The sequence below is a fragment of the Triticum urartu genome, chromosome 4A (genome assembly GCF_056163025.1).
Source record: "Triticum urartu cultivar PI428250 chromosome 4A, HENAU_Tu73, whole genome shotgun sequence".
Taxonomy (NCBI): domain Eukaryota; kingdom Viridiplantae; phylum Streptophyta; class Magnoliopsida; order Poales; family Poaceae; genus Triticum; species Triticum urartu.
In genome coordinates, this window is record NC_141876.1 from 100955834 (window position 1) to 101027922 (window position 72089).

The window sequence follows — 72089 nt, forward strand, 5'->3', positions numbered from 1 at the left end:
AGGTATAAGAAGTTTCCTTGGTCACGTTGGATTTTATAGGAGGTTCATTAAGGACTTCTCAAAAATATCTCGGCCTCTGACTAATTTATTACAAAAAGATATACCATTTGTCTTTGATGATGATTGTGTAGAAGCATTTGAAATACTTAAGAAAGCATTGATCTCTGCACCTATTGTTCAACCACCTGATTGGAATTTACCCTTTGAAATTATGTGTGATGCTAGTGATTATGCTGTAGGTGCTGTTCTAGGGCAAAGAGTTGATAAGAAATTAAACGTTATCCAATATGCCAGTAAAACCCTAGACAATGCTCAAAGAAATTATGCTACTACTGAAAAAGAATTCTTAGCAGTTGTATTTTCTTGTGATAAGTCAGACCTTATATTGTTGATTCTAAAGTAACTATTCACACTGATCATGCTACTATTAAATATCTTATGGAAAAGAAAGATGCTAAACCTAGACTTATTATATGGGTTCTCTTGCTACAAGAATTTGATTTACATATTGTTGATAGAAAGGGAGCTGAGAACCCCGTTGCAGACAACTTGTCTAGGTTAGAAAATGTGCTTCATGACCCACTACCTATTGATAATAGCTTTCCTGATGAGCAATTAAATGTCATAAATGCTTCTCACACTGCTCCATGGTATGATGATTATCCTAATTACATTGTTGCTAAATTCATACCACCTAGTTTCACATACCAGCAAAAGAAAAAGTTCTTCTATGATTTGAGGCATTACTTTTGGGATGACCCACATCTGTATAAAGAATGAGTAGATGGTGTTATTAGACGTTGTGTACCTGAGCATGAAAAGGAACAAATCCTACGCAAGTGTCACTCCGAGGCTTATGGAGGACACCATGCTGGAGATAGAACTGCACATAAGGTATTGCAATCTGGTTTTTATTGGCCTACTCTCTTCAAAGATGCCTGTAAGTTTGTCTTATCTTGTGATGAATGTCAAAGAATTGGTAATATTAGTAGACGTCAAGAAATGCCTATGAACTATTCACTCGTTATCGAACCATTTGATGTTTGGGGCTTTGACTATATGGGACCTTTTCCCGCCTCTAATGGATATACACATATTTTAGTTGCTGTTGATTACATTACTAAGTGGGTAGAAGCTATTCCAACTAGTAGTGCTGATCATAACACTTCTATTAAAATGCTTAAAGAAGTTATTTTTCCAAGATTTGGAGTCCCTAGATATTTAATGACTGATGGTGGTTCACATTTTATTCATGGTGCTTTCCATAAAATGCTTGCTAAATATGATGTTAATCTTAGAATTGCATCTCCTTATCACCCACAGTCTAGTGGTCAAGTAGAATTGAGTAACAGAGAGCTCAAATTAATTTTGCAAAAGACTGTCAATAGGTCTAGAAAGAATTGGTCCAAGAAACTTGATGATGCATTATGGGCCTATAGAACTGCATATAGAAATCCTATGGGTATGTCTCCATATAAAATGGTTTATGGAAAAGCATGTCACTTACCTCTCGAACTAGAACACAAGGCATATTGGGCTATTAAAGAGCTCAATTATGTTTTTAAACTTGCCGGTGAGAAGAGGTTACTTGATATTAGCTCACTCGATGAATGGAGAACCCAAGCCTATGGAAATGCCAAGTTGTTTAAAGAAAAAGTTAAAAGATGGCATGATAAAAGGATACAAAAGCGCGAGTTTAATGTAGGTGATTATGTGTTGCTATACAACTCTCGTTTAAGATTTTTTGCAGGAAAACTTCTCTCTAAATTGGAAGGTCCTTACGTTATCGCGGAGGTCTATCGTTCCGGTGCCATAAAAATCAACAACTTCGAAGGCAAAAATCCGAAGGTGGTGAACGGTCAAAGAATCAAACATTACTTCTTTGGTAATCCCATAAATGTTGAAACCAATGTTATTGAAACCGTAATCCCGGAGGAATACATAAGGGACACTTTCCGGAACGTTTTAGACTCCGAAAAGGAATAGGTATGTGGTACGATAAGTAAACCGACTCCAAAACAGTTTTTAAGGCAATATTTCTCCGTTTTGGAATATTTAGAAAAATAGAAAAATAAGAAGCAGTTCGGGAAGGACCCGAGGGCTCCATGAGGGTGGAGGACGCACCCTACCCCCCTGGGCGCGCCCCCTACCTCGTGGGCACCTCGTGCGCTCTTCGGACTCCGGTTTCTTACACGACACGTATTTTGGTCAGTAAAAATTCATTATATAATCTCCTGGAGGTTTTGACCTTCGTATCACGCAAATATCTATTGTCTTTGTTTTGAGCTGTTTTCTGTCAGGGTTGTCAAGGCCAGGCACGATGTCGTCTCCCTCCTCCTCCAACCATGAGGGCAACGATGCTTGGCTAATGAAGATAGAGCTGAAGAGAGAAGAACCCATGGAGATCAACAAGGAGGAAGGGATCAAGAAGGCCATGGAGGACCAAGTTCCGGCAACAGAAGACATCCTTCAACTTGATCACAATCTTCTTACCCCAACTGAGATCGAAGCTTTCAAGATGATTGAGTTAGCTCGAATACAAAATAAGTATCTCACACGTGAAAATATTTTGTTGAAGGAGCATATCATAGCACTCAAAGGCATCATCCGCAAGTTAGAAGACCTCCTATGCTCGATGTGTGACTATCCATCATCAACAACTCCACCTTCTTCACCAACAAAGGAGGCATAATCACATGGGTATGGGTACTCCCCTTGGAAACTGCCAAGCTTGGGGGAGTGCCTCGGTATCGTATCACCATCACTTTTATCTTTACCGTTTTCCTTAGTTCGATCCTTTACGTAATATCTTGATCTAGTAGAATAAAAGCTTTTAGAATGATCTAGTTGTGAGCTTTGCTTTATGATCCCTCTATGTAATCGAGTCCGTGAGCTATATAATAAAGATTAGTGTTGAGTCAAGGGCTTGATTATTTTGCCATGATCCTACGTGAATAAAAGAAAAGAGAAATAAATAAAAAAGGAAACAAAGAGATCATATGGATCTTATGGAGAGTAATGAGCTCACATAGAAAAGTATGATGAATAAAAGTTGTTGAGAGTTGACAAACATAGTTTTGGTCATCGTTGCAATTAATAGGAAGTAATAAAGAAAGAGAGGTCTTCACATATAAATATACTATCTTGGACATCTTTTATGATTGTGAGCACTCATTAAAATATGACATGTTAAAGAGTTGACGTTTGACAAGGAAGACAACGTAATGGGTTATGTTTTCTTACATCTGAGATAAATTATATTGCCATGGATCATCCAACATGGTTGAGCTTTCCTTTCCCCCTCATGCTAGCCAAATTCATCGCACCAAGTAGAGATACTACTTGTGCTTCCAAATACCCTTAAACCAGTTTTGCCATGAGAGTCCACTATACCTACCTATGGATAGAGTAAGATCCTCCAAGTAAGTTGTCATTGCTGCAAGCAATAAAAATTTCTCTCTAAATATGTATGACTTATTAGTGTGGGAGAAAATAAGCTTTATGCAATCGTGTGATATGTAAGAAATAAAAACGACAGACTGCATAATAAATGTCCACATCACAAGTGGCAATATAAAGTGACGTTCTTTCGCATTAAGATTTTGTGCATCCAACCATAAAAGTGCATGACAACCTCTGATTCCCTCTACAAAGGGCCTATATTTCACTTTTATCTTCTACCTTGCATAAGAGTCATGGTGATCTTCACCCTTCCTTTTTACATTTTATCCTTTGGCAAGCACAACATGTTGGAAACATCCTAGTATATATGGCTAATTGAACGTGAGTTTTCATGAACTATTATTGTTGACATTACCCTTGAGGTAAAATGTTGGGAGGCAAAACTATAAGCCCATATCTTTCTCTGTGTCTGATTAAAACTCCATACCCATAAGTATTGTGTGAGTGTCAACAATTGTGAAAGACTATAGGATAGTTGAGTATGTGGACTTGCTGAAAAGCTCTTATATATTGACTCTGTCCTATGTTATGATAAATTGCAATTGCTCCAATGACTGAGATTATAGTTTGTTAGTTTTCAATGAAGTTTACGATTCATACTTGAAATTGTGATTGAATTATTACTCTAGCATAAGAAATAATATGACAAGAATTATGTAAGTTGCTGTTCTAAGAATGATCATGATGCCCTCATGTCTGTATTTTACTTTTATCGACACCTCTATCTCTAAACATGTGGACATATTTTTCGATTTCGGCTTTCACTTGAGGACAAGCGAGGTCTAAGCTTGGGGGAGTTGATACATCCATTTTGTGCTTTTATATCGATATTTATTGCATTATGGGTTGTTATTACACTTTATGTCACAATACTTATGCCTATTCTCTCTTATTTTACATGGTTTACATAAAGAGGGAGAATGCCGACAGCTGGGATTCTGGGCTGGAAAAGGAGCAAATATTAGAGACCTATTCTGCATAGCTCCAAAAGTCCTGAAACTTCACAGAAGTCAATTTCAGAATATATAAAAACTACTGAGTGCAAGAAGTTCACCAGGGGGGCCACCCCCTGCCCACGAGGGTGGGGGCGCACCCTACCCCCCTGGGCGCCCCCTACCTCGTGGGCCCCCTGGTGGCCCTCCGATGACCATCTTCTGCTATATGAAGTCTTTCGATGAGAAAAAAAATCATAAGCCATCTTCTCGGACGAAACTCCGCCGCCACGAGGCGGAACCTTGGCAGAACCAATCTAGGGCTTTGGCGGAGCTGTTCTGCCGGGGAAACTTCCCTCCGGGAGGGGGAAATCATCGCCATCGCCATCACCAACGCTCCTCTCATCAGGAGAGGGCAATCTCCATCAACATCTTCACCAGCACCATCTCCTCTCAAAACCCTAGTTCATCTCTTGTATCCAATTCTTGTCTCCAAGTCCAGGATTGGTACATGTGGGTTGCTAGTAGTGTTAATTACTCCTTGTAGTTGATGCTAGTTGGTTTATTTGGTGGAAGATCATATGTTCAGATCCTATATGCATATTAATACCCCTCTGATTATGAACATGATTATGCTTTGTGAGTAGTTACGTTTGTTCCCGAGGACATGGGAGAAGTCTTGCTATTAGTAGTCATGTGAATTTGGTATTGGTTCGATATTTTGATGAGATGTATGTTGTATCTCCTCTAGTGGTGTTATGCGAACGTCGACTACATAACACTTCATCATTATTTGGGCCTAGAGGAAGGCATTGGGAAGTAATAAGTAGATGATGGGTTGCTAGAGTGACAGAAGCTTAAACCCTAGTTTATGCGTTGCTTCGTAAGGGGCTGATTTGGATCCACATGTTTCATGCTATGGTTAGGTTTACCTTAATACTTTTGTTGTAGTTGCGGATGCTTGCAATAGAGGTTAATCATAAGTGGGATGCTTGTCCAAGTAAGGACAATACCCAAGCACTGGTACACCCACATACCAAATTATCAAAGTACCGAACGCGAATCATATGAACGTGATGGAAACTAGCTTGACGATATTCCCATGTGTCCTCGGGAGCGCTTTTCTCTATACAAGAGTTTGTCCAGGCTTGTCCTTTGCTACAAAAAGGATTGGGCCACCTTGATGCACTTTATTTACTTTTGTTACTTGTTGCTCGTTACAAATTATCCTATCACAAAACTATCTGTTACCACTTATTTCAGTACTTGCAGAGAATACCTTGCTGGAAACCGCTTATCATTTCCTTCTGCTCCTCGTTGGGTTCGACACTCTTACTTATCGAAAGGACTACGATAGATCCCCTATACTTGTGGGTCATCACTTCATTCGCTTCTCTTTTTCCTTTGGCCTCCCTTTCTTGGATGACTTTCGAGGGTTCCGCTATCCTACGGGGGTGGATCCCGCAACCCTATATTTGGACCCCGCCTTGAAGCATGCGCTTGTTCATTTGCTTCATACTCTTAGACTTGTTCATCTCCTGCACCCCATCATTGATCTAGATTTCATTCCAGAAACCCCAACCTCTCCCTACTCAATTAGGCCAGAGATGAAATTATAAGCTTCATCATTGAAACATGCATCAGAAGCAAGGTTGCCAAACTTCCTACAAAGAGAGTTGAACTTGGGGTTGTTTATCATGGGGATGCCAAATTGCATAGCCCTATGCCCAGTCCCTGGATCAAGTGCATGGTTAGTTGCTCTTGGAGACCATATTACAAGCATGTAAGTCGTGGGTATTGTTTGCACATTGAGGTGCACCATGAAACAGATGATATGTGGGCAGATCAGGCCATACATGTCAAACATGTTGCAGCTGCACATGTACCTTCCATCCTTAGGGGTAACACACATAATGTATTGTTTAGATTTGAGGCTATCATTTGCAATAATATGAAACCAGTGGACATCCCCTCGGACCTGATATTGCAGCCCAAAGCCTATTGATTTAGCCATGAGCTTTTGAAACTTGAAAAAACCTCTCTAGTATAGAAATCTGCAGACTTCTTTTCAATGTTGTAACTTTAAACAAAAAAGCTTCCAAAACCAGCAAAGTTTTATACATATGTTTCAAAGGAATGCTGCAACCAAGCTATACTGCCAAAGAGCAAGAAAGATGCCAAGAAAAACATGATTTTTGGACTTACTTTCCCCATAGTAGTGGCCTCGTCGTTTCATTGAAGAAGCCACATTATCCTCATGATCCAACATTAGCTCCTGGCAAAGCTCAAACTATTGCACGAACTTCCAAACAAAGTCTCCATGATGATTTGAGGTCTTTAAGTAGGAATTCAACCCCTCAGACCGCCCGATTGTGCCTATGAATGGGAAGAACTTTTGCCTAAAGTACACGGGAGCCCATGTCTTCCTAGTGTTCCACATGTTTTTGAGGTGATTCTTATTAGCCAAACTAAAGAATTAGACCATATGTTGCCACCTTTCGTCAAACTCCTCGACGGTATCTGAACAATTGATGCAAGTGCAGAATGCTTCAGCAAAAGGCTCATCCTTGCCAGCATCTTCCCTAGATTTGTTCTCACAACCCGAAAGATGTGCCACTTGCAACATCTGTGCGTTGAGTTTTGGAACACCATGGAGATGGCTTTCTACATTGCTTGGACTTGATCAGTCATAATGTTTAGTGGATGCTCGTTATTTATTGCCAACATCGACTGCTCAAAGAGCCATTTGAAAGTTTCAATCTTATCATCAGGTAGCAAAGCACACCCCAAGTAGACAGTGTGTGTATGGTTGTTAATCCCAACAATTGGCACAAAAGGCAGGTTGTGGCGTTTTTTGTGGAATGTGGTGTCAAAAAACACACGATCTTTGTACTTTGGGTACAATTCCCTTGTTCTCCCATCAACCCAGAAAAGTGTCCTAACAGCTCCATCTTCCTCTAGCTTAGAAAATAAGAAGTTGGGGTTCTCCACCTGCCTTCTCTTAAAGTACTCGATGGTCAGCTCCAAGTCATGCTCTAACAGGCCCTTTCACAACTTTGCTCTTGCATTCATCACATCTGTCTTCACATACGACAAACTCCTTGGATCACAACACTGTGCATCTCCAAGCAAGCCCGCCACATTTGTTGTTGATACGTTGCGGTAGTGCAACAATGTGATGTATTGCATGTCTGCTTCCGGGATCTTACTGGGAAGAGCGGCAGAATGTCCGACGGCTCCTTTGCAACATTAGCGGGTGTGTGTGATCGACCTCAAAAACTATCACAACCCAGCTACCATCTCGGAGTCTAACACCCATATGCTCCTTACAATTGTAGCGCTGCAATCTATTTCTTTGCCTCTTGTCGCTCACATCCATAGAGATGCCAATCGTTTCCTTGTTGTTTTTTTATGACTAGCATAGCTCATATCAGCACCATCACACTGATTTGTTGTAGCGCCATAAAAAATGCTTCCACCAGCATTCTTGGAAGGAATTTTCAGGAGTGTATGCACTCAAAAGAAATGCCCTTCTCCTCTGAGCCTCTACTCCTATTGTGCCTTGATGTCACAATTCGAGTTTCAAAGCCCATCTTCATTACATAATCATTGTACACTCGATGTGCTTCATCAACATTGTCAAAAACCATTCCAACAAAAGGGATAATTAGTTGCAATGATACATCTTCATATGGTTCATCAACAAGTGTTGTGGCATTTTCATCGGCATTGCCATCGACATGTTGGGCATTTTCATGAGTTACACTATCCATGTTCTTCTGCAAGGTGTCTTCATTTTGCGTTTTCGGAGGCTCATTCAGATCAATGCCATCTTGTTCTTCTGCTCTTCAACATTTTGTAGATCATCGTCAACAAAAATGGATGGCTCTGGAGCATCATTCTACAACCAAATCAGCGCCCAAGTCAATTTTTGTTGCTGCTTCAAAAACCATATAGAAAACGCCAACCATAGTGGATGCAACATGTGAACACAAAGGTAGAACATGTTTGTTGCTACAATCATAGCAAAATGTTTACAACCAACACATGGTTTTTTGTTTTGCACCCATGTATCATTTTTTCTGTCTTGGTTTTGAAGGCAATAGAAAATCATAACATGATGAAAGCATATAGCCCATATAGCATAATATTTTTTTAGGTTTTTTATCCAACAAACATTTTAATGTAGTAGCATGCAACATAGGGGGTCAAACAACTTGTAGCATGAAGTATGTACTATCTTTTTTTGTTTCCATTTTTTGAACCAATTCCTTTATGTAGCATGTAGCAAGTGCATTATGTAGCTGTGACAATTATTTTCCCAAGAAACACATACGAAACATTTCCTAGCATTATTCCAGTTTCAGAAAAAATTCAGAATAATCCACACAAATAAGTTTTATTTGCAACAATTTTTTCGCGTGATGCTCATCAACTGAAATCAAGCATCGAAGCATATTATATGAGAGAAAGCATCTAGGGTTTTCTTAGCACATCAAACCCGTCTTGGAGATGGCTTATTGTATGCTCGAAGACCACACCGGGGTTGACGTACCATTGCAGCACCGGTACACTACCACCAGCGTATAGCGCTTTAGAGGATCCAGCCACGAACATCAGCGGAGCTCATCGCAGAGCTCAAGCCCATATACATGGCAGCAAGCAACTGCTCACGGATGTAAAGACAGGTTTGTAGCAATCCAAGGTTGCTTGGCACATGGGGGAGCCCCACCAAGAGCTGAGCTAGTCGCTGAAAGCAAATATCAGGAGGGCCTTCATGGGCTTTAGTGGAAGAGAGGAGGAGGCGGCCAAGTGGAGGGGCGCGCCCCCCAAGCCCAATCCGAATTGGGAAGGGGGTCGGGGCCCCTTTCCTTCTCTCCCTCTTCCCTTTCCTTCCCCTCCTAGTTGGACTAGGAAAGGGGGGGAACCTACTCCTAGTAGGAGTAGGATTCCCCCATTGGAGCGCACGCCATGAGGCCGGCCGGCCCCCTCCTCCACTCCTTTATATACGGGGAGGGGGGGCACCCCATAGACACACAAGATGATTTCTTAGCCGTGTGCGGTGCCCCCTCCACAGATTTCCACCTCGGTCATATTGTCGTAGTGCTTAGGCGAAGCCCTGCGTCGATAACTTCATCATCACCGTCAACACGCCGATGTGCTGACGAAACACTCCCTCGGCCTCAGCTGGATCTAGAGTTTCAGGGACATCACTGAGCTGAACGTGTGCAGATTGCGGAGGTGTCGTGCGTTCGGATCGGTTGGATCGTGAAGATGTTCGACTACATCAACCGCGTTACTCAACACTTCCGCTTCCGGTCTACGAGGGTACGTAGACACACTCTCCCCTCTCATTGCTATGCATCTCCTAGATAGATCTTGTGTGATCGTAGGAATTTTTTTGAAATTGTAACATCCCAAATTTTCAATTTGGAATGTTATACATTAGGTCATCATTGCATATCATATTTTATTGCATTTTGGTTTGATCCTATAAATTCTACGCAACTCAAGGACCTACGGAGAGAGTTGGGAATTTCGTTATTTTCATATTTGAGTTTTTCTCAAATTTTGAAAAGAGGATCGTTTGATTTTAATTATTTTCCCTTCGAATATTTATTTTATAAAAATAAAAGAGAGAGGATAAAATGACTTCCTCAAAATAAAGAAATATTGGAGATTTAATATTAAAATCAAATAAGATTTTTATTCGGAGTTTTATTGCTATTTTATTGGAATTAGGAAAAATATGCGTTTTTCAAAATTGCATTAGAGTCCCAAATAAATGTTCAGCTTGTCTGGTAGATTTTTAGAGGACGGGGAAAATTTATTTTAGGATTTTTGGAGTCCGTTTAGTATTTCTTTTATTCATTTTTCTGTGTGGAATGTTTTTTTAAAGGGGAAACCGACTTTGGGCCATATCCGCCCGGGACTCCGCCCGGGGGAGGCTTTAAAAGTCGATGAGGCGCAGCCCCGCAGCCCACCAGCCCGCCGAGGCCGAAACCCTAGCCGCGACCCGCTGCCGCCGCCCCGCCCCGCTGCCGACTCACCGGAGCCGCGCCGCCGCCTCGCCACCTCGCCGCCGTCGCCGGAGTTCGTTGCCGCCGCCGCCGGTTTTCCTTTGACCGGTTCAGTTTTTTCGGTAAAAACCTAGATGCGATTTTTTATTAGATCGGTTTTATTTTTTCAGTTTAGTTATATAGCGGACGTTCGTCCATACGTTCGTTTTAACAAACGGTTTTCACCCGTTAGCCGCAGATAGCGAACGTTCGTTCGTTAGTCTGTTCGTCAGTTTTTCCTTTTCTCGGATTTTTCACTATATTTTCGATCGCGATTTCTGATCCGATTTTCGTTTTAGTATAAATTTTCGCTCGTTTATCGAAATCAGGCGATTCAAGCGCCTAAAGTTTCGTCTCGAAGCCCTCTTTCTGTTTAATCAACTTAAACAAGTTTTTTCTACTGTAAAATATGACTTTAGTCCAGATTAGTAAACAAATCTTGTTTCTTTCATAGTTTGAGTTTCGTTGCATCATTTGATTTGATTCTTTTTGCAAACCAGAGTTCTTTAGTTGAACTTTCTGGTTAGATCTTCTTATTTGAGTTTTACCCGTGCATCTTTGCTTGATTGCTTATTGTATGCTTGTTTGATTGCGATGGAGTACCTGGAGTGTGAAGCGTGCTACTACGAGTCTCTAGGTTTCACAGATCATCAACAATGCAAGTAACACTTTGATCATACCCCTTTACTACCCAGTTTTATTGCATTAGATCAATCCTCAAACAATTGCATGGTTAGGACCTGCATAAATTGTGGGTTTTGGGAAGTAGATGAGGTAGTACCTATTCACCTGTTATTATCAAACCTTTGGGAGTTACTTCTACGTTGCTTATATTGCTATGCTCATAGACGTGGTTTGGGTTTGAGTGTATTCATGACAGATGTGAGTATTGTTAATTAATGATTAACTTAAGGTGGCAACTTTAATACACATCTGTGTGGATTGAGGCACCTGGGGAACCCAGTGATTGCCTGTATTTTTGGAAATCCCGGGGTACCATGTGATTCTCCTATGGACTGCCACCCAGGCTCAAAGGGATCATAAGATTATTCATGCTAGAAACTTCCGTGTGCAGCCACATGCCATTATGGGCTCTGGCATAGTTGAGTAAGTTGTGGGAAACCTTTCCATGATGGGCTAGCAGATGTAGGGGATTGTAGGTGTACATGCCTATCTATCGGTTAAGGGGACCTCTTCGGAAAGACTGTGTCTTGGTCAACCGTTTCTCAAACATTATGTAGTGCGAGAAATCCAACGGAGGAGATCGAGTCTTGTGGGGAAAAGTGCACAAACCTCTGTAGAGTGTATAAACTAATCATGGTAAGCCGTGTCCCCGGTTATGGACTTCTTGAGTATCTGGTTCTTGGATTATCATGTGGATCTCATCACCCTTAATATAAATTTGGTTGGGTTATTAATTACTTTTAACTAGGATTGAGATGGGGTTTACCATTCTCAATGTTTTTCAACAAACTTTGTAGTTAAATAAAATATATTCCTTTGTTGTAGGGAAAAATTGCCTTTCGCAAAACATATTAACCATACAGCCTCCACCAGCCATATATGCATGTAGTGATAGCATTATTCTGTTCATTACTCTCTTGTGTTACATTGCCAGCATATTCCATGTGCTGACCTATTTCGGGCTGCAACGTATCATGTTGTAGACTTTTCAGACGATGAGTAAGGACCTTAGGTCGTGGTATTTCACTCAGTGATGCCGTTGGAGTTGATGGACTCAATTTATCTTCCAAGCCTTCCGCGGTTATCGTATTAGATGGCCTTAAGCGATATTTATTGTAATAAGTTCTCTTTTGAGACATTCGATGTAATAAGTGTGTGATTGCTACTCTGTTATAAATCCTCAAGTACTGTGTGTGTCAGCATTACTGATCCAGGGATGACATTGATGCACGGAGATCGGACTATTTGAGGTCTGGTTGCTACAAGATGGTATCAGAGCACACACTGACTGTAGGACATGACCACTAAGCTAAAGCCCTAGATCACTACTCTCTTCTTATTTCTGACTCCTCTCCATTTTCTACTCTTTAGGATGGCGGGCGCAAGGAACAAGTTTGCACAACCGGATGAAGAAACACACTTTGGACGACACTTGAAGGAAGTCTCTAGGTACCTGGATATCGGAATACCAAGCTTCAGCGGGAATTACAACGCCACTTTACCAGAAGAGGAGCGTTGGATGATTCAAGTTCAAGTTCTAGGAAGGACATTTACGCCAGTCACTGAGCCCATAGAGTTTTCCTTTGATGCACCAACCTGGAGTCTAGGAAAGAGTATGGCAGCCCACATCACCATGGGACGCATTGGAGAAGTTTACCACAAGGATCTCAAGGATACTATCTACCAGATTTGTTGGCGCCGAGATGAACAATGGGAGATAATTAACACCAGGAAGGATAGATCCATTGCTACTTTCATCCAGGAGTTAAACCAGCATATTCGTCGCCAGGAGAACCATATGTGCACAGGCATGATAGATCTGAAGAAGGCGATGATTGATACGTCTCCAATGTATCTATAATTTTTGATTGCTCCATGCTATATTACCTACTTTTTTGGACTATATTGGGCTTTATTTTCCACTTTTTTATTATTTTTGGGACTAACCTATTAACCGGAGGCCCAGCCCAGAATTGATGTTTTTGCCTATTTTAGTGTTTCGGAGAAACAGAATATCAAATGGAGTCCAAACGGAATGAAACCTTCAGGAACACGATTTTCTCATCAGATAAGACCCAGGAGACTTGAACCCTCCGTCAAGAAAGCCACGAGGGTGGAGGGCGCCCCCCCTAGGGCGCTCCCCCTGCCTCGTGGGCCCCTCGAAGCTCCACCGACGTACTCCTTCCTCCTATATATACCTACGTACCCCCAAGTGATCAGATATGGAGCCAAAAACCTAATTCCACCACCGCAACTTTCTGTATCCACAAGATCCCATCTTGGGGCCTGTTCCGGAGCTCCGCCGGAGGGGGCATCGATCACGGAGGGCTTTTACATCATTATCCAAGCCTCTCCGATGAAGTGTGAGTAGTTTACTTCAGACCTACGGGTCCATAGTTAGTAGCTAGATGGCTTCTTCTCTCTTTTTGGATCTCAATACAATGTTCTCCCCCTCTCTTGTGGAGATCTATTCGATGTAATCTTCTTTTTACGGTGTGTTTGTTGAGACCGATGAATTGTGGGTTTATGATCCAGTCTATCTATGAATAATATTTGAATCTTCTCTGAATTCTTTTATGTATGATTGGTTATCTTTGCAAGTCTCTTTGAATTATCAGTTTGGTTTGGCCTACAAGATTGGTTGTTCTTGCCATGGGAGAAGTTCTTAGCTTTGGGTTCGATCTTGCGGTGTCCTTTCCTAGTGACAGAAGGGGCAGCAAGACACGTATTGTATTCTTGCCATCGAGGATAACAAGATGGGGTTTTTATCATATTTCATGAAACTATCCCTCTACATCATGTCATCTTGCTTAAGGCGTTACTCTGTTTTTAACTTACTACTTTAGATGCATGCTGGATAGCGGTCGATGAGTGGAGTAATAGTAGTAGATGTAGGCAGGAGTCAGTCTACTTGTCTCGGCTAGCTATAGATTACTACAGACTGTTCTGTTTTTGACAGATTCTGTTTTTCGTGTGTTGTTTGCTTATTTTGATGAATCTATGGCTAGTAAAATAGTTTATAAACCATAGAGAAGTTGTAATACAGTAGGTTTAACACCTATATAAATAAAGAATGAGTTCATTACAGTACCTTGAAGTGGTCTTTTTGTTTTCTTTCGCTAATGGAGCTCACAAGTTTTCTACTTTAAGTTTTGTGTTGTGAAGTTTTCAAGTTTTGGGTAAAGATTTGATGGATTATGGAACAAGGAGTGGAAAGAGCCTAAGCTTGGGGATGCCCATGGCACCACCAATATAATATAAGGACACCTAAAAGCCAAAGCTTGGGGATGCCCCGGAAGGCATCCCCGCTTTCGTCTACTTCTATCGGTAACTTTACTTGGAGCTATATTTTTATTCACCACATGATATGTGTTTTGCTTGGAGCGCCTTTTATGATTTGAGTCTTTGCTTGTTAGTCTACCACAATCATCCTTGCTGTACACACCTTTTCAGAGAGTCATACATAATTTTGAATTTGATAGAATACTCTATGTGCTTCACTTATATCTTTTGAGCTCTATAGTTTTACTCTAGTACTTCACTTATATCTTTTGAGTTTTATAGCTTTGCTCTAGCACTTCACTTATATCTTTTAGAGCACGGTGGTGGATTTGTTTTATAGAAACTATTGATCTCTCATGCTTCACTTAGATTATTTTGAGAGTCTTCATAGCATGGTAATTTGCTTAATAATAATATGCTTGGTATTCAAGATTTGTAAAACTTTCTTTTGAGTGCGTTGAATACTAAGAAAAAAAATTGATGCTTGATAATTGTTTTGAGATATGAGGATGGTGATATTAGAGTCATGCTAGTTCAGTAGTTGTGAATTTGAGAAATGCTTGTGTTAAAGTTTGTGATTCCTGTAGCATGTACATATGGTGAACCGTTATGTGATGAAGTCAGAGCATGATTTATTTATTGATTGTCTTCCTTATGAGTGGCGGTCGGGGACGAGCGATGGTCTTTTCCTACCAATCTATCCCCTTAGGAGCATGCGCGTAATACTTTGCTTTGATAACTTCTAGATTTTTGCAATAAGTATATGAGTTCTTTATGACTAATGTTGAGTCCATGGATTATACACACTTCCCTTCCATCCACCATTGCTAGTCTCTCTAATACCGCGCACTTTTCGCCGGTATCATACACCCACCAAATACCTTCCTCAAAACAGCCACCATACCTACCTATCATGGCATTTCCATAGCCATTCCAAGACATATTGCCATGCAAATTTCCACCGTTCCGTTCATTATGACATGCTCCATCATTATCATATTGCTAGCATGATCATGTAGTTGACATCGTATTTGTGGAAAAGCCACCGTTCATAATTCTTTCATACATGTCACTCTTGATTCACTGCATATCCCGGTACACCACCGGAGGCATTCATATAGAGTCATATTTTGTTCTAAGTATTGAGTTGTAAGAAAAATAAAAAGTGTGATGATCATCATTTTTAGAGCATTGTCCCAAGTGAGGAAAGGATGAGGGAGACTATGATTCCCCCACAAGTCGGGATGAGACTCCGGACGAAAAATAAAAGAAAAGAGGCCATAAAAAAGAGAAGGCCCAAAAAAATGAGAGAAAAAGAGAGAAGGGACAATGTTACTATCCTTTTACCACACTTGTCCTTCAAAGTAGCACCATGATCTTGATCATAGAGAGTCTCTCATTTTGTCACTTTCACATACTAGTGGGAATTTTTCATTATAGAAATTGGCTTGTATATTCCAATGATGGGCTTCCTCAAAATGCCCTAGGTCTTCGTGAGCAAGCGAGTTGGCTGCACACCCACTTAGTTTCCTTTGTTGAGCTTTCATATACTTATAGCTCTAGTGCATCCGTTGCATGGCAATCCCTACTCACTCACATTGATATCTATTGATGGGCATCTCCATAGCTCGTAGATACGCCTAGTTGATGTGAGACTATCTTCCCCTCTTTTTGTCTTCTCCACAACCACCATTCTATTCCACATATAGTGTTATATCCATGGCTCACACTCATGTATTGCGTGAAGATCGAAAAAGTTTTGAAAATGTCAAAAGTATGAAACAATTGCTTGGCTTGTCATCGGGGTTGTGCATGATTTAAATACTTTGTGTGGTGAAGATAGAGCATAGCCAGACTATATGATTTTGTAGTGATAGCTTTCTTTGGCCATGTTATTTTGAGAAGACATAATTGCTTTGTTAGTATGCTTGAAGTATTATTATTTTTATGTCAACATGAACTTTTGTCTTGAATCTTTTCGGATCTGAATATTCATACCACAATTAAGAAGATTTACATTGAAATTATGCCAAGTAGCACTTCGCATAAAAAATTCTGTTTTTATCATTTACCTACTCGAGGACGAGCAGGAATTAAGCTTGGGGATGCTTGATACGTCTCCAACGTATCTATAATTTTTGATTGCTCCATGCTATATTACCTACTGTTTTGGACTATATTGGGCTTTATTTTTCACTTTTATATTATATTTGGGACTAACCTATTAACCGGAGGCCCAGCCCAAAATTGCTGTTTTTTTGCCTATTTCAGTGTTTCGGAGAAACAAAATATCAAATGGAGTCCAAACGGAAGGAAACCTTCGGGAACGCGATTTTCTCATCAGATAAGACCTAGGAGACTTGGACCCTCCGTCAAGAAAACCACGAGGCGGTCACGAGGGTGGAGGGCGCCCCCCTAGGGCGCGCCCCCCTGCCTCGTGGGCCCCTCGAAGCTCCACCGACGTACTCCTTCCTCCTATATATACCTATGTACCCCCAAACGATCAGATACGGAGCCAAAAACCTAATTCCACCGCCGCAACTTTCTGTATCCACGAGATCCCATCTTGGGGCCTGTTCCGGAGCTCCGCCGGAGGGGGCATCGATCACAGAGGGCTTTTACATCATCATCCAAGCCTCTCCGATGAAGTGTGAGTAGTTTACTTCAGACCTATGGGTCCATAGTTAGTAGCTAGATGGCTTCTTCTCTCTTTTTGGATCTCAATACAATGTTCTCCCCCTCTCTCGTGGATATCTATTCAATGTAATCTTCTTTTTGCGGTGTGTTTGTTGAGACCGATGAATTGTGGGTTTATGATCCAGTCTATCTATGAATAATATTTGAATCTTCTCTGAATTCTTTTATGTGTGATTGGTTATCTTTGCAAGTCTCTTCAAATTATCAGTTTGGTTTGGCCTACTAGATTGGTTGTTCTTGTCATGGGAGAAGTGCTTAGCTTTGGGTTCGATCTTGCGGTGTCCTTTCCCAGTGACAGAAGGGGCAGCAAGGCATGTATTGTATTGTTGCCATCGAGGATAACAAGATGGGTTTTTTATCATATTGCATGAAACTATCCCTCTACATCATGTCATCTTGCTTAAGGCGTTACTCTGTTTTTAACTTAATACTCTAGATGCATGCTAGATAGTGGTCGATGAGTGGAGTAATAGTAGTAGATGCAGGCAGGAGTCGGTCTACTTGTCTCGGACGTGATGCCTATATACATGATCATACCTAGATATTCTCATAACTATGCTCAATTCTGTCAATTACTCAACAGTAATTTGTTCACCCACCATAGAATATTAATGCTCTTGAGAGAAGCCACTAGTGAAACATATGGCCCCCCAGGTCTCTTTCTCATCATATCAATCTCCATCACTTTATTATTGCTTTGCTTTTTTACTTTGCCTTTTACTTTTCACTTTTCATCTCTATACCAAAAATACCAAAAATATTATTTATCATCTCTATCAGATCTCACTTTCGTAAGTGATAGTGAAGGGATTGACAACCCCTAAGCGCGTTGGTTGCATTGAGCTATTGTTTTTGTGTTGGTACGAGGGACTCGCGTGTAGCCTCCTACTGGATTGATACCTTGGTTCTCAAAAACTAAGGGAAATACTTACACTACTTTGCTGCATCATCCTCTCCTCTTCGGGGAAATCCAACGCAGTGCTCAAGAGGTAGCAATGACTAGGATCACGGAGCTGGAGGAAGAACTCAAGTCTACACGCGATGGATACGAGGAGTAAATGACGATACTAGTAGAGATGAATGATGATTTGACAAGGAAGCTAGGAGTATTCATGGGAGACCCCGCGCCAGAAGGAGAAGACGACGATTCCACTTGCCCGGAGAACTACATCATCATTGACGACACCGATTCAGACCCCGACGATAGCGATGATGACTATGTTGATGAAGCTGAAGCAGATATTATGGAGTCTTCCACCGATCAATTTTTCTAGTCGACCACCATATCAGTAGTAGTATTCCACCATGTATATAGTATAGTCCGAGCACTTTTGTAATGATAGTTCTAGACCGATCGTATGCCCTTGCTTGATTGATTGAGTGATATGATTGTGTTTGTCTCATGTGCATATGGGTAGTGTTTTCTCACTAGACCTCATTATATTCTATTTCTCTTCCCTCTAAACCCTTAGATGCCTCTGAGACGTGACCCCGGATTTACCTTTCCACCAGAGCTCACTCAGTTGATCCAGTAGCAGAATACCTTAATGCAGTTGTTAGTTCAGAACCAAGGCAACAACAACAACGACAACAACCCACCACCACCTCCCCCAGTTGACAACTTAGCCCGTTTTCTGAGGTTGCAGCCGCCGGTGTTTTCTAGTAGCACTGAGCCGATAGTGGCAGATGATTGGCTCCGCAGGATTGGAAGGGAGTTAACCACTGCAGGATGCACAGATGCTGAGAAGGTGCGTTTTTCCGCGCACCAATTGGATGGACCAGCAGCCTCATGGTGGGAGAATTACACTGTCACCTATCCTATAGCCAATGTTACATGGGACCAGTTCCAACAGGCTTTTCGCACTGCGCATGTATCAGCAGGAGCTATGGCCATGAAGAAGTGTGAGTTCCGCAACTTATGGCAAGGAGGACGCACCATCGGCCAGTATGTGGATGACTTTAGCAAGCTAGCACGTTATGCCCCAGACGACGTTGCTACGGATGCAGCTAAACAGGAGAAGTTTCTAGAAGGACTGAATGATGAGCTGAGCATGGAGTTGATGGTGGCAACCCTTAATAACTACCAACAGTTGGTAGATAGAGCTCTCATGCTTGAAGGGAAGCAGGAGCAGATTGACAACCGCAAGAGGAAGTATGGACAAGGAAAGTATAATTATGGAGCTCAGCAGAGATCCCGTTTCACCCTGAACTCAGGAGGACCCCTACAGCATAACCATGGAGGTCACAATCACACTAGAGGAAGTTCGCACAACCATAGTGGCTCCAAGAGCGGAAATGGTAATGGAGGAAGCAATGGACAGAATCGTTCCAACCCAGCAACCCCCGCCAAGAAGGATCTAAGCCACGTTACTTGCTACAAGTGCCAGAAGACCAGACATTACGCCAATGAATGCCCTGAAGCAAAGAATGGAAACGGCAATCGAAGTTCTGGGAAAAAGCCCAACCCTTTCAATAGGGGACAAGTGAACCACGTTAACGTGGAGGAGATTGAAGCCCAGCCAGATGTAGTAATAGGTAAGTTTTTGGTTAAGTCATTTACTGCAGTCGTTCTTTTTGATACTGGTGCATCGCATTCATACATATCAAGGGATTTGTGGGTAAGTATAAGCTGCCCACCAAAGATCTTAGTACACATATGTTAGTGAGCTCGCCAGGAGCAGAGTATATGGCAAGCCAAGGATCTTTTCAGATGCCATTGACCATAGGTAGGCATGCTTTCCCCTTAGATCTGATAATTTTGGAATCACAAGGTTTGGATGTGATTCTGGATATGGATTGGCTATCAATGTATGGAGGAAACATCGATTGCGCCAGTAAGTCAATTTTGCTCACCACCCTAGAAGGAAGAAGGATCAAGTATGTATCCCGGCATGTGCCGATTAGGACTCAAGTAAATTCCTTATCAGGAGTTGTACCGGAGGAAGTACCAGTGGTGAAGGATTCCCCGGATGTATTTCCAGAAGAGTTTCCAGGCATGCCATCAAATAGAGACATCAAGTTTTTGATTGAGCTTTTGCCAGGCACAGGGCCAATATCTAAAAGACCATACAGGATGCCCGCACATGATTTAGAGGAAATTAAGAAGTAGACTAAGGAGTTATTGGATAAAGGATATATTCGCCCAAGCTCGTCACCTTGGGGATCACCAGTACTTCTAGTGGAGAAGAAGGATGGATCATTGATGATGGTTGTTGATTATCGAGGATTGAATGAGGTGACGATCAAGAACAAGTACCCACTGCCAATGATCAATGATTTGTTTGATCAGCTGCAAGGAGCTAAGGTGTTTTCCAAGATCGATCTACGATCAGGGTACCACCAGCTGAAGATTCGAGAGCAGGATATAGCTAAGACAACTTTTAGCACGAGGTACGGGCTATATGAGTATACCGTTATGTCATTTGGCCTGACTAACGCACCTGCCTATTTCATGAACATGATGAACAAGGTGTTTATGGAGTTTTTGGATAAGTTCGTTGTGGTGTTCATTGATGATATTCTAGTCTACTCGAAGAATGAAGAGGAGCATAAAGAGCATTTGCGATTAGTACTTGGGAAGCTTAGAGAACATCAGCTATACACCAAGTTCAGCAAGTGTGAGTTTTGGTTGAAGGAAGTTGGATTCCTTGGACATGTTATATCCGGAGAAGGAATAGCGGTAGACCCCGCCAAAGTCGCCACTGTGACAAATTGGGAGGCACCCCCGTTAGTTGGAGAGATCTGGAGTTTTCTTGGACTCACAGGATACTGTCGGAGGTTCAGTGAGAATTTTTCGAAGATTGCAAAGCCTATGACAGAGTTATTAAAGAAGGACACCCAGTTCAAATGGACTAAGGAATGTGAGGCCAGTTTTCAGGAGTTGAAGAAACGCTTGGTTACATCACCAGTGTTGATCCTGCCAGATCAACGCAAGGATTATGAAGTGTATTGTGACGCTTATCGCCGAGGACTTGGAGCAGTGCTTATGCAGGAAGGAAGAGTTGTTTCATATGCCTCACAACAGCTTAAACCCCATGAGTTAAATTATGCTATGATTTGGAATTAGCGGCCGTTGTGCATGCGTTGAAGACTTGGAGACATTTTCTCATCGGAAACCATTGTGAGGTATACACGGATCACAAGAGTTTGAAGTATATCTTCATGCAGAAGGAGTTGAATCTCAGGTAGAGGAGATGGTTGGAACTCATTAAGGATTATGATATGAAGTTGCACTATCACCTCGGAAAGGCTAACGTAGTAGCCGATGCGTTGAGCCGCAAGAGTCATGTCAATACACTCATGACCGGAGAGTTACCCAAGGAGTTAGCAGAGAATCTTCGTGAGCTATGTTTGGAGATAGTTCCAAGAGGTTATGTAGCAGCATTGGAGATTCAGTCTACTTTGATGGATAAGATCAGAGAGGCTCAGAAGACGGACAAGGAGATTCCTGAGATAAAGGAAAGGATGAGCAAAGGAAAAGCCAAGGGATTTCATGAGGATGAGCACGATACCTTATGGTTTGAGGACCGCGTATATGTGCCAAATGATCAAGAGATCAGGAAGCTGATTTTGCAGGAGGCCCATGATTCGCCATATTCAATTCACCCAGGAAATACCAAGATGTATCTGGATTTGAAGGATAGATTCTAGTGGGCCGGAATGAAGAAGGATATTGCGGAGTATGTAGCAGTTTGTGATGTATGTCAGAGAGTGAAGGCAGAACATCAGAAGCCAGCTGGATTGCTACAACCATTGCCGATACCCGAATGGAAGTGGGATAAGCTAGGCATGGATTTTATCAGGGGATTTCCCAGGACTCGTTCCAGCTATGACTCGATATGGGTTGTAGTCGATCGTTTGACGAAAGTAGCTCATTTCATCCCAGTGAAGACCACTTACACCAGTGCTAAGTTGGCAAAGATATACATGACCAGGATCGCATGTTTGCATGGAGTTACGAGGACCATTGTATCAGATAGAGGAACCCAGTTTACCTCAAAGTTTTGGAATCGGTTACATGAAACTTTGGGAACCAGGCTAGAGTTCTGTACAGCCTTTCACCTGCAGATGGATGGACAGACTCAGAGAGTCAATCGGATTCTTGAGGACATGTTGAGAGCTTCTGCACTAGATTATGGATCTAGTTGGGATGACAATTTACCTTACGCAGAGTTCTCTTACAACAACAACTATCAAGCCAGTTTGAAGATGGCCCCTTTCGAAGCATTGTACCGAAGGAGGTGCAGGACACCGTTGTTGTGGGATGAAGTTGGAGACCGACAGTTGTTTGGACCAGATTTGATTAAAGAGTCTGAAGAGAAGGTTAAGCTGATTCGCGATAGACTCAAGGTAGCCCATGATGGAGAACGTAGCAGAAATTCAAAATTTTCCTACGTGTCACCAAGATCTATCTATGGAGAAACCAGCAACGAGGGGAAGGAGAGTGCATGTACATACCCTTGTAGATCGCTAAGCGGAAGCGTTCAAGTGAACGGGGTTGATGGAGTCGTACTCGTCGTGATCCAAATCACCGATGATCAAGTGCCGAACGCACGGCACCTCCGCGTTCAACACACGTACAGCCCGGTGACGCCTCCCATGCCTTGATCCAGCAAGGAGAGAGGGAGAGGTTGAGGAAGACTCCATCCAGCAGCAGCACAACGGCGTGGTGGTGGTGGAGGAGCGTGGCAATCCTGCAGGGCTTCGCCAAGCACCACGGGAGAGGAGAAGGACTTAGGAGAGAGGGAGGGGCTGCACCAAAGGCATAAGGGGTGTCTCAAGAGGCCCTCCTACCCTCACTATATATAGGGAGCCCAAGGGGGGTGCGCCATCCCTAGGAGATCCAATCTCCTAGGGGGCGGCGGCCAGGGGAGGTTTCCCTCCCCCCCCAAGGCACCTAGGAGGTGCCTTCTCTCCTTGGGACTCTTCCTTAGGGTTCCCCCTTCACCCTAGGCGCATGGGCCATAAGGGAAGTGGCGCCCCAGCCCACTTTGGGCTGGATCCCTTCCCACTTCAGCCCATGGGACCCTCCGGGATAGGTGGCCCCACCCGGTGGGCCCCCGGGACCCTTCCGGTGGTCCCGGTACAATACCGATGACCCCGAAACTTGTCCCGATGGCCGAAATAGGACTTCCTATATATAAATCTTTACCTCCGGACCATTCCGGAACTCCTCGTGACGTCCGGGATCTCATCCGGGACTCCGAACAACATTCGTTAACCACATACAAGCTTCCTTTATAACCCTAGAGTCATCGAACGTTAAGTGTGTAGACCCTACGGGTTCGGGAGACATGCAGACATGACCGAGACGTTCTCCGGTCAATAACCAACAGCGGGATCTGGATACCCATTTTGGCTCCCACATGTTCCACGATGATCTCATCGGATGAACCATGATGTCAAGGACTTAATCAATCCCGTATACAATTCCCTTTGTCTAGCGGTACGATACTTGCCCGAGATTCGATCGTCGGTATCCCGATACCTTGTTCAATCTCGTTACCGGCAAGTCTCTTTTACTCGTTCCGTAACACATCATCCCGTGATCAACTCCTTGATCACATTGTGCACATTATGATGATGTCCTACCGAGTGGGCCCAGAGATACCTCTCCGTTTACACGGAGTGACAAATCCCAGTCTCGATTCGTGCCAACCCAACAGACACTTTCGGAGATACCTGTAGTGTACCTTTATAGTCACCCAGTTACGTTGTGACGTTTGGTACACCCAAAGCATTCCTACGGTATCCGGGAGTTGCACAATCTCATGGTCTAAGGAAATGATACTTGACATTAGAAAAGCTTTAGCATACGAACTACATGATCTTGTGCTAGGCTTAGGATTGGGTCTTGTCCATCACATCATTCTCCTAATGATGTGATCCCGTTATCAACGACATCCAATGTCCATGGTCAGGAAACCGTAACCATATATTGATCAACGAGCTAGTCAACTAGAGGCTTACTAGGGACATGGTGTTGTCTATGTATCCACACATGTATCTGAGTTTCCTATCAATACAATTCTAGCATGGATAATAAACGATTATCATGAACAAGGAAATATAATAATAACTAATTTATTATTGCCTCTAGGGCATATTTCCAACAGTCTCCCACTTAAACTAGAGTCAATAATCTAGTTCACATCGTCATGTGATTAACACTCACAGGTCACATCGCCATGTGACCAACATCCAAAGAGTTTACTAGTGTCACTAAACTAGTTCACATCATCATGTGATTAAGACTCAATGAGTTCTGGGTTTGATCATGTTTTTCTTGTGAGAGAGGTTATAGTCAACGGGTCTGAACCTTTCAGATCCATGTGTGCTTTACAAATCTCTATGTCATCTCCTAGATGCAACTACTACGCTACATTTGGAGCTATTCCAAATAACTATTCTACTATACGAATCCAGTTTACTACTCAGAATAATCTGGATTAGTGTCAAAGTTTGCATCGGCGTAACCCTTTACGACGAACTCTTTTACCACCTCCATAATCGAGAAAATTCCTTAGTCCACAAGTTACTAAGGATAACTTTGACCGCTGTCTTGTGATACATTCTTAGATCACTCTTGTACCCCTTGACTGACTCATGGCAAGGCACATTTCAGGTGCGGTACACAGCATAGCATACTGTAGAGCCTGTGTCTTAAGCATAGGGGACGACCTTCGTCCTTTCTCTCTATTCTGCCGTGGTCGAGCTTTAAGTCTTAACTCCATACCTTACAACTCAGGCAAGAACTCCTTCTTTGACTGATCCATCTTGAACACCTTCAAGATCATGTCAAGGTATGTGCTCATTTGAAAGTACCATTAAGAATTTTGATCTATCCTTATAGATCTTGATGCTCAATGTTCAAGTAGCTTAATCCAGGCTTTCCATTGAAAAACACTTTCAAATAACCCTATATGCTTCCCAGAAATTCTACGTCATTTCTGATCAACAATATGTCAACAACATATATTCATCAGAAATTCTATAGTGCTCCCACTCACCCTTTTGGAAATACAAGTTTCTCATAAACTTTGTGTACACCCAAAATCTTTGATCATCATCCAAGCATACATTCCAACTCCGAGATGCTTACTCCAGTCCTTAGAAGGATTGCTGGAGCTTTGCATACTTATTAGCATCTTTCAGGATTGACAAAACCTTCCGGTTTGTATCACATACAACCTTTCCTCAAGAAAATCGTCGAGGAAACAATGTTTTGACATCCTATCTGCAAGATTTCATAAAAAATGAAGTAATCGCTAATATAATTCCAACAGACTCTTAGCATCGCTACGAGTGAGAAAGTCTCATCGTAGTCAACTCCTTGAACTTGTCGGAAAACATCTTAACGACAAGTCGAGCTTTCTTAATGGTGACATTTACCATCATTGTCCGTCTTCCTTTTAAAATCCATTTGTACTCAACAGCCTTACGACCATCGAGTCGTTCTGCCAAAGTCTACACTTTGTTTTCATACATGGATCCTATCTCGAATTTTATGGCCTCGAGCCATTCATCGGAATCCGGGCCCACCATCGCTTCTCCATAGCTCGTAGGTTCATTGTTGTCTAGCAACATGACTTCCAAGACAGGATTACGTACCACTCTGAAGTAGTACGCATCCTTGTCATCCTACGAGGTTTGGTAGTGGCTTGATCTGAAGTTTCATGATCACTATCATAAGCTTCCACTTCAATTGGTGTAGGTGCCACAGGAACAACTCTTTGTGCCCTGCTATACACTAGTTGAAGTGACAGTTCAATAACCTCATCAAGTCTCCACCATCCTCCCACTCAATTCCTTCGAAAGAAACTTTTCCTCGAGAAAGGACCCGATTCTAGAAACAATCCCTTATTGCTTTCGGATCTGAGACAGGAGGTATACCCAACTGTTTTGGGTGTCCTATGAAGATGCATTTATCCGCTTTGGGTTCGAGCTTATCAGCTTGAAACTTTTTCACATAAGCGTCGTAGCCCCAAACTTTTAAGAAATGACAGCTTAGGTTTCTCTAAACCATACGATGTCATCTCATCGGAATTACGTGGTGCCCTATTTAAAGTGAATGTGGTTGTCTCTAATGCCTAACCCATAAATTATTGTGGTAATTCGATAAGAGACATCATGGTATGCATCATATCCAATAGGGTGCAGTTATGATGTTCGGACACACCATCACACTATGGTGTTCCAGGCTGTATCAGTTGTGAAACAATTTCCACAATGTCTTAATTCTGTGCCAAACTCGTAATTCAGATATTCATCTCTATGATCATATCATAGACATTTTATCCTCTTGTCACGATGATCTTTCAACTTCACCCTGAAATTACTTGAACCTTTCAATAATTCAGACTCGTGATTCATCAAGTAAATATACTCAACATTTACTCAAATCATCTGTGAAGTAAGAACATAACGATATCCACTACATGCCTCAGCACTCATTGGACTGCACACATCAAAATGTATTACTTCCAACAAGTTGCTTTCCAGTTCCATTTTACTGAAACCGAGGCTTTCAGTCATCTTGCCCATGTGGTATGATTTGCATGTCTCAAGTGATTCCAAATCAAGTGAGTCCAAATGGTCCATTCGCATGGAGTTTCTTCATGCATATCTACCAACAAACATGGTTCGCATGTCTCAATCCTTTCAAAAATGAGTGAGTCCAAAGATCCATCAACATGGAGCTTCTTCATGCGTTTTATACCGATATGACTTACGTGGCAGTGCCACAAGTAGGTGGTACTATCATTACTATCTTTTGGCATGAACATGTGTATCACTACGATCGAGATTTAATAAACCATTCATTTTAGGTGTAAGACCATTGAAGGTATTATTCAAATGAACAGAGTAACTATTATTCCCTTTAAATGAATAACCGTATTGCGATAGACATAATCCAATCATGTCTATGCTCAACGCAAACACCAATCTCGATGGTCGAGGGAGCGTGCGATGCTTGATCATATAAACATTGAAAACACTTCCAACACATATCGTCAGCTCACCTTTAGCTAGTCTCCGTTTATTCCGTAGCTTTTATTTCGAGTTACTAACACTTAGCAACCGAACCGGTATCTAATACCCTGGTGCTACTAGGAGTACTAGTAAAGTACACATCAACACAATGTATATCCAATATACTTCTATCGACCTTGCCAGCCTTCTAATCTAACCAAGTATCTAGGGTAATTCTGCTCCAGTGGCTGTTCCCTTTATTACAGAAGCACTTAGTCTTGGGTTTGAGTTCAGCCTTGGGTCTCTTCACTAGAGCAGCAGCTGAATTGCCGTTTCATGAAGTATCCCTTCTTGCCCTTGCCCTTCTTGAAACTAGTGGTTTAACCAACCATCAACAATTGATGCTCCTTCTTGATTTCTACTTTTGTGGTGTCAAACATCGTGAATATCTCAAGGATCATCATATATGTCCCTGATACATTATAGTTCATCACGAAGCTCTAGCAGCTTGGTGGTAATGACTTCGGAGAAACATCATTATCTCATCTGGAAGATCAACTCCCACTCGATTCAAATGATTGTTGTACTCAGACAATCTGAGCACAAGCTCAACAATTGAGCTTTTCTCCCTTAGTTTGCGGGCTAAGAAATCGTCGGAGGTCTTATACCTCTTGACGTGGGCACGAGTCTGAAATCCCAATTTCAGCCCTCAAAACATCTCATATGTTTCGCGACGTTTCAAAACATCTTCGGTGCCTCAATTCTAAACCGTTTAACTGAACTATCACGTAGTTATCAAAACGTGTATGTCAGATGTTCGCAACATCCACAGACGACGTTCGAGGTTCAGCACACTGAGCGGTGCATTAAGGACATAAGCCTTCTATGAAGCAATGAGGACAATCCTCAGTTTACGGACCTAGTCCGCATAATTACTACTATCAACTTTCAACTAAATTTTCTCTAGGAACATATCTAAACAGTAGAACTGAAGCACGAGCTACGACATAATTTGCGAAGACCTTTTGACTATGTTCAGGATAATTAAGTTCATCTTATGAACTCCCACTCAGATAGACATCCCTCTAGTCATCTAAGTGATTACATGATCCGAGTCAACTAGGCCATGTCCGATCATCACGTGAGACGGACTAGTCAACATCGGTGAACATCTTCATGTTGATCGTATCTACCATACGACGCATGCTCGACCTTTCGGTCTTCTGTGTTCCGAGGCCATGTCTGTACATGCAAGGCTCGTCAAGTCAACCTAAGTGTTTGCATGTGTTCCGAGGCCATGTCTGTACATGCTAGGCTCGTCAACACCCGTTGTATTCGAACGTAAGAATCTATACACCCGATCATCACGTGGTGCTTCGAAACTACGAACTGTCGCAACGGTGCACAGTTAGGGGGAACACTTTCTTGAAATTTTAATGAGAGATAATCTTATTTACTACTGTCGTTCTAAGAAAATAAGATGTATAAACATAATAAACATCACATGCAATTATATACTAGTGACATGATATGGCCAATATCATATAGCTCCTTCGATCTCCATCTTTGGGGCTCCATGATCATCTTGTCACCGGCATGACACCATGATCTCCATCATCATGATCTCCATCATCGTGTCTTCATGAATTTGTCTCGCCAACTATTACTTCTACTTCTACAGCTAACGGTTAGCAATAAAGTAAAGTAATTACATGACGTTTATGTTGACACGCAGGTCATAAATAAATAAAGACAACTCCTTAGGCTCCTGCCGGTTCTCATACTCATCGACATGCAAGTCGTGATTCCTATTACAAGAACATGATCAATCTCATACATCACATATATCATTCATCACATCCTTTTTGGCCATATCACATCACATAGCATACCCTGCAAAAACAAGTTAGACGTCCTCTAATTGTTGTTTGCATGTTTTACGTGGCTGCTATGGGTTTCTAGCAAGAACGTTTCTTACCTACGCAAAGACCACAACGTGATATGCCAATTGCTATTTACCCTTCATAAGGACCCTGTTCATCGAATCCGATCCGACTAAAGTGGGAGAGACAGACACCCGCCAGCCACCTTATGCAACTAGTGCATGTTTGTCGGTGGAACCGGTCTCACGTAAGAGTACGTGTAAGGTTGGTCCGGGCCGCTTCATCCCACGATACCGCCGAATCAAGATAAGACTAGTAACGGCAAGCATATTGAACAAAATAAACGCCCACAACTACTTTGTGTTCTACTCGTGCATAGAATCTACGCAATAGACCTAGCTCATGATGCCACTGATGGAGAACGTAGCAGAAATTCAAAATTTTCCTACGTGTCACCAAGATCTATCTATGGAGAAACCAGCAACGAGGGGAAGGAGAGTGCATCTACATACCCTTGTAGATCGCTAAGCGGAAGCGTTCAAGTGAACGGGGTTGATGGAGTCGTACTCGTCGTGATCCAAATCACCGATGATCAAGTGTCGAACGCACGACACCTCCGCGTTCAACACACGTACAGCCCGGTGACGTCTCCCATGCCTTGATCCAGCAAGGAGAGAGGGAGAGGTTGAGGAAGACTCCATCCAGCAGCAGCACAACGGCGTGGTGGTGGTGGAGGAGCGTGGCAATCCTGCAGGGCTTCGCCAAGCACCACGGGAGAGGAGAAGGACTTAGGAGAGAGGGAGGGGCTGCACCAAAGGCATAAGGGGTGTCTCAAGAGGCCCTCCTACCCTCACTATATATAGGGAGCCCAAGGGGGGGGGTGCGCCAGCCCTAGGAGATCCAATCTCCTAGGGGGCGGCGGCCAGGGGAGGTTTCCCTCCCCCCCAAGGCACCTAGGAGGTGCCTTCCCTCCTTGGGACTCTTCCTTAGGGTTCCCCCTTCACCCTAGGCGCATGGGCCATAAGGGAAGTGGCGCCCCAGCCCACTTTGGGCTGGATCCCTTCCCACTTCAGCCCATGGGACCCTTCGGGATAGGTGGCCCCACCCGGTGGGCCCCCGGGACCCTTCCGGTGGTCCCGGTACAATACCGATGACCCCGAAACTTGTCCCGATGGCCGAAATAGGACTTCCTATATATAAATCTTTACCTCCGGACCATTCCGGAACTCCTCGTGACGTCCGAGATCTCATCCGGGACTCCGAACAACATTCGGTAACCACATACAAGCTTCCTTTATAACCCTAGCGTCATCGAACCTCAAGTGTGTAGACCCTACGGGTTCGGGAGACATGCAGACATGACCGAGACGTTCTCCGGTCAATAACCAATAGCGGGATCTGGATACCCATTTTGGCTCCCACATGTTCCACGATGATCTCATCGGATGAACCACGATGTCAAGGACTTAATCAATCCCGTATACAATTCCCTTTGTCTAGCGGTACGATACTTGCCCGAGATTCGATCGTCGGTATCCCGATACCTTGTTCAATCTCGTTACCGGCAAGTCTCTTTTACTCGTTCCGTAACACATCATCCCGTGATCAACTCCTTGATCACATTGTGCACATTATGATGATGTCCTACCGAGTGGGCCCAGAGATACCTCTCCGTTTACACGGAGTGACAAATCCCAGTCTCGATTCGTGCCAACCCAACAGACACTTTCGGAGATACCTGTAGTGTACCTTTATAGTCACCCAGTTACGTTGTGACGTTTGGTACACCCAAAGCATTCCTACGGTATCCGGGAGTTGCACAATCTCATGGTCTAAGGAAATGATACTTGACATTAGAAAAGCTTTAGCATACGAACTACATGATCTTGTGCTAGGCTTAGGATTGGGTCTTGTCCATCACATCATTCTCCTAATGATGTGATCCCGTTATCAACGACATCCAATGTCCATGGTCAGGAAACCGTAACCATATATTGATCAACGAGCTAGTCAACTAGAGGCTTACTAGGGACATGGTGTTGTCTATGTATCCACACATGTATCCGAGTTTCCTATCAATACAATTCTAGCATGGATAATAAACGATTATCATGAACAAGGAAATATAATAATAACTAATTTATTATTGCCTCTAGGGCATATTTCCAACAGCCCAATCCAGGCAGAAGAGCTATGCGGATTCTAAACGCAAGGAGACAGTTTACGAAGTTGGTGACAGAGTGTATCTTCGTGTATCCCCACTTCGAGGAGTGAAGCATTTTGGAGTTAAGGGAAAGTTAGCACCATGTTTTGTGGGACCATACAAAGTTTTGGAACGTATGGGAGAAGTTTCTTACAGGTTGGAATTGCCCGAAGGATTGTCAGGAGTTCACGATGTGTTCCAAGTTTCTCAATTGAAGAAGTCCCACGCGGAGATGGCCGATATTCCTCTGAGAGATACAGTGCCACTGGAAGCGATACAGTTGGATATCGATTTGACCTACGAGGAAAAACCAGTCAAGATTCTCAAGTTTGCCAGCCAAGTTACACGCAGCAAAGTTATCAAGTTTTGCAAGGTTCAGTGGAGTCACCATACCGAAGATGAAGCCACCTGGGAATGAGAGGAAGACCTACGGAAGGATCACCCTCACCTATTTTCTAGCCAACCCGAATCTCGAGGGCAAGATTCATCTTAAGGGGGGTAGGTTTGTAACATCCCAAATTTTCAATTTGGAATATTATACATTAGGTCATCATTGCATATCATATTTTATTGCATTTTGGTTTGATCCTAGAAATTCTACGCAACTCAAGGACCTACGGAGAGAGTTGGGAATTTCGTTATTTTCATATTTGAGTTTTTCTCGAATTTTGAAAAGAGGATCGTTTGATTTTAATTATTTTCTCTTCGAATATTTCTTTTATAAAAATAAAAGAGAGAGAGGATAAAATGACTTCCTCAAACTAAAGAAATATTGGAGATTTAATATTAAAATCAAATAAGATTTTTATTCGGAGTTTTATTGCTATTTTATTTGAATTAGGAAAAATATGCGTTTTTCAAAATTGCACTAGAGTCCCAAATAAATGTTCACCTTGTCCAGTAGATTTTTAGAGGATGGGGAAAATTTATTTCAGGATTTTTGGAGTTCGTTTAGTATTTCTACGTGGAATTCTTTTAAAAAAGGAAACCGACTTTGGGCCGTATCGGCCTGGGACTCCGCCATGGGGGGGGGGGGCTTTAAAAGCCACCGAGGCGCAACCCCGCAGCCCACCAGCCCGCCGAGGCCGAAACCCTATAGCCGCGCCCGCGCCCCGCCTCCGCCGCCCGCTGCCGCCCCGCCGCCGACTCGCCGGAGTACGCCGGAGTTCGCTGCTGCCGGTTTTCCTTTGACCGGTTCGGTTTTTTCGGTAAAAACCTAGATGCGATTTTTTATTAGATCGGTTTTTTCGGTTTAGTTATATAGCGGATGTTCGTCCATACGTTTGTTTTAACGAACGGTTGTCGCCCGTTAGCCGCAGATAGCGAACGTTCGTTCGATAGTCTGTTCGTCAGTTTTTCTTTTTCTTGGATTTTTCGTGATATTTTTTTGATCGCGATTTTTGATCCGATTTTCATTTTAGTATAACTTTTCGCGCGTTTATCAGAATCAGGCAATTCAAGCGCCTAGAGTTTCGTCTCGAAGCCCTCTTTCTGTTTAATCAACTTAAACAAGTTTTTGCTACTGTAAAATATGACTTTAGTCTAGATTAGTAAACAAAGCTTGTTTCTTTCATAGTTTGAGTTTCGTTGCATCATTTGATTTGATTCTTTTTGGAAACCAGAGTTCTTTAGTTGAACTTTCTGGTTAGATCTTCTTATTTGAGTTTTACCCGTGCATCTTTGCTTGATTGCTTATTGTATGCTTGTTTGATTGCGATGGAGTACCTGGAGTGCGAAGCGTGCTACTACGAGTCTCTAGGTTTCACAGATCATCAACAATGCAAGTAACACTTTGATCATACCCCTTTACTACCCAGTTTTATTGCATTAGATCAATCCTCAAACAATTGCATGGTTAGGATCTGCATAAATTGTGGGTTTTGGGAAATAGATGAGGTAGTACCTATTCACCTATTTATTATCAAACCTTTGGGAGTTAGTTCTACGTTGCTTATATTGCTATGTTATGCCCGTAGACATGGTTTGGGTCTGAGTGTATTCATGACAGATGTGAGTATTGTTAATTAATGGTTAACTTAAGGTGGCAACTTTAATACACATCTGGGTGGATTGAGGCACCTGGGAACCCAGTGATTGCCTGTATTTTTGGAAATCCCGAGGTACCGTGTGATTCTCCTATGGACTGCCACCCAGGCTCAAAGGGATCATAAGATTATTCATGCTAGAAACTTCCGTGTGCAGCCACATGCCATTATGGGCTCTGGCATAGTTGAGTAAGTTGTGGGAAACCTTTCCATGATGGGCAAGCAGATGTAGGGGATTGTAGGTGTACATGCCTATCTATCGGTTAAGGGGACCTCTTCGGAAAGACTGTGTCTCGGTCAACCGTTTCTCAAACATTATGTAGTGCGAGAAATCCAACGGAGGAGATCGAGTCTTGTGGGGAAAAGTGCACAAACCTCTGCAGAGTGTATAAACTAATCATAGTTAGCCGTGTCCCTGGTTATGGACATCTTGAGTATCTGGTTCTTGGATTATCGTGTGGATCTCATCACCCTCAATATAAATTTGGTTGGGTTATTAATTAATTTTAATTGGGATTGAGATGGGGTTTACCATTCTCAATGTTTTTCAACAAACTTTGTAGTTAAATAAAATATATTCCTTTGTTGTAGGAAAAAAATGGCTTTTCACAAAACATATTAACTATACAGCCTCCACCAGCCATATATGCATGTAGTGATAGCATTATTCTGTTCATTACTCTCTTGTGTTACATTGCCAGCATATTCCATGTGCTGACCTGTTTCGGGGTGCAACGTATCATGTTGCAGACTTTTCAGACGACGAGTAAGGAGCCTTAGGTCGTGGTCTTTCACTCAGTGATGCCGTTGGAGTTGATGGAATCACTTTATCTTCCAAGCCTTCCGCTGTTAACGTATTAGATGGCCTTAAGCCATATTTATTGTAGTAAGTTCTCTTTTGAGACATTTGATGTAATAATTGTGTGATTGCTACTCTGTTATAAATCCTCGAGTACTGTGCGTGTCAGCATTACCGATCCAGGGATGACAGTGATGCACAGAGATCGGGCTGTTTGAGGTCTGGTCGCTACAAAAATACTGTGTTCCCAATAGTGGTATCAGAGCCAGGTCTATGCGTAGATGTTATATGCACGAGTAGAACACAAAGGAGTTGTGGGCGTGGGTATATACATATTGCTTGTCGTAACTATTTGTTTCTTGATTCGGCAGTATTGTTGGATGAAGCAGCCCGGACCAACATTACATGACCGCGTTCATGAGACTGGTTCTACCGACGTGCTTTGCACACAGGTGGCTGGCGGATGTCTATTTCTCCAACTTTAGTTGAATCGGATTCAATGAACATGGTTCTTTTTGAAGATCAAAAGGCAATCACTATACCACATTGTGGTTTTGATGCGTAGGTAAGAACGGTTCTTGCTAAAGCCCGTAGCATCCACGTAAAACTTGCAACAACAAAGTAGAGTACGTCTAACTTGTTTTGCAGGGCATGTTGTGATGTGATATGGTCAAGACGTGATTATATAAATTATTGTATGATATGATCATGTTTTGTAACACAGTTATCGGCAACTGGCAGGAGCCATATGGTTGTCGCTTTATTGTATGAATTGCAATCGCCATGTAATTGCTTTACTTTATCACTAAGCGGTGGCGATAGTTGTGGAAGCAATAGTTAGCGAGACGACAATGATGCTACGATGGAGATCAAGGTGTCAAGCCGGTGACGATGGTGATCATGATAGTGCTTTGGAGATGGGGATCAAAGGCACAAGATGATGATGGCCATATCATATCCTTTATGCATCTTATTTTTCTTAGTACGACGGTAGCATTATAAGATGATCTCTCACTAAATTTCAAGGTATAAGTGTTCTCCATGAGTATGCACCGTTGCTACAGTTCATTGTGCCGAGATACCACGTGATGATCGGGTGTGATAAGCTCTACATTCACGTACAACGGGTGCAAGCCAGTTTTGCACAAGCAGAATACTCGGGTTAAACTTGACGAGCCTAGCATATGCAGATATGGCCTCGGAACACTGAGACCGAAAGGTGGAGCGTGAATCATATAGTAGATATGATCAACATAGTGATGTTCACCATTGAAAACAACTCCATCTCATGTGATGATCGGACATGGTTTAGTTGATATGGATCACGTGATCATTTAGATGACTAGAGGGATGTCTATCTAAGTGGGAGTTCGTAAGTAATATGATTAATTAAACTTGACTAGAGGGATGTCTATCTAAGTGGGAGTTCGTAAGTAGGAGTAGTATTTTTCATGTCTATGTTGTTGTAGATAAATGGCATGTGTTGTTGTTCCGTTGAATTTTAATGTGTTCCTAGAGAAAGCTAAGTTGAAAGATGATGGTATCAACTACACGGACTAGGTCCGTAACTTGAGGATTATCCTCATTGCTACACATAAGAATTACGTCCTGGAAGCACCACTAGGTGCAAAGCCCGCTACAGGAGCAACACCAGATGTTATGAACTCTGGCAGAGCAAAGCTGATGACTACTTGGTAGTTCAGTGTGCCATGCTTTACGGCTTAGAATCGGGACTTCAACGACGTTTTGAACGTCATGGAGCATATGAAATGTTCCAGGAGTTGAAGTTAATATTTCAAGCAAATGCTCGGATTGAGAGATATGAAGTCTCCAATAAGTTCTACATCTGCAAGATGGAGGAGAATAGTTCTGTCAGTGAACATATACTCTGAATGTCTGGGTACCACAACCACTTGACACAACTGGGAGTTAATCTTCCTGATGATAGTGTCATTGACAGAGTTCTTCGATCACTGCCACCAAGCTATAAAGGCTTCGTGATGAACTATAATATGCAAGGGATGGATAAGACAATTCCCAAGCTCTTCGCGATGCTAAAAGTTCTGGAGGTAGAAATCAAGAAGGAGCTGTCGGCGTTCTGGGAACGGGGGTCCCCAGACTTGCCTGCCTGCGGCCTGCGACGTGGCTCAAGTGGGGGCCCAGCGCGGCCCATCTTCATCAGCTCAAGCTCAAGACCCTCGCGAGGGGCCAAGCCTCGCGGGGCGAAAGACCGGAAGCTTCCTCAGAGGCAGCCTCATCAGGTAGGCTTGCGAGGAGGCGGAGAGATCAAGGCAGGGGTACCTCGCGAGGAGCCCGTGACGCAAGCCATGACGATCGAGACCTGGCGGGCACCAGGCGGGCGCCGGCCTGTGCAATGTCCTTGTTTCTCCTTTGGTGCAAAGGGGGCAAGCACCGGCCAAGGCATCAAGCAAAGGTTACCATTCCGGTGCAACGAGACCAAGACCAGCAGAGCGGCAGGACGGAGGTCACCGTGGAGCCCAAGACGGCGTCATCACCAGTGCTTTTGGCAGCCGAAGACCACCTTTGGTCAGGATAACTTGTACTAGATGTTCCCCTTCAAAATGGCCAATTGTTGGCGCCCTTCCCGCTCATTATTTGGGGAGAGGCCCAGGGCCTCTATAAGTAGAACTAGCCACACAGAGTAGAGGGACATCTAGAAATCTGGTAGAGCCCTAGCAGAGAGAGAGAGAGAGAGGGAGAGGCGACTGAACTCACCCTAGCAGTTCATCGCTCCAGCTCAAGAACACCTCTCGCGAGGCTGTTCATCCCTTGTACTGTTCATTAGCAGCCCCTGAGGCAATCCACCACACCACACACTGGAGTAGGGTATTACACCACAACGGTGGCCCGGACCAGTATAAACCTTGTGTCCCTTGTGTTGTTTGTTGTTTTCCAGCCCAAATCACGCGAGGACATTGGACGTAGATCGGTAGGGGAGAGATCTCCGCGCGCACCCCACTGTTCGAACCTGAAGGGTCTGCCGGAACCCGAAATCCGACATTTGGCACGCCAGGTAGGGTTGCGCCGGAATCTTTCTTCCGCTGTTCGCGTGCGATCTTCTGTCGTGTCCATGGCTGACGCTCGTCGGGCTCGCGCCGAGCGCCGGGCTGCTCTCGCCACCCTCGTCGCCCAGACGGCGCCCATTGGCGGACGTCCTCGTCGTTCCCCGTCGCCTGCCGCCACCGGCCCGGTGAGGAACGAGCAGCACGCCTCGTCCCAGCATCCTTCGGTACGGCGGGAGGGCCGCACCGCCACACCGTCGCTGACTCCAGCCGCTTCGTCGTCCCACGCCCGTCGCGCCCCCACCGACGCGCACGCCGCGCTGCTCCTGGCAAGAGAGCTCTTGCACTACGCCCCGTCGACGACCTCTACAAGGACTGGCTCGCCCGCATCACCGAGCTCGTTAGCGCCGTAGGGGGATCCCCCTTGCTGTCCCTCACGCTGCCTCGCCATCCATTCCGCGCAGGAGGCGGGGATCAGGAGGCGCCTCCACCACCTCCTCCCCAAGAAGGCGCCCTGGCTCCAAGGCACGCAGCCCCAGGGCGAGACCCTCCGCGTCCGGCGCCTGCGCAGCAAGAAAGGAGCTGCCAAGAGATCCCTCGTCCCCAAGAAGGTGCTCGCGTGCTCCCAGTGCCGGCGCGCCAAGATCGTGTCCCTGCACCTCCACGCCAAGACCCCACGCTGCTCCAAGTGGCGGCGCACGGTAATCCCCGGGAACAAGCCCAGCACCAGCAAAAGGCACCGGTGGCCACGGCAGGCTGTCGCGCCCTCACCCCCGAGCTACGCGGTGTCGCATGGCCAGGCAAATTGAAGCCTGACCTGCCCCCTCGCTACGATGGCATGACAGACCCCGTGGAGTTCCTACAGCTCTACGAGCTATGCATCGAAGCCGCCAATGGAGACGAAAGGGTCATGGCGAACTGGTTTCCCATGGCGCTCAAGGACGGGGCCCGCACCTAGCTCCTGAACCTGGCTCCTGGCACAATCTCCTCCTGGGACGCGATGCACACTCGCTTCATCGCCAACTTCCAGGGCACTCGCGACCAGCCCCCGGCCGTGAGCGATCTGCGCCGCATCAAGCAGCAGCAAGGGGAAACCCTGAAGAAATACGTCCAGCGCTTCAACAATGCTCGCCTCAAGATCCCCATGGTGACTGAAGAAGCCATCATCTCGGCCTTCTCCGATGGCGTACGCGACATCAAGATGAAGGAGGAGCTAGCAATCCATGAAGACCTGTGCACATCCCTGGAGCTGTTCAACTTGGCGACCAAGTGCGCCAGGGCTGAGGAAGGGCGCCTTTCCCTCCTTGAACTCCTGGCTGCCGACCCAGAAGAGAAGAAGCCCAAGGCCAAGGACGTGAAGCGCAAGGGAGCTGCCGTGATTGCAGCGCAACCAGACACCAAGCGAGGCAGGGATCAGCCTGAGTCATCCAAGGGCAGCCGGTACTGCGTGTACCACGACCTCCAGACCCACAACACCAACGGATGTCAAGAGCTCAGGGCCGTGAGAGATGGACGTGTCGGCCGACGCCCCGAGCGCAACTACAGGGGCTATGGCTGAGGAGGAGGAGGAGGAAGAGGTGGCAGACGATGGGAAGACCGTGGCCCTCGCCAAGGGTGGCATGACCGACCTCGCGAGGATCGCTGGCAGGACCAGCCTTGTGAGGGAGGCTGGAGAGATCAGCCTCGTGAGGATCGCCCGTACAGCAATGCAGGCCTTCCTCCTCTGCCGCCACCGCCAAGGAGGAACGAAGACCAACATCAAGACGAGGGAGCTGGGGGCTATCAGGAGCCGCGCGCAATCGTTTCATCTTGGGTGGCGCGCAGGCCCCAGCCTCACAGCGCATTTTCAAGCAGTTTGCTCGCGAGGTGAATGCAGTCCTCCCCAAGCTTGAGGTCACACACCCTCTCAGGTGGTCTGCATGCGCTATCACGTTCTGCTCAGCGGATCAGCTCAAGTGCGCGGCAACGCCCGGAGTCCTCCCGATGCTTTGCTCCCCAGTCATCAGCAACGTGCAGGTCACCAGGACCATCATTGACGGCGGAGCAGGACTCAATGTCCTGTCCGTCGAGACGTTCAACAATCTCCAAGTGTCGTACGATCAGCTTCAGCCAACCAAGCCATTCTCAGGAGTCACTGATGGTTCCACTGTTCTGATAGGGCAGGTTCGCCTTCCGGTCACCTTTGGGCAGCGCAACAACTACCGCACCGAGCTCATCGACTTCGACGTTGCCCACATCCGTCTGCCATACAACGCCATTGTCGGGTACCCAGCCCTGGCCAAGTTCATGGCAGTGACTCACCATGGATACAATGTCCTCAAGATGCCAGGAAACGGTGGAATCATCACTGTACCCTGTGAAGAAAGGGACGCAGTGTGTTCACTCGAGCGCGCGTTCCAAGCCGCAGCAATCGAAGACCCGGACCACAGAAACGGAAGACTTCCCGAGGCGACCCCCAAGAAGAAGAAGGTTTCGCCTGGCCTAAGCCATAAGGAGGCAGGCGCCTCCGGAGGTGTTGGGTCAGGATCTGCGCCCAATCAGGAGGCGCCACCCTCTCTCACATAGGAAGGCGCGCCCGGCGCCCTCCTCAGGCAGGGCTCGAGGGCTCTTTCTTGGAGAGCCACCGACCTTGCTGAGGTCGCGAGGGAGGCGCTCGGGAACCACTTGGAGGGGTGCTTCCAGGCACGTTTCCCTCAGGAAGGTACAAGGCAAGGAAGACCAAACCCTTAGGAGTTCATCGCAAACAACACTCAGGAGCTACAGGAGTCGAGAGTCATGCGAGGCAGCCGCCGCTTGCCCGCCATGGCCCCACATCCAGGCGAGGATGGTGGGCTGCGCATCTGCGTTGACGTGCCAGGGCTCAACCGAGCCGCGTCTCAGGAGCGCCTCTGGCCTTCGTGCGTGGGGCGTTGTAAGGGTCCACCTCACAGCTACGTTCGCATGCCTTTCGGCCTGCCGAACGCGGTCGCCGCCCATCAGCACCTGCTGAGGAGCATTCTAGAGGCTCAGGAGGTCAGGCATGGTGCGGTCCTGGCGGAGATGGAGAATGCCCTCGGAAACCCACCATTTCCCCTGGAGCCTCCCGAGGCTCCTGGGCCTGGGGGCTCGTGAGGATCGACGTCTTCATCGCACATCGCCCGCTTCTTCAGCATCACTTCATATTCAACGGCACCAGGTGACATCTTTCTAAGTCCCGTTTTTAGGAGGGAGCGCCCACAGGGCCGCATCATTCCCAGGTCGCGTGGGTCCGTCCCTGCGGCATGTATCCATTTTGCTTATGCTCTTGACTTACCTTGTTGGGGGCGCCCCTCGGGCTGCATCATCCCCGAGCTGCTCGGGCCTGGCCTAGCGGCGTTTGCTTTTCCCGCATTTACTTAAAATGAATTTGCTCTTTCGCGCTTAATTGTTGCCTGTTGCTTATCGCGGACCTCTCCGCCTTCATGCAAAGCGCTTGCACGTTAAAAGGGGGTACCTGAGCATCATGACTCATGGGCTTCTACTGGCTCTCCAGCCCTCACCCCTTGGCCTTGACCCACGGCATCGCGACCTGTCATACCAGCGGCGGCTGAGCTCACTCGAGGGCCGGGACCTGAGGACGTAGAGCATTTGCATTCTAACCACCCTTCAGGAACACACCATTGATAAAGGGCCATAGCCAGGCACAACCTGCCTCGAAGTAGGGCCTCGTGAGTCCCGCGCTGGCTCATGAGTGCCCAGATACACCTCTCATAGCCCTACTGTGCCGGCCACGTGTCAGGGCGGGGCTGTACACGCCCCGGGGGCTCCTCCCAGAGGGGAGCCCCCTCCCACGTACCAGTGGAAGCACCATGCTCCGCGCTGGCTGACGACACTGCCGAGGAGCGGCTATGCCCGTACACATACGGAAGCGCTATGCTCCACGCTGGTGATAAACAACTGAGGGCGGCCTACGGTCGTACCAACCTCAGGGAGCCCAGAGCTCAGTGTCCGGCACCATTGCAACGCCTCCCCTCGGGAGCGCCGCACGAGGGGGTTGGACACGGGGGCTACACCCAGGCCTCGCCCGAGCACACGCCACCCAGCCAGGTCCCTCGGACCTGGTCATCACGCGCCCCTCCCCGAGCGGAGCCAACGTATGGAAACCTGTTTGAACGTCAAGGGGGACTCTTGAGCATCGCGACCCAGGAGCCTAACTTGCCCCGTAGCCCCTCACTCCTTAGTACCGTCCTGGTTTCCGATCGGGGCTAACGCTGGGTGAGGTATGCGCGGGGCCGGGCCCTGCCGATGCAGAACGATCAATCCACTCCTCGTTCCCCCCTTTCCTACTTGTTGCTTGTGCGTCAAGGGGGACTCCTGAGCATCGCGACTCAGGATCCTAACTTGCCACGTAGCCCCTCACTCCTTAGTCTCATCCTGGTTTCCAGTCAGGGCTAACGCTGGGTGAGGTACGCGCGGGGCCGGGCCCTGCCGACATAGAGCGCGAGCAAGTAGGGGAGAAAAATGCAAATTCCAGGAAATTCAAAGCAAATATTACAAGTCATAGATTGTTTCATGATGCCAAACACAAGTTTAAACGCCTCCACGAGGCATGGTGCATGTTGCAGGAATAAAAGCAGGACAGAAGCCGCGAAGGGATCACTCTCCAGTGGCGTCGCCTCCTGGGGCCGTGGAGCTGGCGGCACCGCGCCCGGGCAAGATGCTAAAGGCGCGGAACCTCCCTAGCAAAGCTTCGGCTCAGCCTTTCACGGCCTCAGCAGCAGTAGCGGCAAGGTCGCCGCTCATGGGCTCCAGCAGGCTGTCGAGGTCGACATTGGGGTCGCGCAGGTAGACGTGGCTGAGGACACGCGTCAGCGCCGCCGAAGACAGGGCGTGCGCCTCGGCCTCAGCCGTGGGGCCAAGGCTGTCTACGACATCTTCAAGCGCACGGACCAGGAAGGGAAGCAGCTTGGCGGGGCCGTCCTCTGCGCCGGCCAACGACTCCTCCAAGCCGCTCTCGTAAAGCGTCTTCAGTGCGGCACGAGCCCTCTTCTCCATCTTCGCGAAGGCCACCCGATCCTCCGCCAGGACCTTCGCCTTGGCGTCCAGCTCGGTCCTCTCCGCCTTCAGCAACTGCTCCAGCGTCTACAAGCGGCCGTGGCTGTCATCAAGCTTGAGGTCCCGGTCCTTGACGGTAGCCTCCTGAGCCTTCATCTCCTTATCTTTCTCCCGGCGGCCGTGGACCTCCTTGGCGAGCTCGTCGCGCAGGCCCTGCAGCTCGGTCTCCAGCGCCTCGCAGCGAGCCTTGGCAGCCTCGGCGTCGCCCAGGGCAGTGTCGTGAGCGGCCTTGGCTTGGTTGGTGGCCTGCTTCTCCCCCTCGGAGGCTGCCACGGCCTGCCTCAGCGCTGCTCGGACGGAGGCAGCGGCACGGGCCCAGCCAGAAGCTAACTCCAGGCGCCTGGCTCAGTTCGCTGGCAACCTGGTCCAGGACGGCGGTAGAGGGAACAGAAGGAGTGGGAACTGGCGGAGCGGGCGAAGAAGACGATACCGTGATCAAGGTTTGGCAGGAAGGAACCCCTGGGCCTTGGCTGCCTCGGCGGCAGCATCGAGCACAGTCGACTCCAGGGTCAACGGGGCCACGGGGGCTGACTCCCCGCCGAAGCGTCCCAGTCGGCCTCGCGAGGACGACCGGGCAAGGGAAGCGCGAGCCGCGCCGTCTTTCCCCTCAGTGGACGAAGGCACCCCAAGCGGGGCCGCAGAAGCCCCTTTCAACCTCTTCGCCGCAGGCGCTGGTCTGACAAAAGGATATGGACGTCAAGCCTCAGCAGCAGAAACCAAGCAAAGCAGGAATCAAGCACTTACTGGTCATCGCTCGTGGACCCAAGCAACCTCCGGCCAAACTTGAAGCCCGAGAGTCTGTAGCTGGGATCAGCCTCGGGAGGCCCGAAAGCAGAAGCCACGTCGGGAGGGCTGGGGCTGGCCTCAGACCGCCCAGGGATCAGAGCGGACCCTGGGGGAACCAGCCCCGACCTGCCCTTCCTTGTGACCAAGGAAGAGTCCTCCCCTCCTTGCCTGGCGCCGGCATCGTCGTCATCCGGCATGGAGCGGAGGGCCCGAGACCTGAGCCGAGGGAAGGACTCCCCCGACTCCTCGCCAGTCGCCTCAAAGTCAGACTCTTCTTCCTCCTCACTCCCGCTGGAGCTGCCGGAGGACACGTTCACCATTTCCAGCGCCGCAAGACCCTCGGGAGCTTCCGTGGCCACCATCCCATCACCATTAAAGGTGGGCATGGTGTTCACCACCTGCTCCCAGTCGTCACGAAGGAATAGGGGGACGGGGGCGCACACTGGCTTCGCCACGTCTCCCCCAACCAAGGAATGGAGGGCCGCGACCAGATTCTCATCGGTCAGGGCCTCAGAGCTTAGGCGCAAGGCGGCATCCGCTTCCCCAAGCCTCCACAACAGGAGCAAGTGCTCCTGGAGTGGAGCCACCCGGTGCTCCAAGAACTCCCTCAGGAGCGTGGCTCCAGTCAGCTTCGCCGCCCCCAAGTTGCTCGGCCTCAGGTCCGCGTTCATCCTCTTCAGCACTACCCTCGCACGGGGGTCGACGAGCTCCGCGCGGGACCATGCATCGACAGCCTTGGGCTGCCCCGTGGGCAACACCAGACGGGGCTGGAGGCGCCCGACGTCCACCATGACCCACTTGCTCCGGAAGCCTGCGATTCTCTTCCCAGGCTTCAAGATAGCATTGGAATTGGAGTATGCGATGAAGCTCGCACATGCGGAGACATGGCCACCAGAAACCCGGAGGGAAAAATAGTGGCGCAACAAGGCCACCGAGGGCTTTACCCCGACATGAGCCTCACAGTAGTAAGCAAAAATCGCCAGGAGAAGAACAGAGTTGGGGTGGAGATGCAGAGCCTGCAAGTTGTACTGGCAGAGAACAGCAAAGAAGAACTCAGAGAAAGGAGGCACCAGGCCGGCGACGATGGCGCTCACAAAGAGCGGATAGAAGGTGCTCCCCCTACTTTCAGGCTGGTCGGAGCCGGCCTTGAGCAAAGTCGCCCCTTGCTGCCCTGCGCCACCGTCATCAAGCGCATGAGGGCGAGGTTCTTCTCTGGCAGGTTCGGGGAATCCAGGGCCGGCGAGTACTAGGCCTCGGTCGGGGACTTGCGAGGCGCCATGGCGTGCCAGGCGAGAAGGATTGAGACAGATCTGAAGGATTTCGGAAGCAAGAAGGAGGAGAGCGAGAAAGGGGATCTGGAGCGAGGCGAACGAGAACAAAGCAAGTAAGTTTGGCCCGGGCACCTCTTTTGTCAGATAGATAGTTGCCGAGGCGTCGTGGGGAAGTGCAGACGCCCACGTCCAATCAATCGCCACACGGCGCCCAAGGCCACAGGCTGTTAGGGCCCACGGCACTTTGCACTTGCCCCTTCGCTTTCCTGCTAGGCCAAACCCGGGCGCGCCTTGGGCCCGGGGGCTACTGTCGGCGTTCTGGGAATGGGGGTCCCCAGACTTGCCTGCCTGCGGCCTGTGACGTGGCTCAAGTGGGGGCCCAGCGCGGCCCATCTTCATCGGCTCAAGGTCAAGACCCTCGTGAGGGGCCAAGCCTCACGGGGCGGACGACCGGAAGCTTCCTCAGAGGCAGCCTCATCAGGCAGGCTCACGAGGAGGCGGAGAGATCAAGGCAGGCGTACCTCGCGAGGATCCCGTGATGTAAGCCATGACGATCGAGACCAGACGGGCGCCAGGCGGGCGCCGGCCTGTGCAGTGTCCTTGTTTCCCCTTTGGTGCAAAGGGGACAAGCACAGGCCAAGGCATCAGGCAAAGGTTACCATTCCGGTGCAACGAGACCAAGACCAGTAGAGCGGCAGGACGGAGGTCACCGTGGAGCCCAAGACGGTGTCATCACCAGTGCTTTTGGCAGCCGAAGACCACATTTGGTCAGGATAACTTGTACTAGATGTTCCCCTTCAAAATGGCCAATTGTTGGCACCCTTCCCGCTCATTATTTGGGGAGAGGCCCAGGGCCTCTATAAGTAGAACTAGCCACACAGAGTAGAGAGACATCAAGAAATCTGGTAGAGCCCTAGTAGAGAGAGAGAGGCGACTGAACTCACCCTAGCAGTTCATTGCACTAGCTCAAGAACACCTCTCGCGAGGCTGTTCTTCCCTTGTACTGTTCGTCAGCAGCCCCTGAGGCAATCCACCACACCACACACTGGAGTAGGGTATTACACCACAACGGTGGCCCGAACAAGTATAAACCCTGTGTCCCTTGTGTTGTTCGTTGTTTCCAATCCAAATCATGCGAGGAGATTGGACGTAGATTGGTAGGGGAGAGATCTCCGCGCGCACCCCAGTGTTCGAACCTCAAGGGTCTGCCGGAACCCAAAACCCGACATGAGCATCAAGTGTTGATGGCAACAAGACCACTTGTTTCAAGAAGAAGGGCAAAGGGAAGAAGGGGAACTTCAAAAAGAATGGCAAGCAAGTTGCTGCTCAAGTGAAGAAGCCCAAGTCTGGACCTAAGCCTGAGACTGAGTGCTTCTACTGCAAAGGGACTGGTCATTGGAAGCGGAACTGCCCCAAATATTTGGCGGATAAGAAGGATGGCAAAGTGAAAGGTATATTTGATATACATGTTATTGATGTGTACCTTACTAATGCTCGCAGTAGCGCGTGGGTATTTGATACTGGTTATGTTGCTAATATTTGCAACTCGAAACAGGGACTACGGATTAAGCGAAGATTGGCTAAGGATGAGGTGACGATGCATGTGGGAAATGCTTCCAAAGTCGATGTGATCACCATCGGCACACTACCTCTACATCTGCCTTTCGGGTTAGTTTTACACCTGAATAATTGTTATTTGGTGCCAGCGTTAAGCGTGAACATCATATATAGACCTTGTTTGATGCGAGACGGTTATTCATTTAAATCAAAGAATAATGGTTGTTCTATTTATATGAATAATATCTTTTATGGTCATGCACCCTTGATGAGTGGTCTATTTTTACCAAATCTTGATAGTAGTGATACACATATTCATAGTATTGAAGCCAAAAGATATAAATTTAATGATGATAGTGCAACTTATTTGTGGCACTTCCGTTTAGGTCACATTGGTGTAAAGCGCATGAAGAAACTCCATGCTGATGGGCTTTTGGAATCACTTGATTATGAATCACTTGATGCTTGCGAACCATGCCTCATGGGCAAGATGACTAAGACTCCATTCTCCGGAACAATGGAACGAGCAACAGACTTATTGGAAATAATACATACTGATGTATGCGGTCGGATAAGTGTTGATGCTCGTGGCGGGTATCGTTATTTTCTGACCTTCACAGATGATTTGAGCAGATATGGGTATGTCTAATTGATGAAACATAAGTCTGAAACATTTGAAAAGTTCAAAGAATTTCAGAGTGAAGTGGAAAATCATCGTAACAATAAAATTAAGTTTCTACGATCTGATCATGGAGATGAATATTTGAGTTATGAGTTTGGTCTTCATTTGAAACAATGCGGAATAGTTTCGCAACTCACACCACCTGGAACACCACAGCGTAATGGTGTATCCGAACGTTGTAACCACACTTTATTAGATATGGTGTGATCTATGATGTCTCTTACTGATTTACTGCTATTGTTTAGGGGTTATGCTTTAGAGACGACCGCATTCACGTTAAATAGGGAACCATCAAAATGCGTTGAGACGACACCATATGAACTGTGGTTTGGCAAGAAACCCAAGTTGTCGTTTCTTAAAGTTTGGGGCTGCGATGCTTATGTGAAAAAGCTTCAGCCTGATAAGCTCGAACCCAAATCAGATAAATGTGTCTTCATAGGATAACCAAAGGAGAGTGTAGGGTACACCTTCTATCACAGATCCGAAGGCAAGATATTTGTTGCTAAGAATGGATCCTTTCTAGAGAAGGAGTTTCTCTCGACAGAAGTGAGTGGGAGGAAAGTAGAACTTGATGAGGTAACTGTACCTACTCCCTTATTGGAAAGTAGTTCATCATAGAAATCAGCTCCAGTGATTTCTACACCAATTAGTGAGGAAGCTAATGATGATGATCATGAAACTTCTAATCAAGTTACTACTGAACCTCGTAGGTCATCCAGAGTAAGATCCGCACCAGAGTGGTACGGTAATCATGTTCTGGAAGTTATGTTACTTGACCATGACGAACCTACGAACTATGAGGAAGAGATGATGAGCAAAGATTCCGCAAAATGGCTTGAGGCCATGAAATCTGAGATGGGTTCCATGTATGAGAACAAAGTGTGGACATTGGTTGACTTGCCCGATGATCGGCAAGCCATAGAGAATAAATGGATCTTCAAGAAGAAGATTGACGCTGACGGTAATGTTACTGTCTACAAAGCTCAACTTGTTGTGAAAGGTTTTCGACAAGTTCAAGTAGTTGGCTACGATGAGACCTTCTCACCCGTAGCGATGCTTAAGTACATCTGAATCATGTTAGCAATTGTCGCATTTTATGATTATGAAATTTGGCCAATGGATGTCAAAACTGCATTTCTTAATGGATATCTTAAAGAAGAGTTGTATATGATGCAACCAAAAGGTTTTGTCGATCCAAAATGTGCTAACAAAGTGTGTAAGCTCCAGCGATCCATTTATGGACTGGTGCAAGCATCTCGGAGTTGGAATATACGCTTTGATAGTGTGATCAAAGCATATGGTTTTATACAGACTTTTGGAGAAGCCTGTATTTACAAGAAAGTGAGTGGGAACTCTGTAGCATTTTTGATATTATATGTGGATGACATATTGTTGATTGGAAATGATACTGAATTTCTGAATAGCATAAAATGATACTTGAATAAGAATTTTTCAATGAAAGACCTCGGTGAAGCTGCGTATATATTGGGCATCAAGATCTATAGAGATAGATCAAGACACTTAATTTGGACTTTCACAAAGCACATACCTTGATAAAGTTTTGAAGAAGTTCAAAATGGATCAAGCAAAGAAAGGGTTCTTGCCTGTGTTACAGGGTGTGAAATTGAGTCAGACTCAATGCCTGACCACCGCAGAAGATAGAGAGAAAATGAAAGTCATTCCCTATGCTTCGGCCATAGCTTCTATCATGTATGCAATGATGTGTACCAGACCTGATGTGTGCCTTGCTATTAGTTTAGCAGGGAGGCACCAAAGTAATCCAGGAGTGGATCACTAGACAACGGTCAAGAACATCCTGAAATACCTGAAAAGGACTAAGGATATTTTTCTCATTTATGGAGGTGACAAAGAGCTCGTCATAAACGGTTACGTCGATGCAAGCTTTGACACTGATCCAGATGAATCTAAGTCACAAAATGGATACCTATTTTTATTGAATGGTGGAGCTGTCAGTTGGTGCAGTTCTTAACAGAGCATCGTGGCGGGATCTACGTGTGAAGTAGAATACATAGCTGCTTCGGAAGCAGCAAATGAAGGAGTCTGGATGAAGGAGTTCATATCTGATCTAGGTGTAATACCTAGTGCATCGGGTCCAATGAAAATCTTTTGTGACAATACTGGTGCAATTGCCTTGGCAAAGGAATCCAGATTTCACAAGAGAACCAAGCACATCAAGAGATGCTTCAATTCCATCCACGATCAAGTCAAGGAAGGAGACATAGATATTTGCAAGATACATCCTTATATCATGATAAATGTTTATTATTCATGCTAGAATTGTATTAACCGAAAACTTAGTACATGTGTGAATACATAGACAAACAGAGTGTCCCTAGTATGCCTCTACTAGACTAGCTTGTTAATCAAAGATGGGTAAGTTTCCTAGCCATAGACATGTGTTGTCATTCGATGAACGGGATCACGTCATTAGAGAATGATGTGATGGACTAGACACATCTGTTAGCTTAGCACTATGATCATTTAGTTTATTGCTATTGCTTTCTCCATAACTTATACATGTTCCTATGACTATGAGATTATGCAACTCCCGAATACCGGAGGAACACTTAGTGTGCTATCAAATGTCACCACGTAACTGGGTGATTATAAAGATGCTCTGCAGGTTTCTCCGATGGTGTTTGTTGAGTTGGCATAGATCGAGATTAGGTTTGTCACTCCGATTGTCGGAGAGGTATCTCTGGGCCCTCTCGGTAATGCACATCACTATGAGCCTTGCAAGCAATGTGACTAATAAGTTAGTTATGGGATGATGCATTACAGAACGAGTAAAGAGACTTGCCGGTGACGAGGTTGAACTAGGTATGATGATACCGATGATCGAATCTCGGGCAAGTAACATACCGATGACAAAGGGAACAACGTATGCTGTTATGCGGTTTGACCGATAAAGATCTTCGTAGAATATGTAGGAACCAATATGAGCATCCAGGTTCTGCTATTGGTTATTGACCGGGGATGAGTCTCGGTTATGTCTACATAGTTCTCGAACCCGTAGGGTCCGCACACTTAACGTTCGATGACGATATGTATTGTGAGTTATGTGATTTGATGTACCGAAGGTTGTCCGGAGTCCCGGATGTGATCACGCACATGACGAGGAATCTTGAAATGGTCGAGACATAAAGAATGATATATTGGAAGGTTATGTTTGGAGACTGGAAAGGTTTCGGATAGGTTCGGCCATTTTTCGGGGTACCGGGGGGTTACCGGAACCCCCCCGGGGGGGGTTAATGGACCTTCATGGGCTTTATTGGAAGAGAGGAGGAGGCGGCCAAGTGGAGGGGTGCACCCCCCAATCCCAATCCGAATTGGGAAGGGGGACGCCCCCCTTTCCTTCTTTCCCTCTTCCCTTTCCTTCCCCTCCTAGTTGGACTAGGAAAGGGGGGAACCTACTCCTAGTAGGAGTAGGATTCCCCCCTTGGGGCGCAGCCCATGAGGCCAGCCGGCCCCCTCCTTCACTCCTTTATATACGGGGAGGGGGCACCCCATAGACACACAAGTTAATTTCTTAGTCGTGTGCGGTTCCCCCCTCCACAGATTTCCACCTCGGTCATATTGTCGTAGTGCTTAGGCGAAGCCCTGCGTCGATAACTTCATCATCACCGTCAACACGTCGTCGTGCTGACGAAACTCTCCCTCGGCCTCAGCTGGATCTAGAGTTCGAGGGACGTGACCGAGCTAAACGTGTGCAGATCACGGAGGTGCCATGCTTTCGGTACTGGATCAGTTGGATCGCGAAGACGTTCGACTACATCAACCGCGTTACTCAACGGTTCCGCTTTCGGTCTACGAGGGTACGTAGACACACTCTCCCTTCTCATTACTATGCATCTCCTAGATAGATCTTGCGTGATCATAGGAAATTTTTTGAAATACTGCGTTCCCAACACTTTTCTTGTATATACTTGGTCAGAACAAATCTAGAACTTAGAGTAATATGAAAACTAAAAGAATAATATACTAACAATAAATATATTGGCACCACAAAATAGTGTTGTTGCTATGATATCTCTTCCATCATAGTTCGGCACCAAATACTACATTATATGACTATCGAGCAATCGGCTGGCAACTGACATGGCAATATCCCTCTCTGTTACTACAAATGACATCATTTCACAAGCCAATTTCCTTCAAGGAATTGATAATGCTATACATTCATAAACCATTTTTTAGCAAATGACACCTTCCGTTTCAAATTATCTGAAATTCTAGCTTCATCCTACAATTTATTTGATCGAGTATATGTAATGGTATAAAGATATGACAATATCTGCAACATCAAATATCTATGTATAATATGAAATTAATGTTTGTTATAGATGCTACTATATTTTTCTTGTATATAAGGTCAGAACAAGACTAGAACTTAGAGTAATATGAAACTGAAAGAATATTACACAAACGATAAATATGTTGGCAACATAAATAGTGTTGTAGTTATGATCTCTGAGGGAGTCCTGGATTAGTGGGTGTCCGGATGGCCGGACTATACCTTCGACCGGACTCCTAGACTATGAAGATACAAGATTGAATACTTCATCCCGTGTCCGGAAGGGACTTTCCTTGACGTGGAAGGCAAGCTTGGCGATACGGATATGTAGATCTCCTACCATTGTAACCGACTCTGTGTAATCCTAGCCCTCTCCGGTGTCTATATAAACCGGAGAGTTTTAGTCCGTAGGACGAACAACAATCATACCATAGGCTAGCTTCTAGGGTTTAGCCTCTCTGATCTCGTGGTAGATCTACTCTTGTACTACCCATATCATCAATATTAATCAAGCAGGACGTAGGGTTTTACCTCCATCAAGAGGGACCGAACCTGGGTAAAACATCGTGTCCCCTGCCTCCTGTTACCATCCGACCTAGAAGCACAGTTTGGGACCCCCTACCCGAGATCCGCCGGTTTTGACACCGACATTGGTGCTTTCATTGAGGGTTCCTCTGTGTCGTCACTTTTAGGCCTGATGGCTTCTCCGATCATCAACAGCGATGCGATCCAGGGTAAGACTTTTCTCCCCGGACAGATCTTCGTATTCGGCGGCTTTGCACTGCGGGCCAATTCGCTTGGTCATCTGGAGCAGATCGAAAGCTACGCCCCTGGCCATCAGGTCAGATTTGGAAGTTTGAACTACACGGCCGACATCCGCGGAGACTTGATCTTCGATGGATTCGAGCCACAGCCGAGCGCGCCGCACTGTCACGATGGGCATGATTTAGCTCTACCGCCAAACAGTGCCCTGGAGGCCGCACCTGTGTCCGCTCCGACCCCTAGCTCGGAGCCGATCACACCAACCGAGGATAGGTGGTTAGACACTGCCTCGGGGGCTGCAATCTCTATGGCGATCGAGCCGAACACCAGCCCTATTCTCTGTGAAGCCCGTGACTCCAAGGAGCCGGACTCCTCTCCGGACTCCGAGCCCTCTGCGCCCGACCGATCGAACCCGATTGGGCGCCGATCATGGAGTTCACCGCCGCAGACATCTTTCAGCACTTGCCCTTTGGCGATATTCTGAATTCACTAAAGTCTCTCTCTTTGTCAGGAGAGCCCTGGCCGGACTATGGTCGGCAAGGTTGGGATGCGGATGATGAAGAAATTCAAAGCCCACCCACCACCCACTTCGTAGCCACTGTCGATAATTTAAACGACGTGCTCGACTTCGACTCCGAAGACATCGATGGTATGGACGACAATGTAGGAGATGAACACGAACCAACGCCTATAAGGCACTGGACAGCCACCTCATCTCATGATGTATACATGGTGGACACACCCAAAGGAAGCAACGACGAGGAACACAGGGATGCAACAAGGGATTGTTCACTCGAAAAGCAATCAAAGCGGCGACGTAAGCGCCACTCCAAGCCCCACCTCGACAGAGACAGTAGTCATACAGACCCAGCCATAGAGCAGGACGAGCCGGTGGATGACGAACATGCCTTCGAGCAAGCGTCCGAAAAGGGAAACTCGGATAAACAACCCAAACACCCCGTCCCCGGTGAAAACAACAGTCCGGACAACCTTACGCCGGATAAACTCATGGAGCAGAAGAACCTCCACAAAAGGCTCGTCGCCACTGCACATAGCCTGAAAAATCAGAAGCGGAAGCTCAAAACTGCGGAAGATGCACTCAGAATCAAATGGAGCAAAGTACGCAACACCGCAGACAAATATGCCGGCAGTCTCCGCACAAAAAGCTATCCAAAGCGAAAGCTACTGCCTGAATTTGATGAGGAGGCCTTAGAGCCCCTGCAGTCAAAAAATAGGAAAGCCATCCGGTCGGATGGACGACCGCATGGCCAGCATGGAGCGGCAAGCAGCGCCGCACACAAGCCGGCATGCGATCCACCAAAGGATCTGCATCAAAAAGACGGCCCAGCCAGATCTATATACGGGCCAAGAAAGAAAGCTCTAGTAAGCAATGCAACACAACAAATATCCGAACATCACTGCACACCCAAATACAGGGGTGCCGCACACCCCCTATGTTTCACCGACGAGGTGCTGGACCATGAATTTCCAGCGGGATTCAAGCCCGTAAACATAGAGGCATACGACGGAACAACAGACCCTGGGGTCTGGATCGAGGATTATATCCTCCACATACACATGGCCAGAGGAGATGACCTCCACGCCATAAAATACTTACCCCTCAAGCTTAAAGGGCTAGCCAGGCATTGGCTCAAAATCCTTCCCGAAAACACCAATGGAATTTGGGAAGAGCTTGAGGATGCTTTCCGGGCAAATTTTCAAGGGACCTATGTCCGCCCTTCGGATGCAGACGATCTCAGTCACATAACTCAACAGCCCGGAGAGTCATCCTGGAAATTCTGGAATAGATTTCTTACTAAAAAGAATTAGATAGTCGACTGTCCGGACGCTGAAGCCCTAGCAGCTTTTAAGCACAACGTTCAAGACGAATGGCTCGCAGACACCTCAGCCAAGAAAAGCCAAGAACAATGGCCGCATTGACAAGCCTCATGACCCGCTTTTGCGCAGGAGAGGACAGCTGGTTGGCAAGACGCAGCACCAGTGACCCAAGTACATCTGAAGTTAGGGATGGAAACGAAAAACCCCGACACAGCAAGGACCAGCGCCGGAATAAGGGAAACAACCCGAAGAGCACGGCGGTCAACGCCGGATTCAAAAGCTCGCGGCAGAATCAGAGAAAGCCGCCCCTCAAGGATAACAGGGACGAGCTATCCAACTTAAACAAAATCTTGGACAAGGTATGTCAAATACACAGTACTCCCGGGAAGCCTGCGAACCATACCCATAGAGATTGTTGGGTTTTCAAGCAAGCCGGCAAGCTCAACGCCGAACACAAGGGGCTCGACACACCAAGTGAGGACGACGACGAACCCCACAAACAGAACACCAGGAAACAAAAGGATTTCCCACAACAAGTCAAAACAGTAAACTTACTTCACGTGACAAACAGAACGGCGCCACAAGAGATACGCGCCATACGGCCTATCCCAAAGGAGTCTGGCCAATGGTTGTTAAAACCAATCACCTTCGACCATCAGGATTACTCTAGAAGTATCTGGAATGCAGGCTGGACTGCCTTGGTATTAGATCCAATAATCGGCGGACTCCATTTTACAAATGTCCTGATGGACGGCGGCAGTGGTCTGAACCTGTTATACCAGGACACAATCCGCAACATGGGGATAGACCCAACAAAAATTCGCCATAGGAAAACCTCCTTTCAAGGGGTAACGCCAGGCCCGGATGCCCGTTGCATGGGTTCTCTCCGGCTAGAAGTTATGTTCGGCTCCCCCGATAACTTCCGTTGCAAACAGCTAACTTTCCACATTGCCCCATTCTCAAGTAGCTATCAAGCACTGCTGGGACGCGAAGCTTTCGCCCGCTTTAATGCAATACTGCATTATGCATCTCTTACGCTTAAGATGCCCGGTCCATGAGGCATCATCTCATTAAAGGGAAAACATTGAGTGTTCCTCCTGCGCGGAAAACAATGCGGCTGCCTTGACAGCCCCACAATAAAGCGGCTTCACCAGCCAAAGCATCTAAACAGGTCGTCAAGAGCACGGACATGGCTAGACGAGTCCGGCATAAACATACAATTGATAAAGGCTTAATAGTCATATACCCCTGTACTAGGGGCTCCGCGCATATAAAACAAGAGACAATAAAGCTCAATTTTACCCATTTCAATTTATACTTTGTTTATTTAGTATAACTCATGTTCGACACGATCTTTCTTTAACTAAGTTCCTCTCTTTTACAGATGAACATCGTGCTACGCCCATCCAGGATACGGCACAATGGAGACACAGGCGCAGACGTGCAGCAGGGACCCGTTCCAAGGATTCTTTTCAGATTAAGACCCTGCGTAAACCTTTTTTACTGTCTCTTGTTGATACACATCCCCTGGTTTCTTGGCATAACCAAGGAGGAGGCTGGCGTTTTGGCATATGGCCACGTCAGCGTTTTGCGCGTACCTGGACACTAGGGGCTTATTACTAAGGGCGTTATCCCGCCCGCCCTCATAAAGACCGAATACCTTAGGGAGTGTTCGGCGTCGCAAGTTTGGCCTTATATGCATCAGCTCCGAATCATGTCTTTGGTTAAATGTTGGGTTTGCACGGCTCCTGTGTTTTGCTGCCTTACGTTCCGCTCTATCGGCTAAGGCGGCACCAGGAGAACTACTGCGATTGTGCCCCGGTTCTGCCAAGCGAGCACCTCAGTTGAGAAAGCCGAAAACTGATTGTCATGATATAGCGTGAGACTGGTCAACCACTCGATGACATACCAGAATCTTTAGGATTCCTCCGCATTAACGAAGGGCTGTTTCCCGGCCAGGCACATACGCGCCCCGAGTTCGGGTGAGCGCAGGCGCCACCAGGGGCTATATAAGTAGCCCCAATGTCAAACTCCTATGGCTAAGTGAAAGTGATAAAGCATCATAGTACGGTTGCCTAGTTCGCTGCGCTATCACCTCCTTTGTAGGACCAAGACGTTGGATCAAGTGTGAAAATGCGCCTTCTGCGAACACCCCCGCATTATCTGCGTGGGGGCTGAAGCCGACGGCTGCCATCTTTCAGATTATATATACATATATGTTAAATGGCCGCACATGAGGTATCATAATACTTGCAGGCACAAGTATAAAAAGCTTCTATAATTTATCAAAATATTGTCTTATAATAATACATGCTATTCGAATATATTATCCTTCGAGCACTACATCTCTAGTAAACGAGCGCCTTGCAGAACTTCCTGAAAATAGCGCTCGGCAGGTACTCAACTTCCATCCGAGTCTGGGGATGCAACAGCAGTGGCCTCCATTTCCGCCCAGTATGTCTTGACACGGGCAAGAGCCATCCGCGCGCCCTCTATGCACGCTGACCTCTTCATCGCATTGATATGCGGCGCCGCACCAAGGAACTGCTGCACCAAGTTGAAATAACTTTTCGGCTCTGGTCTCTCTGGCCACAGATGACTCACGACATACTTCATGGCGAGTCCGGACAACCTATTTAGCTCGGCCCATTCCGCCAAACGATCGGCTAATGACAGTGGACGCTCTGGATTGTGGAACTGCGACCAGAAGAGCTTTTCCACTTGGCGATCTTCTTGATCTCGGAAGTGCTCGGCCGCATCTGCGGCACTCGTTGCTAAATCCAGATAGGTGTCTGCCGTACTCCACATCTGGTCTAACGGAGCATGTTTAGGATCACAGAACTTCCTCTGCAGCATAAAGGGCTTTCCAGCCGCGATTTCTCTGGCCTGATGCAGCTCCTCCTTCACAGCTCTCATCGCAGAGCGAGCATCCTTGGCATCGGCAACGGCCTTCTTAAGGTCCATCTGTTCCGCTCGATCTTCTTTGTCAAGAAGCTTGCAACGGTCAGCAGCGTTCTTCAGCTTCACGACCATCTCGGCCATTTCCTTCTTGCTTCGGCAGTGAGCAGCCTGTTCAGCTTTCAGCTCTTCAATTGCCTTTCCGGTAGTCGCATCACTTTTCCTGGCTTGCTCCTTGGCTCGGGCAAGTTCCGCCCGAAGATTCTCCATGGCAGCAGCACCATCTGCATCAAGCGCACACATTGTAAGATACTGGCATAAAGCTCCTCTTACCAGGCGCCGCCGAAGGAATTACATACCTTGTGCCTCGTCAAGCCGCTTGTTGACAAGCGCGATGTCGGCATCTGCCACGTCAAGTTGCCGCTTTAGCTCGGCAAATCCATCAGTCTGGCTGGCCACCAGACACTTCGCCACCTACGTATAAAGGCGGCATATTAGACCTGGGATTATGATCCTCTGTGCGCCGTCACTTTTGACAACACACAGAGTCTCAAGGGATACTATCTACACAGGGTGCATCTTATTTATGCGCAACTGTCCAAAAAGGGTACGTTATTTCGCGTACCTCAAAACCTGTCAGTAAACTCCTGATGGCCTCGTGCAATCCGCTCTCCGCGGATGAAATCCTCTCAATCACTGTACCCATCAATGCACGGTGCTCCTCTGAGATAGATGCTCGCCCTAGCAGATCCTTCAGCTCCTCCGACCGCGCACCAGATGGCGCCGGACTCGTCCGATGGCCCTTTTCGAAGGTCGGACGCGGAGGGCTTTGGGGGGGCATATGACTACCTTCCGGCCCCGCCGGATTCGGAGAAAACCTCCGCGACGATACCTCAGGGTCGCCCACCTCGCAAGGTGGTACGGCAGGGGGAGGTGTTCCGCTCTCCATCATCTCCGGAAGAAGATCCCCCGAAGACGAGCTCTGCTGAGAAGGGCTAAGGTCCGAGCTACAAGGTAAATTTTCTTCCGGAGACGAGCTCCCCCGAAGACGAGCTCTGCTGAGAAGGGCTAAGGTCCGAGCTACAAGGTAAATTTTCGATTACTTTTCTCAGATATAAAGCGGGGATTTCTCTCGTTTCTTAAAAAGAAAACTCCTCTCTACTTACGGCTCGGTGGAGGGTTGATCCCCTTGAGGGCATAATTCGGCCGAAGTATCCCCCAGCATAGGACCCTCTGGCGAAGATTTCTTCCCCCGCTTTAAGGCCATGGTCTCCGGGTCTTCAGAGGCGGTCCTCTTCTTCCCCTGAGGAGAGGAATTTTCGATTCCTCCCTTCCGGACAACCTCCTTTGAGGAGGTTGTAGCTCCCTTGTCCCCTCCCTCGCTTTCCTTTGAAGGCACAACCTCCAACATCCTGACTAGCACGGGACCCGGCGTGGTCTCGGGGAGGGGGCCGGACACCTGATTAGCTTTGCTTTCGCTATCCACTCCTGTTTAAAGGACAGCTCTTTTAGGGGCAATTTTATGATAAATATACGGATAGCGAGTCCGGGCACAAGGCTACTTACTTGAGTATCCGGACGATTGCAGCTCAAACCTGCATCCTCCGTAGAATCCGGACACACTACTTGTGGACCGAAGAACAATTTGTATATCTCCACGGGCTTCATGCCAAGAAAATGTTGGAGAACTCGTGGTCCCTCCGGGTTGAACTCCCACAGGCGGAGGGGGCGATGTTTGCAGGGCAGAACTCGGTGAATTAACATAACCTATGTCACCATGACCAGACTGATGTCTCTTTCTAGGAGATCTCAGATGTGGCCCTGCAACTGGGGCACGTCCTTTGCCGGCCCCCAGTCCAGCCCCGTATTGACCCATGACACCAGTCGTGGCGGGGGACCCGAGCGAAAGGCAGGTGGCGCCACCCACTTAGGGGCCCTGGGAGCGGTAATATAAAACCACTCTCGCTGCCATAAGCTGGACTCCTCTTGAAAAGAGCCCTCGGGCGATGGAGTACCAGCATTCCTGCTTATAAAAGCACCTCCGCACTCCGCATGCCGTCCCTCGATCATCTTCGGCTCTACTTTGAAGGTCTTGAGCCATAGTCCGAAGTGAGGAGTGATATAGAGGAAGGCTTCACACACGATGATGAATGAGGAAATATGGAGGATGGACTCCGGGGCTAAGTTGTGAAATTCTAGCCCATAATAATACATGAGCCCCCTCACGAAGGGATCCGTCGGGAAGCCTAGCCCCCAAAGGAAGTGAGACATGAACACCACACTCTCACCGGGCTTGGGAGTGGGAATGACCTGCCCTTGAGCAAGCAGCCTATGCGAGATTTCGCCGGTCAAGAACCTGGCCTCTCTCAACTTCAGCATGTCCTCCTCCGTGACGGAGGAAGGCATCCATCGGCCTCGAAGGTCGGAACCGGACATTGTCGAAGGTCCGAAGCGCCTGAAATCTGGAGCCTTGGGTGTTGGAACTCGAGGCAAAGGGCGAACTCGTTTGAGATTGGAAGAAAGGAGTAAGGCCTTGGTCTCTTTATAAGAGGTTGCATACCAAGGGCCTTCCCCGTGACCGTTTGGGACTCGCCTTTGATCGAGGAAATATACCAACGGGTACGGTTGGGTTACCCACACCCGTATTGATGAGAATCCCGGAATAAGGGGACACGATCTCTGCTTTAACAAGACATGCCAAGGAAACCGCCTCGCTAAATGCGCTGAGGTGGGACAGTAAAACGATTCGAATAAAGACTTGGTCGTGGTGTGATGTCACGCTATGGAATACGTCAGCAGATTAGATTTGTGTAAATATTATTCTCTCTATGGTAATATGTGGAAACTTATTTTGCAGAGCCGGACACTACCTTCGTGTTCAAAATATTCTATGAAGTACTTGGAGGAGGAACCCGCCTTGCAATGCCGAAGACAATCTACGCGCCGGACTCGTCGTCATTGAAGCCTGGTTCAGGGGCTACTGAGGGAGTCCTGGATTAGGGGGTGTCCGGATGGCCGGACTATACCTTCGACCGGACTCCTGGACTATGAAGATACAAGATTGAAGACTTCGTCCCGTGTCCGGAAGGGACTTTCCTTGGCGTGGAAGGCAAGCTTGGCGATATGGATATGTAGATCTCCTACCATTGTAACCGACTCTGTGTAACCCTAGCCCTCTCCGGTGTCTATATAAACCGGAGAGTTTTAGTCCGTAGGACGAACAACAATCATACCATAGGCTAGCTTCTAGGGTTTAGCCTCTCTGATCTCGTGGTAGATCTACTCTTGTACTACCCATATCATCAATATTAATCAAGTAGGACGTAGGGTTTTACCTCCATCAAGAGGGCCCGAACCTGGGTAAAACATCGCGTCCCCTGCCTCCTGTTACCATCCGACCTAGACGCACAGTTCGGGACCCCCTACCCGAGATCCGCCGGTTTTGACACCGACAATCTGTCTTCCATCTTAGTTCGGCACCAAATACCGCATTATATGACTATTGAGCAATCAGTAGGGACTGACATGGCAATATCCCTCATTGTTACTACAAATGGCATCATTTCACAAGCCAATTGCCTTCAAGGAATTGATAATACCATAAATTTTAGTAAATTGACGAAGGGAGGGGGAGGGGGATGAGGACCTGGAAAGAAATTAATCATGGTAGACAAATGATCCACTATGATAGCGACCGTGAACAATTTGCATGGTGTATCAAAGTGACAACGAAAAGAGAAGTAAAGCTTGGTTAAATAGAGGGTTGTTTGCCGACCAAAAGACCATAAAGGTCTTGGAATACATGGTCTCCATGTTAAAAAAGATGCCTTACTTAGTAAATGTCTTTATAAGCTTCTGATTGAGGAAAGTGTATGGCAAAATCTCTTGCGCAAAAAGTATTTAGGCGCAAAAATTGTCTCAGACATATTGGAAACCGAGGGACACATATTTTTGTGAAGGTATGATGGCGGCAAAAGTACACATGTTTTGCTTTGGATCTTTTACGATATGATGGCGGCAAAAGTTCACATGTGTCGCGGGGATTTCACAACAATATGCATGATTTGGGGGTTTTGGTGGAGATAAGGCAGACATGGAAGATCTAGGAAGGGATTTCACATAGTGGAGGTTTTACCCGGGTTCGGGCCCAATGCTAGGGGTAACAGCCTACTATAGCTTGGATGTTTTCTCTCTTGTGTGAACCAAGTGATTACAATGTATTCACTGTCACATGTAGGCTTTTGAGCATATGTGTTCCCCCATCTATCTATCGCTCCACCCTCACCTTATATACTACAATGAGGACGTGGGGTCACAAGGGTTAACAATTGGGCCGCCTGAGGGGGGCCTTGGTGGACTCGATCAAACCTGGAAAAGTTAACAATTGGCAATTCGTTCAGTGGGGACATTGGCTTGTGGCTAATTGTGAAGCATATCATGAATTCCGAGTGACCTCTAGGAACACTTGGGCTTATCTGAGTGGGCCATTGCCAGTTTGTCAGCCCGAAGAGATGCGTTATTTCAATCTTCATCTTCATAATTGAGTCATCGGACATGGGCATTTGGTTGGGGAACCAACTAGTGCCGCTGAGGATGCCATCTCCGTCATCTTGCCTTGCAATGTTGAGTTATCTGAAGCCCGGAAGAGCTGATCATCAACATCTATGTTTCGAGGACAATTTTTTTCAAGTGATTGCGTTGAGCGATAAACTGGATGATGCCTTGGGACGGAGAAGGGTCAGATTAGCACTACTGCAGGATGCTGCTAACGCGACACTACAATCAGAGACCCTTCGACAAAACTGTGTGCAATGCAATAATCGCAAATGGTGGTGTAGAAGAACCGTTAAAAAAGGTGCAAAACGTTTGCGATGGTGGAGCCACAAACACGGTTCAGATTTTAGTTGCGTGTGCGATCCAGGGCATACGGTTCAGTCCAATGAACTGTTTGCGGTGAGGCGAAACAAAAGAAATGGGCAGGCTGATGAAGGCGTGTGCAATATAGAGCATACGGTTCACTCGGATGAACTGTTTGTGATTAGGCAACACAAAAGAAACAGTCATCCAGATCAAGGTGTGTGTGATTGAGGGCATACGCTTCAAAAGTATTAACTATTTGCGATTAGGCAACAGAACAGAAATGGGTCAGCCAGATCAAAGTGTCTGCGATTGATGGCATACACTTCACATGGATGAACTGTTTGCGATTAGCCACAACAAATTGAAACAGTTAGATAGATCAACATGTGTGCGCTAGACGGGCACACACATTCTAATTAAAAGAAGGGTGCGCGATGGTAATAACGAGCGTGCATGGTTCTTGGAACAAGACGTGTGCTGACATTGCCTATTGCGGTGCACCCTATGGTGCAAACTCCACGTACGCAGCCGAGAAGGCGTACGCCTTCCGGGAATAGTGCCGCACTTATAACCGTCACTAAATTTTGAGCATGCACCCCTTCACAATTTTTTTACAAGAACAGGGAGGCCGCGTCCCGTCACATTCCAAATTGCAAACCTGTTCACACCAATCAAAACCTAAACGGTTTCCCACTTAGGAGCGTATTACTACGTGGTTATAAATACTACTACTCCAAGATGACTGCACATTCATCCTCAACTCCTCATCCACAAAAAGTCAAAAACAAACATCATCGTTCCCTTGCGTCCGCCATGGCCAGCGTGATTTCTGGGTCGAGAGATTGCCACCAGGGAGAGGCGAGCTTGGAAGCAGAAGCATGGGAGATGTCCTGCCTCGCCGCGAAAACAGCCAACATGTCCCGCTGCACGGCCGTAGCAGCAAAGAGGTCCCGCCGTGTCGTCGATGCAGCAGACTAGTCTGGCTGTGCCGCAGAAGCAGAACAAATGTCCCACCGTGCCGCGAATGCAGCAAAGATGTCCTCCCGCGCCGTGGCGGCCTGGGAAAATGTCTCGCGGGCAGGCTAGGACTCTTACAGGCGCATGAGTGCCCTCGTCCTTAGGCAGACGAATCATATCGCTAGGTGGGCGAGGTTGCAGGATGACCTGAAAGCCTCATTTGAATAGTTTACCGACGTCATCCGACAACTAAATGAGAGCAATGCGAAGCTCCGGGCCGAGCGCGACCTGCTGAGGGCGAAGATCGTCGGAAGTGCAGAGCAGCAGGAGCAGATCACTGCCTTGTTGAAGAGGATCGACGTCATCGTCGAGAAACTTATGGGCGAGAATGCCATGCTGCGCATCGAGCGCAGAAGGCTGGTGGAGGAATCCATGGATGCTCTCAAACAGCATCTAGAGGACAAGAAAGAGCTCGTCGCCGCTCGCTGCGGAGACTAGTTCCCGCGGCCTGCAACAACGCATCAAGAAAGTAGAGATCAGCGAGCCAGATCGTTGTCTTCCTTCTTTTGCCCTTGTGTATTTCGGGCGTTGCCGCATGTGGCTTTTTTAAATTATGTTTCTGAATATGGAAGCCAATTATTATCCACTGTCATCGTCCTTATATTCATTATGCTTGCTATAAGTCGCAGTCGATGCTATATAGGTCCATCGGATATTACATCAAGATCCGTGCAAAACTTTCTTTTCAGATTTTCATTTTTCTCTCTTAAATCTTAGTCCAGTGAGACATATAGCCACACCGTAGAACAGGTGCTCGGGGGCCATTAATGGAGACGTTGGGAGGGAGGTGCGCGGCTGGTAGCGGCCAAAGGGCTCTCCTCCTGATGAGCACATGCAGGGGTCTGATCGCACGCCTCCCGTACTCAAATAGCTACCCCGCACGGCACCTCCTAGCCAATAAAAAAGGGGACGCGTGGCCGCACGTAATTGGTAAGTAGAACACCCATGGTTTCAATAATACTTGTGTTTCCGAGTTGTAACGTGACATCACTTGTTCCAAAATGACTTTATTGATTGTTTATGTGTGCGCCTTCGCAAATCGGACAGAAAAATTACCACAACATGTTGGTGCCATGTCATCACACCATGCCAAGTTTCATAATTTTCAGGCGTGTTTTGGATTTACAGGAATTAAAAACCAAGTTTCTCAATCTTTCCGGCCGAGCCACGATGCCCAGATGTTTGAATTTGACTCACATCTCTTGCATGGGACCTAGAAATTCACCAAAGGACACACATGTGATTTTTCAAACAACTTTGGTGCACTGGAGCATGTGCTCATAGTTCAAATTTGAATTACGCACATTAAATGCGCGGAAACTCAATTAATGTATAAAAAAGGCCAAACAAACTCGGAATAATTCCAAATTTTAGCACGATACTTCTATTTGGTCTAACCTGCCTGTGTAAAAAATTAAGGCGGGAGAAGGCAATGTGCGTATGTCGTTTCACACACGGAGGTGACACGTTCCCTCTCCGAACCACGAGCCTTCTTGACAGAAGCTTCGGTTTGCAAGAAGCTTACACCAAAGCTTGTCCCAATTCAGCCAAAAAAATTACCACAGCATGTTGGTGCCATGTCATGACACCATGCCAAGTTTCATGATTTTCAGGCGTGTTTTGGATTTACAAGAATTAAAAAACCAAGTTTTTCAATCTTTCTGGTCGAGCCACGACGCCCAGATGTTTGAATTTCACTCTCATCTCTTGCATGGGACCTAGAAATTCACCCAAGGACACACATGTGATTTTTCAAACAACTTTGGTGCACTGGAGCATGTGCTTGTAGTTCAAATTTGAATTATGCACATTAAATGCGCAGAAACTCAATTAATGTATAAAAAGGCCAAAAGAACCTGGAATAATTTCAAAATTTAGCACAATACTTCTATTTGGTCTAATCTGCCTGTGTAAAAAAAATTAAGGCGGGAGAAGGCAGTGTACGTATGACGTTTCGCACATGGAGGTGACACGTTCCCTCTCGGAACCACGACCCTTCTTGAGGGAAGCTCCGGCTTGCAAGAATCTTACACCAAAGCTTGTCCCAATTCAGCCAAAAAAATTACCGCAGCATGTTGGTGCCATGTCTTGATACCATGCCAAGTTTCATGATTTTCAGGCATGTTTTGGATTTACAGGAATTAAAAAATCAAGTTTCTCAATCTTTCCGGCCGAGCCACAATGCCCAGATGTTTGAATTTCACTCTCATCTCTTGCATGGGACCTAGAAATTCATCCAAGGACACACATGTGATTTTTCAAACAACTTTGGTGCACTGGAGCATGTGCTTGTAGTTCAAATTTGATTTATGCACATTAAATGCGCAGAAACTCAATTAATTTATAAAAATGGCCAAACGAACCCGGAATAATTCCAAAATTTAGTACGGTGCTTCTATTTGGTCTAATCTGCCTGTGTAAAAAAATTAAGGCGGGAGAAGGCAGTGTACGTATGTCGTTTCACACACGGAGGTGACACGTTCCCTCTCGGAACCACGAGCCTTCTTGAGGGAAGCTCCGGTTTGCAAGAAGCTTACACCAAAGCTTCTCCCAATTCGGCCAAAAAAATTACCGCAGCATGTTGGTGCCATGTCATGAAACCATGCCAAGTTTCATGATTTTCAAGCGTGTTTTGGATTTACAGGAATTAAAAAAACCAAGTTTCTCAATCTTTCGGGCCGAGCCACGATGCCCAGATGTTTGAATTTCAGTCCTATCTCTTGCATGGGACCTAGAAATTCACCCAAGGACACACATGTGATTTTTCAAACAACTTTGGTGCACTGGAGCATGTGCTCGTAGTTCAAATTTTAATTATGCACATTAAATGCCCAGAAACTCAATTAATGTATAAAAATGCCAAATGAACACGGAATAATTCCAAAATTTAGCACGATACTTCTATTTGGTCTAATCCGCCAGTGTACAAAAATTAAGGTGGGAGAAGGCAGTGTACGTATGTCGTTTCGCACACGGAGGTGACACATTCCTCTCGGAACCAAGAGCCTTCTTGAGGGAAGCTCCGGTTTGCAGGAAGCTTACACCAAAGCTTGTCCCAATTCAGCCAAAAAATTTACTGCAGCATGTTGATGCCATGTCATGACACCATACCATGTTTCATGATTTTCAGTCATGTTTTGGATTTACAGGAATTAAAAAAGCAAGTTTCTCAATCATTCCGGCCGAGCCACGACGCCCAGATGTTAGAATTTTCTTCTCATTTCTTGCATGGGACCTATAAATTCACCCAAAGACACACATGTGATTTTTTTAGCAAACTTTGGTGCATTGGAGCATGTGCTTATAGTTCAAATTTGAATTATGCACATTAAATGCCCAGAAACTCAATTAATGCATAAAAATGCCAAATGAACCCGGAATAATTCCAAATTTAAACACAACACTCATGTACTAGTTGAATGTTCACTGTACGTAAATGTTCTAGCAATTCAAACACCATCCTTTCCCTCCATAACACCATTTTGTCTTTCAAAACATAATGAAAAAATCAGGTATACCACAAACTGTTTACTAGAAATAATCGCGTGGGATGCGATATAAAATATCTTGGCGCACCATCTTGTCTGGCTTACGCAGAAAGCTTCGTTGTCTACAGTCCACCGCCCCCGCTTGAACCACACTTGCGTGCCAGTTTTTCGCGGCACCGAGCAAAATTTTTTGCCACCGCAGAAATATCTATCTCCCCGCCCCCTCTCTCCTACCAAAAACCACATTCCCATTGTTTCTCCTTGCTTTCCAAGTTCAAACCTTCACTGCTGCTTACTGGCAGCTCAGCCTCCTTGCCGGTGACCCTTCTTGCAGCGCCTCCTCCTCGCCGGCTACCCTTCTTCTTGCAGCACCGCCTCCTCGCCGGCGACCCTTCTTATTGCAGTGCCGCCTCCTCATCGGCGACCCTTTTTCTTGTTGCACGGCCTCCTCGCTGCTGACCCTTCTTCTTGTTGCGCGGCCTCGCCGATATGGTCAGGTAATCCACACCCCACCCACACCATCCTCCTCCTTTCCCGTCCCACATGCCCCAACCGATGGAGCGACACCTTCCACCGAAATCACTGCCCCCTCCTCCAATTAAGCGCCGCCCACAGCCATTTTACACGCAGTATAACATGGAGCTGAGTAGCATGCGGCCGCACACGCGAACGGGGTTGCTTTGGCTGCCATGTGTGTCGACCGCCAGATCTTGGAGGAGCACCTCGTCTTCGAGGCCACCATCGACACCGCCAGGCGGTTGTCTACTTTAAAATACAGTTCGTGATGTTTTGTCGAGGCCACCGCCAGTGTCTTCTAGTGATTTGTCCTCTGTAATGTTAATATGCAATCTTATGTTCAATTAACAATTTGGTCCTCTGAAATGTAATGTTTAGTTAACACTTTGGTCCAACAATTGCTACATTTTGTAGTACTATTCTCAAGCATTCTTTGTTTTGTTAACTGTCTTATCTTCTAGTACATGTTTCTATTCTGCAATGTCGTGCTCAGTTAACTATTTTGGTTCATTTGGACTACTATCCATTTAACTGTTTGGTTTAGTTCTGCAATTTGATTTTCATTTGTTGTGGGTACAATTTTGTAATGTTATGCATGTGACACCAATCGAATTTGGTTGTACTCAATACATATTCTACTGATACTATGGCAACTCTCAGTTAACCTGATCAAGATCTTCCATATGTGTGTTGCAGGGAAACAATGGGAGACACTATGGTTTACCATCGAGGTTCGTTCAAGCAGGGTCCTTTGGCTAATATCACATTATTGTGTAGTTGCAGGAATCATTCTAATATTTAGGTTTCTTACAATTTGGTCTTGCACATGTAGGTCCTGCTGCCAGAGGCTTAGACCCACTGTTCGACCCATTTTGCATATGGGGAAATGAGATGTCCATGAATATCAGTCAGGTCAAGAAACTCGGAAAGATTGTTAGGATGAAGAAACTTGCGACGAATAACAGCAAGATCTTTGTTTGCACAATGAAGAAGACATCAGTCAACTATAGGATGGTACCAACTCTTTTACCTTGTTTTTACCCCTTGCGCCATTTCAAAATTTACAACAGCGATTTATGCATAGCTTTGTTTTCAGTATTCTTCAAAGCAGTTCACCAATGATTACCTCTCAAACCACCTGTATGGTCAAGAGGCGAGGAAGGTATTCATTCAACACCCACGATACAATATTGAAGTCTTGCTGAAGAGGACGAAGGTTGGGCGGGCAATTATCCATAGCCACTTGCCTAAAGTTGCAAGGACATTCAACATCTAAAGGCTCAATATTTGCCTTCCGCTTCTGCAGTTTCCCAAATGAGATTCATCTGTCTATTTACCGTGTATGATGCTACTTTCCAAAGGTTTTTGATGTTGCATGTGAAACTTGGTGTTGTTGTGTAATGGCGTAACTGAGTGCCAAAGCTATCTGATGTAATTCGATTATGAAATATGGGTTGCTTTTATACGGATATGAAATATCTGGCGTGTTTTATAAGAAATATCGGTTTGATTAGTACATGGATTATCAATAATAGGTTAATTACCCTCTTTATTGGGGTTTTCTATTGCAGACGGTTACTCAGATAGCACCATGGGCGATGAACTCAAACAACCCGCACGGTTTCTAGAAAGTAGGCATGTTCGATCGACTAACAATCACACACAGCTTCCGGCAGCGAACTGTTTGCGTTAGGCCACCTTGCACAAACGTTTCCACACAAAGAACTGTGTGTGATATACATACGAACGGAAACGTTTTCCTTGGATTGACTGTGTGGGATGTACATAAGAACATAAATGAATTCCTTGGATTGACTGTGTGTGATATACATACCTACGGAAATGTTTTTCTGGGATTCACCGTGTGGAATGTACATACCTATGGAAATGATTTTCTCGGATTACCGTGTGGGATTTACATACCTACGGAAATGATTGGGTTTCGATGCCTCGCCTGATCGCACACGACCCCAACCTGGGTCCCAGGAGGGCCTATCCCCGATGATTTATGGGTCATGTGGGAAGGACACCTTATCGCACACACTCACTTGGTGACGGTTCCAAATGCCATCACGGAAAGGGGTTAAAAACTGTTTGTTTAGCACGTCATTGTACTAGTGTAGGATCTTCTCGAGTCCACAGATTGCATGCGGTGCGGCCTGATTTGTTCAAGCTTTTAGTCAAAGAGACGTTTGGACCATGCGAAGGGTCGTGGTCAACTAGAATATTGACTGCAACGTCCCATTGCCTTCATACATTGAATGCAAGCAATTGAACTGACTGCACCCAGATTTCATCTTCATGGTCGCACGTGACAGACACAATTTAGCTTTTGATGACGCGGTTGGTTGCCACATGTCATATGATTCCTTATTGGTTTGTATAGAGGGATTTGATTTCCCACTAAAATGTGGTTGCTAGGCCAAGCGGTTCGCCTCTGCTGCCTATTTAAAAGTGAACATCGGAGGGATAGGTTCACTTCGTCCCATTGCTTCTTTCTCATCTTTCACCATTATCCATATCGAGGAAGTGCTCCATTAGACCCATTCCACGTCGGCTCTCCCCATAACCATGTCTCAAAAAATGAGGAAGAGTATCGCCAATGCTAGCCCTTCCAATGCCATTGTCCCTCTTCCGAGTGGGTGGAAAAAGGAGATTGGATGCCGCCCATTACGGATGAGGCGATATAGAACAAATCCATCAGGGTGGGACTCGCCCATCACAGGATTGAATCCCTGGTGGACAACGGTGGGCATGCTGGCGCCTTCCTTGCTCGTGGGTGAGTCTTTCTCATCTTAGCTTATGTCACAGGAGGCTTATCTTTGCCCCTGCATGAATTCATGCAAGGGCTACTTTTCTTATACAACTTGCCATTCCACCATCTCTAACCCAACAACATTCTACATGTTGCTTGCTTCATCACACTATGCGAGTGCTTCTTGGGTACGCATCCGCATTCGGGACTTTGGAAGTGTCACATCTCAGTGAAGCTCTGAGGATAAGGTGAACACACGATAGTTTGTAGGAGCATTATTATTTGACCCTATTCACCCTACGGCTTTGATCTGAATACTTGGGGAGAGGAGTGGTTCTATCTTCTGAACGAACGTGCGCCTAGTGGTCAAGAAGGTCTTCCCAGTCTGTTGATGTGTCACCACCGATGACTGTCAGTTGGAATGCCAAGCCTTCCAAGGAGGAGAAGCGTGATGTCGACCGATTGCTTCAACGAATCCAATAGTTGAAGGATGTGAGTCTCAGTGGAGTGGATCTCATCAAGACCTGGTTGAGCTGGCGCATCCCGCCACTTCATGCAAGGGCACATCCTATCTATTCAGGCACTTTCGACTGCACCGGTATCACTGCCAAGAATATATCAAATGAACACTTTGCGAAGGTATTGCAAACCTTGACTCTCGAAGATGAAGAAGTGAGTCAGGTGCCATGTAGTTCCTTGCAGTGTTGAACATCCCCAGCCTCGTGTAAGTGCTTTGGTCATCTGAGTGAGATTTCCTTTGCTTTCATATTGCTCTGTGCGACTGGTCCAACCTTCAATTTTGATTATGACTACAAACCTTATTGTGCCTTATAGGTCAATGACACTACTCCCCGAAATGACCAAGTCGATGAGATGCTTCTGAAAGAGGAGGTGGCAGCTACCAAGGGTTCTAACACCTGAAAGAAGGAAACCGTTAGGGTACCGAGTGGATCCCAAGCCACCGTGGCATGGGAGGATGACATTCCATTAATTTTTTGCTCAAGAACATCGCTCTCGAAGTGGAAGCATCATGACGAAGCCTTCGGTGCTGGGGCTATGGAGGCAGTGCCAAGGCTGGTTTTGCAAGTGGCGGAACCCAAACATTTATGCATAGCACCTAGCCATCCCATGACACAATCCATGACTTTGACTACCTCATCGTTTGCTATCGCAACGAGTGCCCCAAGTTGTGTCTGGCTTTTGTCCAGTTATTGTCATTTCACAAATGACCAAGGAGTGGCTGAAGGAAGGTCACCGTCACTGACAGGTATGTCATCGTATTTGTGTCTTGTGTTTGTGTTCAAGCAGTTAGCAACTAGTGTTTGGCCGACTAATTCATGTAGCACGTTGTCACTGCTAGGCGCCAAGGAATCTGACCAGCTTGAGAAGGTGGTGAAGCTGACTGCGGTGCAGCTGACTAGTCAGGACCCTAGCATCTTAGGGACTCCTCAAGTGTCTAGGGTCCATATGCCTATCACGCTAGTCCTGTAGACAACAAAGAGTTTGTGTTTGCCTGTCCCACCATTGGAGCATACACACAAATAGGTATGTCTATGCCTTTTGTTGCTTTATGTCATTCTGGGGGAGGTGGAATTTTTATTCTATCGGTGGAGGTTATTTGCTTGATATTCACTAGCAGTTGATACATTAGTGAGAGAGCTCCCCACTAAACATCCAGCAAAGAGAGATTGACTGTTGTCAGGGAGTTCATGAAGAAAATCGGTCATCGATGTAGGTGACGGTGTCAAAACCGGCAGATCTCGGGTAGGGGGTCCCGAACTGTGCGTCTAAGGATCGATGGTAACAGGAGAGGGGGGACATGATGTTTACCCAGGTTTGGGCCCTCTTGATGGAGGTAAAACCCTACTTCCTGCTTGATTGACTTTGATGAGTATAGGGGTTACAAGAGTTGATCTACCACGAGATCGTAATGGGAAACCCTAGATGTCTAGCCTATATGATTATGATTGTGATTGCCTCTACAGACTAAACCCTCTGGTTTATATAGACACCGGAGGGGTGCTAGGATTTGTACAGAGTCGGTTTACAGAAAAGGAATCTTCATATCCGTATGCCAAGCTTGCCTTCCACGCCAAGGAGAGTCCCATCCTGACACGGGGGAAAGTCTTCCGTCTTGTATCTCCACGGCCCATTAGTCCAGCCCGTATCACATTTCCCGGACGCCCGAGGACCCCATAATCCTGGACTCCCTCAGTATCCCCTGAACCAGTCTTCAATGACGATGTGTCCAACGCGCAAATTCTCTTCGGCATTGCAATGCGGGTTCCTCCTTCGAATATTTCAAAGTAGTTGATCGTCATTACTATATCCGGCTCTGTACAACAGTCATACCTCTGAATCACAAGGGCGGGATACAGATAAGTTCTGTCTTCTGAAGATTTCACTAGTGAGACATTACGTCCAGCCAGCTTATTATTTCAAACCGTTTTTCGGCCTCCCGTTTCGTGTTTCGAGATGCAACCACCGATGACAAGTCTTGTCAAAACAGAGATCATGCCCTCTTATTACGGGATTCTCATCAATACGGGTTTGGGAAACCCAATCGTGCCGTTTCGCACGACCACTTGGAAATAGGCAAGCTTTAAGGCTCGTGGGGGACGTATGATATTCACTTCCTTTATAAGGAGATAAGATTCCCCCTTTTTACCCCACGCCTTCCCCTTCCTCAGCCCACCCGCCCTCAAGCTCCAGCGCCCAAGCTTCAATCATCTTTGTTCCCAGAAAGTACTCCAGCCATGTCCGGATCCAGAGCGCAGGGCAAGTGGATGGCTTCCTCCGTCACAGAGAAAAACATCAAGGAACTTCAGGAAGCAGGGTATCTGGCCAAGGAGATCGCCCACCGGCTCCCAGCCAAAAAACAGATCATCCCCACTCCAAAGCCCGGCGAGAGGGTAGTGTTTATCCCTCATTTTCTTCGCGGACTGGGGTTTCCCCTTCATCCTTTCGTCCGCGGCCTCATGTTTTACTATGGGCTAGATTTCCATGATCTAGCCCCAAATTCTTTCCTCAATATTTCGGCGTTTATCATCGTATGCGAGGCATTCCTCCGCATTTCCCCCCACTTCGGCCTATGGCTCAAGGTTTTCAATGTGAAGCCGAAAGTGGTGGACGGCCAGCACACGGATTGTGGTGGCACTATGGTGAGAAAACTTCCCAACGTGACTTGGCCCCAGGGCACCTTCGTGGAGACCGTGAAGGGATGGTAGTA